Source organism: Hibiscus syriacus, unplaced genomic scaffold (assembly GCF_006381635.1).
Source record: "Hibiscus syriacus cultivar Baekdansim isolate YM2019G1 unplaced genomic scaffold, ASM638163v2 tig00110656_pilon, whole genome shotgun sequence".
NCBI lineage: Eukaryota > Viridiplantae > Streptophyta > Magnoliopsida > Malvales > Malvaceae > Hibiscus > Hibiscus syriacus.
In genome coordinates, this window is record NW_024062816.1 from 750,057 (window position 1) to 821,609 (window position 71,553).

The 71,553-nt window shown below is 34.2% G+C and overlaps 6 protein-coding genes across 8 annotated transcripts; all 6 read right to left on the reverse strand.

The window, feature by feature from the left end:
- Nucleotides 1-2,189: 2,189 nt before the first annotated feature.
- On the reverse strand, nt 2,190-13,101 carry LOC120137347 (laccase-7-like). The gene is made up of 7 exons (XM_039153114.1): nt 13,037-13,101; nt 12,706-12,950; nt 12,500-12,628; nt 11,463-12,422; nt 10,004-10,170; nt 8,263-8,264; nt 2,190-2,205 (listed from the first exon to the last, which is right to left on the reverse strand). The coding sequence occupies exons 1-5, from the start codon at nt 13,084-13,086 to the stop codon at nt 10,040-10,042; spliced, it is 1,515 nt and encodes a 504-aa protein (XP_039009045.1). The 5' UTR covers nt 13,087-13,101; the 3' UTR covers nt 2,190-2,205; nt 8,263-8,264; nt 10,004-10,039.
- A 12,044-nt stretch (nt 13,102-25,145) lies between these two features.
- On the reverse strand, nt 25,146-26,853 carry LOC120137348 (laccase-7-like). Its single transcript, XM_039153115.1, has 4 exons — nt 26,655-26,853; nt 26,435-26,563; nt 25,401-26,357; nt 25,146-25,314 (listed from the first exon to the last, which is right to left on the reverse strand). Exons 1-4 carry the CDS (start codon nt 26,851-26,853, stop codon nt 25,184-25,186), a joined length of 1,416 nt encoding a protein of 471 aa, XP_039009046.1. The 3' UTR covers nt 25,146-25,183.
- Nucleotides 26,854-30,706: 3,853 nt separating this feature from the next.
- Nucleotides 30,707-34,108, reverse strand: LOC120137346 (phosphatidylinositol:ceramide inositolphosphotransferase 1-like). 2 transcript variants are annotated; one of them, XR_005517423.1, is made up of 13 exons: nt 33,681-34,108; nt 33,505-33,594; nt 33,032-33,118; nt 32,884-32,952; nt 32,631-32,711; nt 32,218-32,289; nt 32,061-32,121; nt 31,856-31,958; nt 31,477-31,572; nt 31,343-31,389; nt 31,100-31,227; nt 30,873-31,010; nt 30,707-30,840 (listed from the first exon to the last, which is right to left on the reverse strand). XR_005517423.1 is itself a non-coding variant. In XM_039153113.1 (12 exons), exons 1-12 carry the CDS (start codon nt 33,711-33,713, stop codon nt 30,930-30,932), a joined length of 948 nt encoding a protein of 315 aa, XP_039009044.1. In that variant the 5' UTR covers nt 33,714-34,108; the 3' UTR covers nt 30,707-30,929. The 2 variants fall into 2 exon arrangements, 1 of the variants encoding a protein (XP_039009044.1); XM_039153113.1 differs by having other exon boundaries at nt 30,707-31,010.
- Nucleotides 34,109-39,580: 5,472 nt separating this feature from the next.
- On the reverse strand, nt 39,581-40,438 carry LOC120137355 (17.3 kDa class I heat shock protein-like). Its single transcript, XM_039153118.1, has one exon. The coding sequence runs from the start codon at nt 40,347-40,349 to the stop codon at nt 40,071-40,073; it is 279 nt and encodes a 92-aa protein (XP_039009049.1). The 5' UTR covers nt 40,350-40,438; the 3' UTR covers nt 39,581-40,070.
- A 498-nt stretch (nt 40,439-40,936) lies between these two features.
- On the reverse strand, nt 40,937-46,210 carry LOC120137361 (peptidyl-prolyl cis-trans isomerase PASTICCINO1-like). 2 transcript variants are annotated; one of them, XM_039153121.1, is made up of 21 exons: nt 46,071-46,210; nt 45,802-45,881; nt 45,632-45,716; nt 45,434-45,503; nt 45,119-45,216; nt 44,870-44,992; nt 44,616-44,648; nt 44,404-44,462; nt 44,215-44,299; nt 43,912-44,070; nt 43,755-43,812; nt 43,301-43,449; nt 43,026-43,123; nt 42,876-42,945; nt 42,682-42,741; nt 42,414-42,470; nt 41,976-42,044; nt 41,769-41,846; nt 41,538-41,639; nt 41,387-41,458; nt 40,937-41,297 (listed from the first exon to the last, which is right to left on the reverse strand). In XM_039153121.1, the coding sequence occupies exons 2-21, from the start codon at nt 45,873-45,875 to the stop codon at nt 41,025-41,027; spliced, it is 1,872 nt and encodes a 623-aa protein (XP_039009052.1). In that variant the 5' UTR covers nt 45,876-45,881; nt 46,071-46,210; the 3' UTR covers nt 40,937-41,024. The 2 variants fall into 2 exon arrangements, with proteins under 2 accessions (XP_039009052.1, XP_039009053.1); XM_039153122.1 differs by having other exon boundaries at nt 45,802-45,930; nt 46,071-46,173.
- Nucleotides 46,211-49,901: 3,691 nt separating this feature from the next.
- Nucleotides 49,902-51,830, reverse strand: LOC120137362. Its single transcript, XM_039153123.1, has 5 exons — nt 51,440-51,830; nt 51,043-51,354; nt 50,659-50,953; nt 50,444-50,566; nt 49,902-50,360 (listed from the first exon to the last, which is right to left on the reverse strand). The coding sequence occupies exons 1-5, from the start codon at nt 51,743-51,745 to the stop codon at nt 50,245-50,247; spliced, it is 1,152 nt and encodes a 383-aa protein (XP_039009054.1). The 5' UTR covers nt 51,746-51,830; the 3' UTR covers nt 49,902-50,244.
- Nucleotides 51,831-71,553: the final 19,723 nt, after the last annotated feature.

Sequence of the window (71,553 nt, forward strand, 5' to 3'; positions counted from 1 at the left end):
TTACTATTAAATTCAATCTTATTATTTATTTCAGTCATTTCGAATAATTCTGACAACAGAATACCCCGATAAATTATTCTTCAAGTATTTACTCATTACTCGGATTTTTTCGGGTCAAGTGCCTTCTCAGATTTTTACCAACGGAATATCAAGAATTTTTCTGTTCTAAGTCAGGATCTTAACAATCAAATTCGTACTTAATCAAGTTAAGTACAAATCCTCAAAAAAATTTCTCATTCAAGGTTAACTCAGACTATTTTATCTCTCAAGGGAATTTTCGTAATTTCTTAACCAGATAATTTCGATATTAGCTCTTAACGAAAATAATATAATATAGACATCCTATGATTAATTGCTTCCTCGAACATTCTTTGATCTTGAAATGATTCCTTAAAAGACTTCTAGTATCTAGCATAAACCCTCTTGGGGTTAAAAACCGGTTATCCATAATTTCCAAGTAAAACTAACATTTCTTATGCACATCAATAGTTTTATCAGATCAATAATTCTTTTCAAATTATTATCCACTTCCAGGGACAATACTTGTCATTTTCCAACATAATGGTAATTTCGTAATTTTACTTAATCGAAATATTCTCATAATTTATCATCTAAGTACCTTTAATGAGATAAATTATAATCTACATATCCATGGCTGATTCTTTTATCACTTAATTCCAGAACTTGTAATTTAATTTCAACTGTCCTACAATTTCTTATAATAGTCATTTGAGTCATATTCAGTTACCTACTTGCTACCGTATTCGTATCAAGTGTAGATCTTCGTTAATTACACATATGAGACCAAACATTTACATTCATGCATTTACCAATACCAACATGTTCTATAAAGCATAAAGAGGTAGTAAAGTATTACCTCGATTTTTGTGCAAAACTGATTGACCATAAAATTCCATTTGAACACCCTTGATCTTGAAATCATCTTCCAATATTTCCTCGGATCCATACCAACAGAAATTACATCAAAAACAGAGTTTAATTCTGAAAAACGGATCGAATCGAATGATAAATCAGTGAAAAATAGCTTACCGGGTTCGAATTTGGCAAAACGGACTTCGGATTCAGATTCAGGACATTGAAAGCATAAAATTTGACTTTTCAAAAATTTGGATTTTTTGGTCAAAATCAAAGTCAACGGGTTTGACTGGCAATTTCGAGGCTTTCGGGTCTGAATTTCAAAAAACGAACTGCGGAATCGGATTTGGAACTTCGAAAAATGTCAGGATATGTATACTTGGTCAAAGTCAAAGGTCATTTAATTCCCGGTCAAAGCTGGTCAAAGTTTTTGTCAACAGTGGTCAACGCCGGTCAACGGGTCGGGTCAACGGGTCAGGTTGGATTGGGTCGTGTCGGGTTGTAACCGGTCAAACCGGTCAGATTGGTAAAAAAACTGGTCAAACCGGTCATTTGGACCATCCCCACGTGCAGTGGCGGTGCGTGGGACCCACTCTGGTGTCCTATAAATCACGTAAAAATTTCTAAAAATTATTTTGAGCGATTTCGAGATACTTATAAAGCTCGGTTCAAATTTTTGAACGGTAAAGAGCTCGATTTCAACAAATAAAAAACTTTGACCGCTTTACTTCCTCACGCGCCGTCATCGACGAAGACCAAGGATGACACCGGCAGACTCGGAACGATGCAAGGAACACGATGGTGCGAGATATGTCGTAAACAGATCATCGGATAGTCGTAAATTGACGAAAAACCAATTGAAATCGAGTTATTACCGATGATACTTCTGACTGAAATTAACGACGAGCAGAGACGATTCACGACGAAAGGTTTGAGGGGTTTTGTTCCTCGGTTGACAACGAACACGGTGGTGGTTTTGGCTCGTCGATCGGAGGTCGGACGACGAGTAGATCGGAGTTGAAAGAAGGGTTGTTTGAGAGGGAAAACTGGGAAAATATTCTGCTGAACATACGGGGGAGAGATTTATAATTCTCTCCAAAATAAAAATGGTTAAATCATGGGTTTAGCCACTGAATTTTCTGTACTTCTTAAAATGGTCTGTCAACTTTAAAATTTTACAATTTAATCCCCACTTTCTTCCAAAAATACAAATTAAATTCACCACTTTATAATTTCTTAAATTTATCCCCTAAATTGGGGTGTTACACTTGATAGGAATAGTACCTACTTCAATTCCATAATCAAAAAGTTGTTGTTTCATCCATAAAACTTGTGCACAATAACTACCGACTGAAATGTATTCCGCTTCAGTGGTAGATAATGCAACACAATTTTGTTTCTTTGAAAACAAAAAAATCAGCATATTTCCAAGGAATTTGCAAGTACCGGAGGTGCTTTTCCTATCTAATTTGTATCCTCCATAATTCGCATCAGAAAAGGCATGCAAGCTAAAGCTAGAGTCTCTAGGATACAAAAAACGTAAACTAGGAGTGTCCTTAAGGTATCTAAAGATTCTCTTAACATCTAGAAAATGTGATTCCTTAGGGCATGATTGAAATCTAGCACATAAGCAAACACTAAACATAATGTCCGGTCTGCTTGCAGTTAGATAAAGTAAAGATCCAATCATTGACCTATATAATTTAACATCTACACATTTACCTCCTTCATCTAAGTCAAGCTTTGTTGAAGATCTCATTGGAGTGCATGAGGTTTGCCATTTTCCAGTCCAAACTTCTTGAGCATATCTTTGACGTACTTAGCTTGTATGATGAAGATGCCATCTTTTCTTTGCTTAATTTGGAGTCCCAAGAAAAATGAGAGCTCCCCCATCATGCTCATTTCGAATTCACTTTGCATTAGCTTAGAAAATTCTTGGTAAAGAATATCATTAGTAGAACCAAATATTATATCATCAACATAAATTTGAACTACTAATAAATCTTTACCTCTATGCTTTAAAAACAATGTAGTGTCAACCTTCCCTTTTGAAAAACCTTTTTCAATTAGAAAGTTTGACAATCTTTCATACCAAGCTATTGGAGCTTGTTTTAAACCATAAAGTGCTTTTATCAATTTAAGAACATGATTTGGAAATTTTGAATCTTCAAAACCTGGAGGTTGTTCCACATACACTTCTTCTTTTATAAAACCATTTAAAAATGCACTTTTAACATCCATTTGATACAATTTAAATTCATGAAAACATACAAATGCTAATAACATTCTAATTGCTTCCATCCTAGCTACGGGAGTGTATGTTTCATCATAGTCTATGCCCTCTTCTTGAGTATACCCTTGAGCAACAAGTCTAGCATTATTTCTCACTATATTACCACTCTCATCAATCTTATTCCTAAACACCCATATAGTACCCACAGTAGATTTATTACTAGGCCTTTCAACTAATGCCCATACTTTACTTCTCTCAAATTGATTTAACTCTTCTTGCATAGCCATAATCCAATGTTCATCATTTAATGCTTCTTTAATATTCTTAGGCTCTATGCATGAGATAAATGCAACATAATTACAAATAAGAGAAGATTGAGTTGTTACTCCTTTGGATGGATCACCTATGATTTCACCATCCTTGACATAGTTGTACTCTCTTGGGTAAGATACTTCCCTTTCTTCAATGGTTGGATTCTCGAGAGGATCATGAGTTTCCTCATCTTTCGTTTCTTTCTTTGATGATGATTCTCCAACGTCGTGTCTAACATCATTTGTATTTATAATACCTACATCATCATTCAAACAAGAATCCTTCCTCGGAAGGAGATTATCATCGAAAACAACATGTATAGACTCTTCTACAACTAAAGTTATTTTATTAAATACTCGATAAACTTTAGAACTTAAGGAATAACCCAGAAAAATTCCTTCATCACTTTTAGCATCAAATTTGCCAAGACTGTCTTTACCGTTGTTTAAAACAAAACATTTACATCCAAAAGGATGAAAAATAGCTAATGTTAGGCTTTTTATTTTTAATAATTTCATATGGAGTTTTCTTTAAAATAGGCCTAATCATTACTCGATTAATAACATAACAAGCGGTATTTGTGGCTTTCGCCCAAAAATATTTTGGCAAATTGTTTTCACAAAGCATGGTTCTAGCCATTTCTTTTAAAGTTCGATTTTTCCTCTCAACAACTCCATTTTGTTGAGGGGTTATAGGTGCTGAAAAATTATGGCTAATACCGTTAGAATCACAAAATTCATTAAATCCAAGGTTTTCAAATTCAGTTCCATGATCACTCTTAACACTAGTTATAGAGTAACCTTTTTCATTTTGGATTACTTTTGAAAACGTGATGAATTTTTCTAATGCTTCATCTTTAGTACTTAAAAATAGAACCCAAGTATATCTAGAATAGTCATCTACCAAGACAAATGCATATTGTTTTCCACCCAAGCTAGTAGTCCTAGTTGGCCCAAAAAGATCTATATGGATTAATTGTAATACTCTACTAGTTGATACATCATTAATGGATTTAAAAGAAACTCGCTTTTTTTTTCCTTTAGCACAAGCATCACAGATTTTATCATTATCAAATTTTAGTTTAGACAACCCTCAAACTAAATCACCTTGAATTAGCCGTTGCAAAACACTCATACTAGCATGTCCTAGTCTCCTATGCCATAAACAACTACCATGCTCATCCTTAGCAACTAGGCATAAATTAGTCATATCAATAGAGTCTAAATGCACCATGTATATGTTTCCTATTCAATGACCAACAAGCATAATTCGATTAGATGTAATGTCAATAACTTTACAACCATTGGTTTCAAACATGACATTGAATCCTTTATCACATAATTGACTAATACTTAAGAGATTATGCTTTAATCCATTCACATATAAAACATTTTTAATTTGTATGGAAGAGGTATTACCTATAGTACCTATACCTTCGATGTGACCTTTTGAATTATCACCAAAAGTCACTTCTCCTCCATTTTTGGCGTTAAGTTCTATGAACCGGTTTTTGTCTCCGGTCATATTTCTTGAGAATCCACTATCAAGGTACCATGAGTTTGAATTTGTTTCCCGTGCCTTGTAGCAATGCTCATTTCCCTACAAACATAGATTAATTTCTAATTTTTGGTACCCAAATTCTTTTGGGTCCATATTCATTAGTTTCCAAAATCCTAGTCCCCTTAGGTATCCATTTGTGTAGGATATCCTTATCTTTAATAGTAATGAGCTCTTTAGGAACCCATATACTTTTAACGATTTTTCCATTAGAGGTTCTTCGGGGACCTCTATAATTGTAGTTTTTAAAACTTTTTCTAACAAAGTTGGATTTTGAATTTTCTCCATTTTCAAAACGTTTTGTTCTAACTTTATCAAAAGAAGTTTTAAGATCATCAATTTTCTTTTGATGATCATCATTGACCTTTGAAAATAAATTTTGCAAATTCAAAATTTTCTTTTCAAACTCTTTTAGTTTGATTTGCAAATCTTTGATTTTACTTTCAAGATCGTTGTTGGTTTTGGATATGAGTTTATTTTCATTTTTCAATTTTGAAACATCATTTTTATATTTTAAAAAAAATTCCTCATAATCCGAAGTCAACCTATTATATTCCTCTAATAGCTCATCATAAGATAAATAATCAAATTCAGATGAGTTAGAGGTTACCTTAGAATCTTCCCCGAATGCCATCAAGCACAAGTTTGCTACTTCTTGTTCCTCTTCATCGGAACCCTCTTCATCGCTCCATATAGCCACATGAGCCTTGTGCTTATTTTTTGATTGTCCATTTCTTTTCAATTGTGGGTAATCATATTTGACATTCCCCGGATTTTTGCATTCATAGCAAATGATAGGGTCCTTCTCTTTTGGTTCATTTTTGAGGCCTTCATTTCGTTTGAATTTTCTTCCTCGGTAAAGTCTCATCATTTTTCTAAACCGTTTGGCAAACAATGTCATTTCCTCGTCATCGTCATCTTCATCCGAATCACTCTCATCTTTTGTGGATTTGAGAGCAACTCCAATGTTTTTCTTCTTTTCCTTCTCCTTTAGTATCTCGTCAATCTTATCGAGGTCAACCTCATCTTCAAGTATCATTTCATGAGTGAGGAGGGAACTGATTAGCTCTTCAAGAGTTAAGGACTTTAGGTTCTTAGCCTCGATGATTGCAGTCTTCTTGGATTGCCATGATTTTGGAAGTGAGTAAACTAACTTCCTCACAAGCTTTTCGTTTGGTATGATCTCTCCATATGATTTGAGATCATTGACAATCGTTGAGAATCTATCCGTTATAGCTTTGATATCTTCATTTGGTTTCATCCTGAAATTTTCATAGCTATGTATTAAAAGACTAATTTTAGATTCTTTTACCTCGTCGGTGCCTTCATGAGGGACTTGTAGTTTATCCCATATTTCTTTGGAGGTTGTACAAGATGAAACTCTTCCATATTCATCTGGTCCAAGAGCACAAAATATGATATGGATGGCTTTGGAGTTGAGCTGTAATATTCTTGTCTCTCCTTCACTCCACAATCTTGGATGAGTGAGAGGCTTGATATATCCGTCTTCTACAACATTCCATGCTCCCATGTCACTAGCTTGAATGAAATACATCATCATATTCTTCCAATAGGCATAGTTAGCCCCATTGAAGAAAGGAGGCTTGTTGACGGGCATCGAATCGAGACTGGAGTCGACGTTTGAAATGGAGGCCATTGATGACTTTGATTATCGATTTAACTCTTCCCGAATCGACTCAAGAGGTGATTAAACCTTCAAATGAGTTAGGCTCTGATACCAATTGTTGAGTTAATCGATCGACGGAATTGGCCAAGAGGGGGGTGAATTGGCAAATAAAAATCTGATGGAAGTTTTTGCAGAAAATTAAAAAGATTTGCACAACGATTTAGAGTGGTTTGACTTTCTCAACTAAAGTCTACGTCCACTACCTTAGCTATCCACACTAAGGATTTTCCAACAAATTCACTAATTTGTTCTTTCTTTTGAGGCCAAAGAGATAACCTTACAACACCCTCAAGAATATACCTCAATTCTTGAGAACACTCTTTCTCAAAGAGAAGATTAAAAATTTGCAAACTTACAAGGAAATCCTCACAATGTAGATTGTTTGCACAATTCTAGAACAAAGAAAAGAACACTAAAAAATAAATACAATTGAGTACAAGTAGTGTTCTTGAAAGCAAAATGAATATTAAATGAAAAATAGGCTTGAAAGCACAAACTTGAGGTTTGATGCTTTCTCTTTGATTCTCTCTTGATTCTAGTTGCTTGTTGTTTCTTGTTTTTGATCAATGGCTTCTAAGCTTGTTTAAATACACCTTCAAATGATTCTGAATGTTGGGGATGCTTAGTGGAGTCAATAGAGTCGTTTAAGTGTGAAAACAATTAATATTAGTGGTTAGGAGCGTCTCATCCATCGATGCATACCCTAGGTGCATCGGTGCATCAAGTGTAAAATTCAAATATTTTGACCGTTGGACTCTCAGTGCTTCGGTGCACTAAGAGTGCATCGATGCATAAAATGCATTCGATGTTTTGAAATAGCCTGAGTGCATCGATGCATGGTCTTGTGCATTGATGCATCAAATGCACTAAGTGCACCGATGCATGGTATGTGCATCGATGCATTAAATGCATTCGATGTTCAATTAATTCCATGGTGCATCGATGCATGGATTGGTGCATCGGTGCATCACTTTGAAAATTTGATTTTAGGCTTGATTTTGGTTCAAAATACTTTGTGAAAATTGTTTCAAAAATAGTTTAAGTATAAAACACAATTTTACACATTTAGTAAGGTTTAAAATGATCTTGAAAGACTTGGAGTAATAATTTGATATTCGATTAATTGAATCAAATATACTTTAGAAAATCATTTGTAAAATCTTAAAATTCATTTAAACTTAGTTTGTTATATCGAAATATCAAAATGTTTTCAACAAGAGTTGATTGAGAAAATGTTTATCCAACCAATTATTTCTCCTTGGGAAGCACCGATCCTTTTTGTTAAAAAGAAGGACAGGTCGATAAGGTTGTGCATCTTCATTTCAAGCCCTTAATCTCAAGTTTTAGTGTTAGTTTTAAAAATGGGCTTTTAAGGAATGTTAAGGGAATCAAAGGATTTAAGTTTATTCTAGTAAATTTGAGTTGATTGAAGTATCCTTAATCTTGTTTTAAGTCTTAAATATGTTAGCAACCTTTTTTTGTCTATGATTAGCTAAGGAGGTGGGAAAAAGTTCAAGGGAAAGAGGTAAAGAGAAAGTGAACCCTAGTTTATTCAAGAGAAGTTTTAGCAGCCCAGAAAGCTAGGTAACACACTCACAGCTTCTTCAGACCGATTGTGGATCATTAGAAATGAGTTATAGCTAGAAAGTTGAGTTGGAAGCATGTTACGTAAGTTTTCATAGTAGATTCTTATAAAGTTCATTTAGCATGTTTAAAGCCTTATTTATGACCCTTATGATTCACATAAGACTTAACAACAAGTGGGAAGCCTTAAAGTAGTAAAATTAGGGAGTTTGGATGGTAAATTTGTGCCTAAATAGGACATGTTTAAAGGTGAGTATCGATACTATAAGAAGCAATATCAATATTGTTCATGTTTCATGCTTAAAATTGAGAGGTTTTGAATAACAGTATCGATATCCCTTAAAGGAGTATCGATACTGAGGGTTCGATATCGAGACCAAAGGGCTTGGTATTAAGATCATGATTCCATAATGCCATTTTGGTTTCGGTACTCTAGGGAGTATTGATACCCAAGGTTCCAATATCGATACTCATATATGAGTATTGATACTCCTCTTCTTATTTTAAGGCATTTCAACTAGGGTATCGATACATTAGGTAGAGTATTGATACTGAGGAAATGGTACTGATATTGTAAGGCTAGTATCGATACCAAGCTTAAGTTTTGGTTTTTAAAATCAAGAGGTATTATAGGAGCAAGTAAGGTTTCCAAAAAGCTTAATAATTACTCTTAAATAAGACTGCAAGTGAGAACGATAATAATGATTAATCCAAATGTAGCAACGGGATAAAGTAGGGTGAAATAAGATTAGCCTTGTTTAAATACTCGGGAAACGACCAGGACACCTGAGTTTCTTTAAAGAAGCTAGCAATGTCGAAAGTATATATTCAGTCTGGATATCCTTAGGGAGTGCGCAAGGCACTTTAAGCTGACTAACTAAGGCTAAGGCTTGACACTCGCAATGGGTTGGTTAATCGAGGGAGTGGTGTCCGATGCAGAGATTATGGGGGCCTCATCCTCGGTAGACTATAAGTGTGTGTGAGCTTCGAGATGCAGAACCTTCAACCGCACCATGATGTCTACCATAGAGTAGAGAGTGAGTATACAAGTATACTCACCAAAGCAAAGTAGTAGACTTGATATCTTGAGCCTTTTAGTGGTATACAATTAGTATGATCTAGTTAATAGTGTGACATTTAGCTAGTTAGCTCAGCGTTTGGAATTTGTTTCCTTATGCAAATTAGGTGGAGTAGCTAAGGAGCTGTAGAGACCGAGGTCCAAACCAAGAGCAGATTAGAGTATGTCTCAAATTTTTGGAAGGGCATTTATATTTGTAAACCCTATTATAAAGTTGAGTCATCAGTTTTTAAAAAAAAAATTGATATGTATTATTTGAATGTAAATATTTATTTTGAGAGCTTCCCATTATAAAGTTTAAATTATATTTTTATGGTTGATTTTTATTGTGAGAGTTTTTGTTTTAAGTAAGAAAAAGGAGAAAAATATTGGTCAGCCACTTCGGTGGTTCCGTGTAGCACTCTGATCAGTCGACAATGTGTCGTACTGGTTCAGAGTGTTACACTAATAATAATATTGATATAAATAATATTAAATAAATTATTCTAATAAATAATATTATTTATTATATTTGATATTTATAATAATTTTTTTAAAAAAGTTTACTAACAAGTGAAAAACAAATTATACAACATTATTTAAACACCGTAAAATAATATCTAGAAAATATTTTTTTAACAAATATAATTTATTTTTAAAAATTTAATTTTTGAAATCTATTTTTCGTAATACAAACAACGTCAGCTACTTTCATATATAAATAAAACAACGTCTAGCATTGTGGAAGATCCGCTGGCGGTGGAGGCAAGGTTGTTGCCGGAGTTGGTCCGTTCTCAACCACGAAGGCAGTGGCCAGTCCTATCGGCAAGTGCGCGTCAAAGTGGCAATGCATCAACCATACCCCTGCACATGTCAGATGAATTGAAACAAGAACCGACGTTGCATTCAATATATTTTCAATGCTTTTAAGGGGCGTTTGATTTAAGGATTATTGGATTCGATGTGAATCTTACATTCTCATGTTTAGTTGGTCAATAATCTCATTCCCGGTAATATTTTATTACTAATAGTAGATTTTTTGGGGTATATTACCGGGAATGTCATTATCTCCCTTCCTTTAGGTATTGTAAAATTACAGGCGTTTTAGACTAAAATACCCTTAAATTTTTATTTTTTTTCAAAAATATCTTTCTTCTGTCATTGAATAATAAAAATTCTACGAAGGTTAAATTACAAATTTATCCTTAAATTATTTTAAATTTACAAAAAAAAATCTATAATTAAAATTTTATATGAAGTTCTGGGGTTAAAAAAATTTTACCCTTTCATTAAACCTTTTTTATATTTTTAATTTTGTAAAAAAAATTATATAAATATTATGAATTTAATTTTTTTTAAAAAATATATAAATATTTTATAATTTGTAATATTATACAAATATATAATAAGGACAATTTGGTCAAATATATATTCCAATAATCTTTTATTCCTTTAACCAAACATGATAATCTTACATTCCTGCTAAACTAACCAAACACAAAATACAACATTCCCAGTAATCATATTCCCTGATAATCTTTTATTCTCACTAGTAATCTTACATTCCATGAACCAAACGCACCCTAAAGAGTTAATTGCATCACATCCGCAAAATATGATCTATTTTAATAATTGGTCCCTAAACTTTTTAAATGTTTTAATCTTATACCTAAATTATGACTATCATTCTAAATTAGTCCTCAAACTTTTGAACATTTTAATTTCATCTCTAAATTATGATTTTCATTCTAATTTGGTTTCCAAACTTTTTTAAACATTCCAATTTCATCCCAAACTATACGTATATACTAATCAAACCCCTAGTCAATAAAATTGTTAGACCAAGTTATACTATTATATATTTGAAAAAAACAAAATATAAGTTAAAGTATGGTTGAAACTAATTACATATTTGGATGAATTTGAGGATGAAATTGAAATATTCAAAAGTTTGGGGACCAATTTAAAAAGAGTGTCGTAGTTTAGAGATGAGATTAGAATTTTCAAAAGTTTTAGAACTTAGAATAAGTCATAATTTAGGGATGAAATTGAAATATTCAAAATTTTAAGGATTAATTCAAAATGAGTGTTATAGTTTGGGAGATTACTTGCTTTTAACTAAAAAAACTGACAGATTCTGGTGACCGAAAGTAAACCTGGATTATTGGCTACGAATCTGATGACAGCCCATCCTCCAACAGGTACGGCGATAGTGTTGCGCATTTGGGGGTCGAAAAGATTGAACTTGCTTGCATCTGTGGCTGGGTTGTAGTTCCCGAACCCTTGAGCCATTACATGGAAATCAAAGCCATGGAGGTGCATCGGATGATTTTCCACTGCGAGAATAGCCGTGTTCTGCAAAACCATCTCCACCGTGGAGTTAAAGTTAAGCTTTGTGGTTTTGGTTCCTGTTGGAGCAAATAGCAGCGGCAGGTTGCTGTTAATGCTTGCGTTGGTGTAGTCGAATTGAACCGGTGGCTTGGCAGGAAAATCAGTGGTGTAAACTCCTCCGACGTTGAAGAAAAAGGCTTGCAGCATCGACAAGCCAGTAGGTGAGACGAAGGATTGATTGTTCATGGCGGCCGAGAGCTTCGTTCCATTAACTGGACCCTGGCAAGTTGTGTTCGATGGGCAGACTTGAAGCGCCAATCCGATTGTGACGAACATTTTGTGGTCCACTTTAACCGGGACAGGGTCCCAATGAGGCCCGCCGATCAAACTAGTAAGGTTGCTATAAAACTTATGAGCCGTGGGGGTGTCGTTGAACGCCGGTAAGACCGGCATTAGCGGCATTGGTGAAGATGGTGCGCCCTCGTAAACAATCACACCCCTCGTTGTTGTAGAATCAAACGGTACAACACCAAATGCACTTGCATAAGCTCTTGAGGCCATATAATAAGAACCGATCGGCTGATCCGCCCTTAGCAAAACATCGACCGTCTGGCCGGGGGCGATAGCCACCACGTCGGTAACATACTGGTTGGTGTAACAAGCGTCAACAGCCACGACAGTCATCTTATGATTGGCTATCTTGTAAAATAGCTGGTTATCGAGTGCAGCGTTGATGATACGTAAGAGATAGGTCTTCCCGCGCTCCACCTTAAGCTTGTACATTTCTGATTATCAAGAATCATATAACTAAATTAAAGATTTATATTCGATCCATTAACGATATATAATTTCATACACTTACGGTTTGTAGAGCATGGATAGAGATCACCGGGCCATCCATTTATCGTATAAGCATCGGAAACGTTAGGACCACGGCCAAGGGCTAATGCCTCGTTTTGGATATCGACGATATTAGCATTCCACCATTCACCTGCAACCGGCGTTGCTCTTTGTTAGCCCTAGAAACATAATGTAAAAATCTTAGTTTCCCAGTAGATATATACATACCTAATAGGATGGGAACTTCCCCGTAGGGCTTAGGGAACGGGTAAGAGCTGCCGGTTCTGGGGCGGATGATGAGTGCACCATAAACGGTGGCTCGGAGCGCCGAGGCATGAGCGTGCCACCAAAGGGTTCCTTCCTGTTTAATGATTTTGAATTTGTAGGTGTATTTATTGCCGGGGCGAATTGGACACTGAGTCACCATGTTAGGTCCATCAGCCCAGCCACTCAGTTTCTGGAAAACCCCATGCCTGGTCGAGTAATAATCAGCAAATGGTTAAAATTTAAAAACATAAGAATTTGAGTAAATTCAACTGTAATTTCCATGAAGGTTTACCAGTGAATGGTCAAGTTGTAAGGTGACTTATTAATGACATGAACAATCATCGTGTCACGCTCTCGAACATCGATTATGGGACCAGGGAAGTTACCATTTACTGCAGTAATCACCTGGCGATTGCATAGCCTATTAAGAGTCAGATTCTGCACCTGCAAGCAAACTCAAATTATAAGCTTAGGGACATTAAACATCATTAAAAGCTTATCAAATATGACCATAAATATCATTAAAGCAATGTGAAGTGTATGATTAAAGCCATGACTATTACATTGAATGTGTGCTCCACTATTGCAGCAGAGGCTGTTGAATCAGCCACCAGAAGAAGCAATGAGCAAGAAAACAAGAAAACAAGGCGCACCATTTCGATTGAAGAACTAAATATTCCAATAAGAAAGAAGAGAGGAAGAGTTAATAAAATGCTTGGCTAGGTGTGAGAGGCAAACATGGAAGATAGAGCTCATTTTATATTAGAAGTGCCAAAATGCTTGGCTAGCTGTGAGAGGCAAACGTTGACGATAGGGCTCATTTTATATTGGAAGTGCCAAAATGCTTTGCTAGCTGTGAGAGGCAAACGTTGACGATGGAGCTCATTTTATATTGCAAGCGCCAGGTTTCCTCATGGAATCTTAGTTAATTTGTGTAGTTGACTCAACTTCAAGAAATCGTTGTTTTCTTTGTGGTTAATATGCCAACGCCGCCTTACAATATTGAAAATTAAATATTAAGGGCAAGCCATAGAATCGGCATACCCAAAGGTGGAGCCATGTGGAAAAATAAGTGTTATAGAACCTTAATTTTTTTTTGAATTTTTTTTTTATAAATTTTATAATAGATAACCCCTGAGGGTGTTTGGTTCACGAAAAATAACATTACCAAGGGGAATAATCTTTTCCAGAATTACATCCCTACGTTTGGTTCACGGAAAAGATTATTACCGGGGAATGGCTTTTTTCCCAATAGTAGCATTTTTTTTTGTTAAAGTTGTGATGTCATTACCTCATAATTCTTAGGTATTAGACAATTCCCACTACTTTGGACAATAATATCTCTAGACTAACGAATTCTTTTTATAATGATAATTTTCAATTCTTATTTTTTTTGTACTTTACTCAAAAATATAAATATAATAATAATATACAAATAGTTTAATTTAGTAAAATATTAATTAATTTGAGTATTTAAAATAATTTATATTTTTAATATTTAATATATTAATTATTTATAATTTTATGAGGTAAAAAATAATATGATAGTAAAAATATAATTATTTAATATAATATATAGTTTAAGTTATTAAAAAATAGATCTTATACATTGAAAAATAATATCATTATCCACTCTAGATCATAATATTATTTTTCTCATATTATATTATATTTTATATAAATAAATATGATGATTATGAAAATTATTTAAAATATATTTTTTCTCAAAAGTTAGATAGTATAACAATTAAAATATTTCTATGAATTTTTTTATTCAACTATTTATAATTTAATATTAAAGTTTAACTTTTTTTAGAAAAACATATACCACAAGGATAATTTGGTAAAAATACAGTCAAGTAATATTATATCCCTCCAACCAAACACTATAATTTTACATTCATTCTAAACAAACCAAATAAGGTAATATAACATTCCCATAGTAATATTACATTCCAGTAATGTTATTCCCAAAGGTAATCTTACATTCCGTGAACCAAACGCCCCTTAATAGATAATCTCTTAGCAACAAAGGGAACCCCCAGATAACAGACCGAGAGCTTCCCACAATGAATCCCAGTAACTGCCCATATCTCATTCAAATTAGACTCACACATACTCGAAGAAAAAAGCTCGGACTTCCTCGCATTCAACTGTAAGCCAAAAAAAATATAACCTTAAAATATTTGATACACATTGAATTATTCGTGTCACTATATGATTGGGTGAAAATAAAATATATTAATTTATAAAAATTTAAAATATAACCTCTTACTGATGTTAAGTATTAATTGGAGGATACAAAGAGGACTATGTATGAGATAGAGCTGAAGCCCCAGCAGAAGTTAAAGGGAGAGTTAGCCTTTCTTAAGAAAGAAGGGTCTAGATGGTGGCATTCTGTAACATCCTCAATACCGGGTTAGTGACCAAATTGTAAAGTTTCAGAAATTGGTGATTAAAGTAGGATAATTGAATAGTTCAATGATTTAATGGAAATATGATGAAGGTTATTTAGTAATTATTGAATGAATTAAAGGGTAAAATGGTAAATTGATAAGTAAGATTTTTATATTCCTTTTATAAGAAAAGTAACCATGTGGGAAATGAGAGAATTATCCAGAGTTTTCTTTTTTCTTCTTCCTCCTCTCGTATCTCCAAGCTCAAAGGTGAGTTTCTTTGTTTATGGATTAATTGTTGATTTTAAGGTTGGGTTTTGATTATTAGATGATAACTAAGCTTAAGGAAAGCTTAAGTTATCTTAAAATCAAAGTATGATGGAGTTAGGAGGGATTAAAGATTTGAGGTTCTTGGGTGAAATCTTAAAATAGAGTTCATAACTAGAGTTGGAAGTTAAATTTGACTTGTCAAGGGTCTAATTAAGAAGTTAGAAGCCATATAATTGGAATTAAAACATATTGCAAAGTTGGTTTAATTCTTGAGTTACATATGAGGAATAGAATTTTGAAGTTAAAGATGTTTTATATGAATATAAATTGGTTTAAGCATGTGTATATGAGTTGAGAACATGAAAGGGGATGATATATGAAGTAATTAAGCTGAAAAGAGTGGATTTTCGGGCATAAATTGGAATTATGGGCTATGTGCATCGATGCACATTCAATGTGCACCGATGCATCAAAGGTAAATTTCCAAAAATTAGTCAGTGTGTATCGATGCACAGGAAGTGCATCGATGCACCCATTAAAAATAGAAACATCGAATGCAATTAGTGCATCGATGCATAAGGAGTGCATCGATGCACCCCCTTAAAATGAAAACATTGAAGATGATTTGTGTATCGATGCATGGGTAGTGCATCGATGCACTTCAAGGGAAATAGAATTATACTTTTCTTTTGGTCTAAGAAATGATAGATTAGTGTATATCAATTGGATACTAATATGTATCAATGTATGATTATATAAATATCGAGCACGAACAAGTCCCGAAACAATTATCAAGTTATTATTCGATCGAAAGAGAGGAAATTATAAAAATGGATTGGAACTTAGTGAGGCCAAGGTGAGTGCGCATTATTTTATATATGATGTTTAATGGGAAATAAGACTTGCGACAAGTCTATTTCCTATAGTATTGTGCATGAAGCATGAACATGAACATATGTTTGTTATGAGTGTCTGAGTTATATGTTATGGTATGTGTTGACATGTTATTATATATGTATTTCATGGTTGATGTGAATATATATATATATATATATATATATATGATAAGACATAAAAATAAGATATAAGCAATGTGATAAGAAATGTGAAATAGCATGAAAAGTGGATATGAGCTACGTGATATGTGAAAGTGATTTACGTGTTTATACGTATATGTGATTCAACTTATGTGACATAATCTACGTGCTATGTGAAAGTGAACTACGTGTTTATGTGAAAATATGAAATGTCATAAATGATGATGCCCATGTTATGTGTCATGAGAGCTAGGGTATAGTTGGCATGCCAAGAGTCGAGGGTCTACGCGGTCCTTCGGGACATATATGTATTATTTGGAACATGTGTGGGGTCTTTTGAGACACATACTTGATCCTTGGCATATGTATATGATTCTTAAGGAATTTTCTATGTGGTCCTTAGGGACAACCTTATATGGCACTTCGGTGCATTTCTACGCGGCACTACAGTGCAATTCTACGTGGCACTTCGATGCATTTATACGAGCTGTGGTGACAGCATTAGTGCACAACCTCTATAGACTCACATATTTATAGTTCTCACATGTGTACATGGGCTAATAAAGACATAACAACAAATATATTACATGTGACTTGTATGTTTTTGTGTTGTGGATGGTATTATATGATTTATATGATGATATGTGGATTGTATGATTAAATGAGTCAAATGTTGGTTAAAGTGCTAGGTATAAGAGGATATGTATTAAGTGATATAAACGATAATCATATTGATAATGAAATAAGGCTAATGATGAACATGATGAGTGATGAATATATGTTTTTATATGTTCTTATATGTAATGATATATTGTATATGTGTTATAGGGATTTGTTACATGAATAAGGGTAGGAGTGATAGTAGTAATTGTTCATGCATGATTACAAGCTATAGTTTATATTTTATGTTTATTGCCTCACTAAGTCATAGACTTAGCGTTTAATTGTTTCACACGTAGGTTACCGAAGTGAGAAGACTAAAGAGCAATGTGGAGCAAGACATGTCAGTTCTCCTTACCAAAGGTCAGATCAGAAGAAAGGTGAATAATATGTATTTTAATATATAAAGTTCTAGTTGGCATATATTCAAAATAATATATTGTATAAGCTCTGAATAGTTCGATAAAGGTTTGGAATAAGTTATATGTAATAATAAATTTTAAATTACTCACTATTTTATACAAGTAAAGGTTTTGAAAAGTCAATGTGACACTTCGGACTCGGATCCGGGTCAGATATGGGTTGGGGGTATTACATTTAATGGTATCAAAGCTAAGGTTTAGCCTATTCTAGGCTTAAACCGAAGTTAAATGAGATTTAAAATGTGTACATGCCAACACAAAGTCAATAATTTCTGATCTGATAAGTGTAAGGAGTATATTGTCTTGCTAATAGAATAAGAATAGTATGATATTGTAGAAATCTGATTGCAATAGTTTCGAAATGAAGTGAGAGGTAAATCTGATTGTAATAGCAATTCACCTGCCCTGGCCAGACAGGATGAAGAGCGGACACATCAGAAAATGCCTCGTAAGATCAAAGATTGATTTCAGAAAATTGAAATCATATTATAATAGTGATAGCAAGTTTTCATTGTTTTGAATCAGAAAAGTGACAGGGAGTAGTTTTATTATTTCGTGGATAAGATAAAATAAGGTGAAGAAGTGTCACCATAAGAGCGTTAAAAGATCAAATGATGCAGTGAGAATTGGTAGAAGAGTTCAAGAATAAGTGTATCAGTGACAAGCATATAAAATGTATAAAGTCAGAGCTTATGAGTTCAAAACGAATGGATAGTATTATGTATAAGCAAGAGTGTTTATATGATAAGGGTTTGTAGTTAAGACGGAAAGAGTTAGTGTTGGCTAACCAGAGTACGTGATAAAATGTACTGGAATTATAAGATTATAAGATATGGTCAGGATATGATAACCAAATATGAAATGGATCTGGATACAGTTGTATATTTGGATCATAGTAATGTGGTATAGTAAAGGAAAAGGAAGTAAGGATTTGCATATTTGAGTAAAGTTGAGGATTGATAAGAAGAGTTTAAGAATGAGTATATCGATGATCAGATTATAAGATAAAGGAAGTCAGAATATTGAGTTTGAGCAACGGAAATTACAGGATGTATTACAATAGAGGTGAAATTGATAAGTTAAATAAACTAATTTTGAGATAATTTCGATTGGAAAGAATGTATATGATTGGTTGACTAGGGCTTGTGCCCTATATTGGACAGATGTTATTGACTAGCTGTCAGAGTAAAGGTGATAGAGTTATAAAATTGGAGGAAAAGATAGAGTTGAGTTAATCAATTATGATGTGAAAATGAATATAGTTGTGTATTCTGATCAGATAGCTATGATGTAGAAAAGAAGATAAGTATTTGCATGGAACCTTAAGGAAGGAAAATACAAGTATAAGAAATTATAAAGAATGAAGTTTTGTATAAGTAAATGGTTTATCAAAGTTATGAGGATGCAATTAAGATTGGTACATAGAGATGAGTATAGGTGATAAGACCAGAGTATGTGAACATGAAAGGAAAGATATGATTTGGGTATAAGGAATAAATAAAGGAATAATGTAATAAAGAAATGAAAGGGATGAGTTAAAGGATCAGATACGATAAAGGTTATATGGAAGTGTAGATGACAATTTTGATATAGAAGTAAGAAAAGTGTGCAAGGTGATGTGAAAAGATTCTTTAAAAATGTATGTTAATTATATTTAAAGAAGATCTAATGTTGTGTTCTCGGTCAATGATGTTGGAAAACGAGTTGGTTATTGTTATAAGATAATTAAAGAGGGATTTATGAGGTTAAGTGATGAAAATGGATGTTACTGTCTACATGATTAGTGATATTATATTAAGTCGTAGAAATGGTCAAAGGAAATTGCATAATGGAATGAGAGAAAAGACAGAAAGGGATTAAAGTTACTAGTTACTGTTTATATGATCAGTGACAATAGATAAATGTATAAAGGAAAAAGGTAGTTGAAGAAATAAAGGAAGGAAATATTAAGAAATGAGGTAACATGAGAATAATAGAAGATATGTTCTTATTGATTTGTTCAGTGAAAATTCGAGGACGAATTTTCTTTAAAAGATGGGAGATTTGTAACATCCTCAATACCGGGTTAGTGACCAAATTGTAAAGTTTCAGAAATTGGTGATTAAAGTAGGATAATTGAATAGTTCAATGATTTAATAGAAATATGATGAAGGTTATTTAGTAATTATTGAATGAATTAACGGGTAAAATGGTAAATTGACAAGTAATATTTTTATATTCCTTTTATAAGAAAAGGAACCACGTGGGAAATGAGAGAATTATCTAGAGTTTTTTTTCTTCTTCTTCCCCCTCCCGTATCTCCAAGCTCAAAGGTGAGTTTCTTTGTTTATGGATTAATTGTTGATTTTAAGGTTTGGTTTTGATTATTAGATGATAACTAAGCTTAAGGAAATCTTAAGTTATCTTAAAATCAAAGTATGATGGAGTTAGGAGGAATTAAAGATTTGAGGTTCTTGGGTGAAATCTTGAAATAGAGTTCATAACTAGAGTTGAAAGTTAAATTTGACTTGTCAAGGGTCTAATTAAGAAGTTAGAAGCCATAGAATTGGAATTAAAACATATTGCAAAGTTGGTTTAATTCTTGAGTTACATATAAGGAATAGAATTTTGAAGTTAAAGATGTTTTATATGGATATAAATTGGTTTAAGCATGTGTATATGAGTTGAGAACATGAAAGGGGATGATATATGAAGTAATTAAGCTGAAAAGAGTGGATTTTCGGGCATAAATTGGAATTCTGGGCTATGTGCATCGATGCACATTCAATGAATGTGCACCGATGCATCAAAGGTAAATTTTCAGAAATTGTTCAGTGTGTATCGATGCACAGGAAGTGCATCGATACACCCATTAAAAATGAAAACATCGAATGCAATTAGTGCATCGATGCATAAGGAGTGTATCGATGCACCCCCTTAAAATGAAAACATCGAAGGTGATTTGTGTATCGATGCATGGGTAGTGCATCGATGCACTTCAAGGGAAATAGAATTATACTTTTCTTTTGGTCTAAGAAATGATAGATTAGTGTATATTAATTGGATACTAATATGTATCAATGTATGATTATATAGATATCGAGCACGAACAAGCCCCGAAATGATTATCAAGTTATGATTCGATCGCAAGAGAGGAAATTATAAAAATGGATTGGAACTTAGTGAGGCCAAGGTGAGTGCGCATTATTTTATATATGATGTTTAATGGGAAATAAGACTTGCGACAAGTCTATTTTCTATAGTATTGTGCATGAAGCATGAACATGAACATGTGTTTGGTATGAGTGTCTGAGTTATATGTTATGGTATGTGTTGACATGTTATTGTATATGTATTTCATGGTTGATGTGAATATATATATATATATATATGATAAGACATAAAAATAAGATATAAGCAATGTGACAAGAAATGTGAAATAGTATGAAAAGTGGATATGAGCTACGTGATATGTGAAAGTGATTTACGTGTTTATACGTATATGTGATTCAACTTATGTGACATAATCTACGAGCTATGTGAAAGTGAACTACGTGTTTATGTGAAAATGTGAGATGACATAAATGATGATGCTCATGTTATGTGTCATGAGAGCTAGGGTATAGTTGGCATGCCAAGAGTCGAGGGTCTACGCGGTCCTTCGGGACATATATGTATTCTTTGGAACATGTGTGAGGTCTTTTGAGACACATACTTGATCCTTAGCATATGTATATGATTCTTAAGGAATTTTCTACGTGGTCCTTAGGGACAACCTTATATGGCACTTCGGTGCATTTCTACGCGGCACTACGGTGCAATTCTACGTAGCACTTCGGTGTATTTATACGAGTTGTGGTGACAGCATTAGTGCACAACCTCTATAGACTCACATATCTATAGTTCTCACATGTGTACATGGGCTAATAAAGACATAACAACAAATATATTACATGTGACTTGTATGTTTTTGTGCTGTGAATGGTATTATATTATTTATATGATGATATGTGGATTGTATGATTAAATGAGTCAAATGTTGGTTAAAGTGCTAGGTATAAGAGGATATGTATTAAGTGATATAAACGATAATCATATTGATAATGAAATAAGGCTAATGATGAACATGATGAGTGATGAATATATGTGTTTATATGTTCTTATATGTAATGATATATTGTATATGTGTTATAGGGATTTGCTACATGAATAAGGGTAGTAGTGATAGTAGTAATTGTTCATGCATGATTACAAGCTATAGTTTATATTTTATTGCCTCACTAAGTCATAGACTTAGCGTGTGATTGTTTCACACGTAGGTTACCGAAAGGAGAATAGTAAAGAGCAATGTGGAGCAAGACAGGTCAGTTCTCCTTACCAAAGGTCAGATTAGAAGAAAGGTGAATAATATGTATTTTAATATATAAAGTTCTAGTTGGCATGTATTCAAAATAATATATTTTAAATTACTCACTATTTTATACAAGTAAAGGTTTTGAAAAGTCAATGTGACACTTCGGACTCGGATCCGGGTCGGATACGGGTTGGGGGTGTTACACATTCGATTTCTAGGATCTCGGTGAATCAGTTGACTTGAGATCTTTTCAAGGAACGTTTCTAGAGTCGCTACATTGGAGAGAGATATCTGCAGGAGCGACGTCAGGAGTTCCAGAATTTGGAGCAGGGTGATATGTTTGTCATGGATTATTAGATTGAGTTCATCAGACTGAGTTGTTATGCTACTGGGCTTGTGGACTCTGACTTGGATCGGTGTTTGAGATTTGAGAATGGACTTAGGTATGAGATAAGGAGTCGAGTTGCTACCCATAGCCAAGACTGCTGAGGAGATTGAGCGAGTGGGTACGGACCGTAGAAGGGATAGCGACTGAGATAGAGATAGAGACTGATTCAGTAGACCTTCTGGTTTCGGTGTTACTTCTACGCGTCCTAGCAAGAAGGTAAGGGCGAGTCTTCTCAGAGAGGTGGAATGAGTTCTAGGCCTGTAGCGTCAAACACTCTAATAGTTCCAGCTTCTAGTCAGGGTGGTTCTTCTGGAGTATCGCCGATGACCATTTGTGAGTATTGTGGGAGATGCCACTTCAGTGATTGTAGGAAAAACATGGATACTTGTTTCAGGTGTGTGCCCAACAACCATTTCTTGATAATGTTTATTAGATTCTCGTGGCACACACATTCAATCAACACTAAACATACAAAAGGTTGAGATTCAGGAATTTGATCTTGTAAGGTCAAGTTCGAATCCTATCACTGTCACTTTCGGTGGGCAACCTGTAAATTCCTATGTAGATCCCAACTGAATATTAGGTACACCTTGACCCTAGACTAGGGGAGACACCTCTAACCTACACTTTTATGTACTAAAAAAACAATAAACATACTAAACATCACATTTACATACATACATATACATACTTGTAGAATCATATTACTTTAAAGACCAATACACATATACTCCCTCTGTCCAATAAAAAGATGTCTATTATTGATTTTTTTGTCAATTTTTTTAAACTTTGACTAATTATTATTTAAAATTTATTATTGATAAAAATATGTAAAAATGTATTTTAAAACCTTCAATCAATTAGTTTTCAAATATATATTTTATAAAATTTAATTATTTAAAATATTTAAAATAACCAATGTTAAAGTTTAAAAAAATTGACTTTTGAAAAACCGGGACGTCTTCTATGGGACGAAGAGAGTAACATATTTTATGATCACCAAAATAATAATCACTTCTAATAGGAGCTACTAAATATAAGGTTTACAGATTGAAACAGAGGTTTGACTTATGAAGTTGCACGATGTAATATAGTAGATTTGAACTTAATCTTGTCTTATAATGTCACGGAAAATAATCAAACGGAGCTTAGAAAAGTTTAGTGATGTAGTCAAAAATCCAATAGACATAAATACAAAACATTTTCATAAACACATTATTACAAACATATATGATCAACGCATATTATAATTTTATAATTAAATATTAAATCATATTTAGAATTTACATTATAAATCATTTGAAAAATTATCTTGTTGGTTACCTATACTTGACAGATACATGAATCGACAATATACCCATAAGGGTAACACTGGTATGGCTCAGAGCTAGCAAAATGGCTAAGGGTAAAATTGAAACGCATTTTCACATTCGAACATAATACACATCACTCGGAGACACCTCAATCACACTTAACTCTTATCGCAAGTGTTAAAATGATCCTGTGATATATCAACTATATTCATAATAATACTAAAATAATCAAAACTCAATTTATGTCATTTTCACAATTCAAATGTCAAATAAATAGTAATTAGTATGCGAGGAGTTAGATTTGGGGAAGAAGTTGGGTATTAAGATTGTGGGTGATGAGGAGGAAGTGGTGCAAGAAATTGCTTTGCTAAACCAGAATTGATAAGTCAGGCAGGAGGTAGGAAGGTAGTGTCTCGGTATGAGAATTCTAATATGGAATGTTAGGGGTTAGGTTCGGAGGTAAAACTTATGGTGGTTCGCAAATTTCTTAAGGAGAATAGGGTGGAAATGGCTCCGCCTCATGAAACTAAGAAGCCTGTAATCTCAGTGGAGGAGATAAGGAGGCTATGGATGGATGGCGAGGTAGATTTTTCTTTCTCACCTGCTATTGAGAGGGCAGGAGAATTATTATCGGCTTGGGATATAAGTAAATTCCATTTTCAGGAAGCCATAGTGGAAAGGAATTACATTTGTTTGCTGGGGTGTTGGACTCAATCCGGTAGTAACTCGGTTGTAGCGAACATTTACGCTCCTTGTACAGTGGCTGATCAATCCATGCTTTGGGAAGCTTTATCAAACTTGAAAGGTACTTTCGGGTAGTGAGGAATTCAATAATTTTATATCTTCTTTCAGGTTGATTGACAGGGGCAAAAAATTCACATGGATTGGGACTCAAAACAAGAGGAGCCGTCTTGATAGATTTCTATTAGATGAGCAATGGTTGCTAGTCTTACAATACAATACAATACAATAGGTGTTTGTAGGATTTCATGCATGGGAATTTAGGTTTAGCTTTTTAATATTAATTAAATTTTCATTCATTTAATAAAGTGAGTTTTTAACTAAACCCCTAAGTTTAATTAATTAAACTGAAACCCATTTAATTCCTTACTAAAAATAAGTTTAATTTCTAACAGATATGGTGTTGAAACTGTGTTAGTAGCCATTAAGAATCATTTATAGTTACTTCTTGAGGCAAAAGGTATCCGGGGAGTTCGTGGTGGAGCTTGATTCGGCTTTGGAGTCGGATATGATTGTAAAGCTTCTCCGTCGTCCGAGGGAGTGGTGGTCATTGTTAATGAAAGTCGACAGCCTTAGAGTTTTGCAGAGAGTTGATCTGGTTAAGTGCTGCATTGTTTTTGCGCCTTCCTAGTGCACACCGGTGATTGTGAGGTGGTGAAGCCTGCTTACCACTTAAATCAATCTCTGTTAGTGATATTGATTTTATTTTAAATTTTAATAAACATTAGGAAATATAAAACATGATGTAACAACTGAAGTTCAATCAAAATCGATCTCTTGCCTAATGAATTAAATCCAAAATCATGAAAGAAAACTGAAGAAGGATAAAAAAAATACAAAAACAACGTCAACTACTTTCATATATAAATAAAACAATGTCTAGCACTGTGGAAGATCCGCTGGCGGCGGAGGCAAGGTTGTAGCCGGTGTCGGCCCGTTCTCAACCACGAAGGCAGTGGCCAGTCCTATTGGCAAGTGCGCGTCAAAGTGGCAATGCATAAACCATACACCTGCACATCTCAGATGAATTGAAGCAAGACCTAGTTCAATATCTTTCAATGCTTTTAAATAACAATTTTTTTGGCAGAAAATTAACCTGGATTATTAGCTACGAATCTGATGACAGACCATCCTCCAACAGGTACGGCGATAGTGTTGCGCATTTGGGGGTCGAAAAGATTGAACTTGCTTGCATCTGTGTCTGGGTTGTAGTTCCCGAAACCTTGAGCCATTACATGGAAATCAAAGCCATGGAGGTGCATCGGATGATTTTCCACTCCGACAATAGCCGTGTTCTGCAAAACCATCTCCACCGTGGAGTTAAACTTAAGCTTTGTGGTTTTGGTTCCTTTTGGAGCAAACAGCAGCGGCAGGTTGCTGTTAATGCTTGCGTTGGTGTAGTCGAATTGAACCGGTGGCTTGGTAGGGAAATCAGTGGTGTAAACTCCTCCGACGTTGAAGAAGAAGGCTTGCAACATCGACAAGCCAGTAGGTGACACGAAGGATTGATTGTTCATGGCGGCCGAGAGCTTTGTTCCATTAAATGGACCCTGGCAAGTTGTGTTCGATGGGCAGACTTGGAGCGCCAATCCGATTGTGACAAACATTTTGTGGTCCACTTTAACCGGGACAGGGCCCCAATGAGGCCCGCCGACCAAACTAGTAAGGTTGCTGTAAAACTTATGAGCTGTGGGGGTGTCGTTGAACGCCGGTAAGACCGGCATTAGCGGCGTTGTTGAAGGCGGTGCACCGTCGTAAACAATCACACCCCTCGTTGTAGTAGTATCGAACTGTATACCTAATGCACTTGCATAAGCTCTTGCAGCCATGTAATACGACCCGATCGGCTGATCCGCTGTAAGCAAAACATCGACCGTCTGTCCGGAGGCGATAGCCACCACGTCAGTGACATACCGGTTGGTGTAACAAGCGTCGACAGCCACAACAGTCATATTATGATTAGCTATCTTGTAAAATAGCTGGTTATCGAGTGCAGCGTTGATAATACGTAAGAGATAGGTCTTCCCTCGTTCCACCTTAAGCTTGTACATTTCTGATTATCGAGAATCATATAACTAAATTAAATATTTATATTCGATGCATTGAAGATATATAATTTCATACACTTACGGTTTATACAGCATGGAAATAGATCACCGGGCCATCCATTTATCGTACAAGCATCGGAAATGTTAGGACCACGGCCAAGGGCTAATGCCTCGTTTTGGATATCGACGATATTAGCATTCCACCACTCACCTGCAACCGGCATTGCTCTTTGTTAGCTAAATACCTACAGCCCTATGGAACATATATAATGTAAAATCTTTGTCTCCCAGTATATATATACCTAATAGGATGGGAACTTCCCTGTAGGGCTTAGGGAAAGGGTAAGAGTTGCCAGTTCTGGGGAGGATAATGAGTGCACCGTACACGGTGGCACGGAGCGCCGAGGCATGAGCGTGCCACCAAAGGGTTCCTTCCTGTTTAATGATTTTGAATTTGTAGGTGTATTTATTGCGGGGGCGAATGGGACACTGAGTGACCATTTTAGGTCCATCGGCCCAGCTACTCAGTATCTGAAAAATCCCATGCCTGGTCGAACAATCATCAGCAAATGGTTAAAAACATATGAAATTGAGTGAATCCAACTGTAATTTCCATGAAGGTAATTACCAGTGAATGGTCAAGTTGTAAGGTGACTTATTAAACACATGAACAATCAGTGTATCACCCTCCCGAACTCGGATTCTGGGACCAGGGAAGCTATCATTTACTGCAGTAATCACCTGGCGATTGCATAGCCTAGTAAGAGTCAAATTTTGCACCTGCAACCAAACTCAAATTATAAGCTTAGGGACATTAAATATCATTAAAAGCCATGACGATTACATTGAATGTGTGTTCCACTATTGCAGCAGAGGCTGTTGAATCAGCCACCAGAAGAAGCAAAGAGCAAGCAAACAAGAAAACAAGGCGCCCCATTTCGATTAGAGGACTAAATATTCCAACAAGAAACAAGAGAAGGAGCGTTAATGTGAGAGGCAAAGGAGATGGAGCTTCAATTTATATTGGAACTGGTTCGAGGTTTTCTTGGTGACAAAGATTTCAACGCGACCCTACAATATCGAGAATTAAATATAAAGGGCAGGCCACAGCTTAGGCATACCAATTGCTTAACAACCTAGCCAAAACGAGTGTAGAAAATTTATTTTCTGCTTTTGGAGCTTTGAACTGGCAACCAATATGGTAATGGTAATGGTAAAAAGAAATGTTATTCTTTACGGATGATTCGAATTCAAATGCAGGATGTGCATGCATTATCATGGTTAATAAAGATGATTAATATGAATTTTAGTATATTTTAAAAAGAAATGTATATACTTATGCGCATCAATCAAAGTTGTAAATTATGAAATTGGAAATCATATGAAAGAAACTCGGTTGTTGAAGCCATTACTTTTGAAATTGATAGTCCTAATGGCCCTAGCTTCCCAGTGGGGAAACACTATAGGTGTAATCTAATTACAGTGCAATTTGAGGTAATTGAAGGGTACATCAAATCGAAGAGGTGCTGGCTAATGGCAATGCGTCAACACCTAGGTTGTGGCTATGGTGCGGGCTGTAAATACCATGAAACTATCTAATTCTTGAACTTAGTTGGGAAAACCCAAGGAACTAAGGTTTTTAAAATATGTAAAAATCTTGATGATAAGATATATAATTTTTAAAATTTTGATTTTCTAGTCTTTTCCTTAAATGGACAATCTAATGTAACTGAAATTATTATAATTACATTCTCTTTTACATTTGATAAATGTGTGAAAGAAATTCATTTAAATATATAGAAAGCATGTACAGAGTTAGAATTAAATATTGACATGGGTCAGCTATTTAAAAAAAATATAAAGACTTATTAGGATTCAAACTATTGACATGATATTTTTTATTTTTTTCAATGTTGATATGGCATTATCTTATGATGATACATCATTATTATTTTTTTACAGCGGTGACCAAAATGAAATCAAAACTAATTGTTAGGTACGATTTTAGTTGGGTGATCAAAACAGAACAAAAATTATATTTGAGTTACTAAACTTGTAGTTTACACTTATGAGAGCGATAGTTACCTTAGCAAGGGGAAAAGAAACACTTGTGTTGCCTAAGTTGTTTCCAATTTCCGGTGATTAAGCTGTTGGAACAACTTGCTTTTTCCATCTCTAAAAGGCTAATTAATCACATCATTTTCAACTGATTATTGTGTTAATTGCATTTATAATGAAAAAATAAGTGAATGTGTACTTTGAATTGGTAAGCCGTTTAACCAATTAATTTATATCTCTAAGTTAACAAGTTATCATATAATCACTTGTTGATTTAGATTTTTTATTTAATTACATTTTTTTGCTTAATTAAGTTCAAAAAATATGTTTGAACCAATCCACATCGACGCCACCAAGGACGCCTGGTTTTGTTTCCTGATCAAAAAAACATGTGACCGGGTTTTAAAGTCTACGTATCCGTATGAATTAAGCGATTTCGGTGATTAGAGTGATGGTTGCTATCTCCAAAGATCTCGAGTTCGAGCTTAATATTTGTAGGGCTATTTAAGCATCGTATTTATTGTCAAATTATTTAACGTTTTTCAAACAGATACTATCTTGTCATCATCCCAGACTAATAAAGTCCGACATGTCCACAACAGGCGTCTTATTGTAGGAGGATGGAATTCAATTACTGAATTTGAATTCCAATAAGGTTCATGTGTGGATTGGATTGAGGCAAGTGCATTGGGAACTTTTTTTTCTCATAGAGGCATTAGTTATATTGTTAGTGCAATATTTGCATTGAGATTGATTGTAACTTCCCCGAATTCTCGAACTGAAAATTTTGAAGCCTGATAATAGAATTAAAAAAAAGAGAGAATAAACTATTAATTCTAAAGTACTGAGAAGGGTGTTGTATCTGTTTAATTTCATTTAATTAAATGATAGTTCGAGACTAAATTAAAAATTGAAAAGTAAAAAATGGAAGTTTAAGGATTAATTTGTAAAGTGATAAAAAAGGCTTAAGGGTCACCTTTACACCCCTGTAGTAGATTCAATTTATTATTTTTGTCCTTATCGTATTTTCGCATCAATTTAACTCTCAAAGTTATTTAATTGCATCATTCTATACCCTTACATTAACTTAAAACCCTAAATTATAAATTTTAACTTTTTAGGGTTTAAGGTTTACGACTTAAAGGTAATGGGGTTATGGTTTATGGTTTACAATTTAAGGTTTTAAGTTAGGGGTAGATATAGAATGATGCAACTGAATAACTTCGAGGGTTAAATTGATGCAAAAATATAATAGGGACGAAAGTGATAAATTGGGTCTACTACATGGGCAAAAGTTACCCATTTTACCTATAAAAAAAAGGGGGTTTTACATGATGATTATCCCGAAAGGTTCCGTGTATGAGTGACGAGAGGGGGGATATAGGAACCAAGGTAACCATGATTCTGGCCAAGCACGCCCATGAAGTTCAAAGCTGGTGACAAATTGCAAGGCTCGAGCTCTTCATTCTGCACTGCAGGTTAAAAATACAAAGGCTTAGGGCAAATGCTAGCATGATCAGGCAATATTACTGCAAAGGAGCATGGAGAAAGTTGTTGCAGTGATCATGACTGAATCGAATAGTTGGCGCCTTGTCCCGCCATCAACGAACAACGCAAGACAGACGAGATTCTTTCGAGTCTATCCTCCTGCTGTTTTAAACCAGCTAAAACCTTCCCTGTGTTGCTCTTTAATGCACAAGCTGTGGACTTGAAAAGGGTGTGCATTAATGTGCCAAACCAACCAAGTACGAAATTGTAAACAACTTTCTTCTCGTTGCACAAATGCTAACCAAGTGCTTCACCTAATGTTTTCCAGGAACGTAATACTCAACCCAGAACCATGGTTATGTTTGCATTGTGCTCCTGTTGACAAGGCTACGTTGCTCAATTGTCGGATTCCATTAAAGATAACGTGCAGCATTTAAACATTGCATGAGACATGCAGAGGAGCCTGAATTATTTAGATGATCCAACCGCCACTCAAAACGTATTGAAAACGAAAACATTTAGACGATACGTGATAGCTTACATCACCATCACATGCACCAGAAAAGAAATGGAATGTCATGCGCTCTTCAGTTTTAGTTGCAGGAATCAGAGGTTCTTCAATGCTTGGCAACCAACAAAACATCATTTCAAGGGGCCCACAACATGCTGCCTTGAGAAATTGATGCAAAAACACTTGAAAAGTAGTTTATCTCAATAGACTTCGGCATTGAGAGACGGCTATTTTATCTTAAGCATAAGAAAACCAGTATTCCAACATGAGAAAGAGAATGGAAGTGGGAATAGGAACTTGGAAAATTTCCACGATATACGTAGAGATGCAGATGATGTTGGCTGATGACTTCAACCAAGACAGAAAAGGACAAACAATGTACAAGTGCACTACTCAAATTTCTGTTTCTCTTAAGAATACAAATCAAATTACCAGTACTCGAAAGCGCTAAGCCTTTCATCCGAGATCAAACGGAATCAAGCCGGCACAGTTACAGTGATAAAAAAGCAGCTTCCATCATCTATGCACCGTTCATTGCAGTATCGACATGGATTCCATTTGCATCTTCCAGAACAGTGCCATTGACTTGAATTCTCAGCCTCTAAACGAAATAGTAGAAAAACATAAATGCCAATAATAATCAGATATCGCCATGAAAAACTCAGAAAGGAAAATATAAAATTACTATACCCAATCTGCAGGGTCTACAGAATTCCCATTCAAGAGCTTCTGGTTCTCTTCTTTGGTCTTACTATCCTTGTCTTTAGTGCTTAATTGTACCAACATTGGTAAATTTCCACTGGTTCTGTCGGGCAATTCTGCAGTTGTATCTTGATGTTAAAACTACCAGTAAAGTTATGCCCCGAGCAGAGGAAGATTTTATGTTATACCGAATGAGATAACATCAAAAATCAAAGCATTCTAATTTCTAACCTGGAAGTTTCTTGTCTATGAAGAATACCACTAAATTTACAGTATACCTGTGCAGAGGTCATACTAAAATCAAAATAAATTGAAAAAAAAAATAAATGTATATATAACAGACACTTCAAAAGGGTACTTCATACCATGCAACAACAACATCAACTGTGTAATGTTTGCGGGATGCCACGATCAAGAGACTTTGGATAACAGCAACCAACCAAGCTAACTGTTTTATACACCTGCACAATGAAAACAATACAATCAACAACCAAATAATTATCAACAAGCTAGAATTCTTTGCCCCATTGACTATATATATATATTAAAAAAACTAATCAAAAAAGCTTATGGTACAACCTGGTCTAACATTTTGCTATTGTGAAGCACAAGTATTACAAGAATAGTACTCGACATAATAATCTCAGGATTTTCCTAATAGTTATATTTCACTTTATTTCCCCTTTATCATCGGAGCTAATGCCTAAAAATAAGCTAAATGAATAAGCCATGCATGAAATTTACCTTCGTGTGCCATATTTCTGATAGGTGAGCACAAACACCAGGGTGAAGATCATGTGTGATGAAAAGATCAAGTCGCCACAACCATATATTACACCTCGAGGAACTGAAAAATCAACAAGCAAATGAGCCAAATTAGTCATCAAAACATCTAACTATATATCAAATGGAAATAAGTTGAAATTTTGAATACAATAAGAATACATACAATTAATTAAGAGGACTTCAAGCACACTGTCTGGTTTCGGCAACCTGGCAAGCTTTGAACCCTGCAGTGAGAAGAGGCCATTACCTAAAAATAATAATAATCCCATTTCATAATGTAATCATAAAGTCAAGAGCAAGTATACAGTTCAAGACTATACCTCTCGGCAATGATAATTTGGACCAGGTAACTGAGTAGAATAGAATGTAATGATTCGAAGAAACTGTGAAGCCTGCATGCCATGAATAAACAAAACAAAAAACAAAAAAAATGAGGAATGGCTTGAGGTTTCATGGTTTATCAAGATTCATCATGTTTATAAAGTTAGTTGAACAACTTCAGCATTGAGTTCAGTTTGACTGAGCAGGTTATTGATGAAACTGTTACTTCAAATTGCACTCATTTGATTAAAAAATTTAACCAGGCACAGAACAAGGGCAATCATTCTAATATTCAATATGAGAATCTAATGATTCTTACTAATCACAGTGAAAAACATAGGCATACTTTTACAGAAGGAAGAACCTACAAAAAACTAGCACTACAACAAGGTCATATGTTGGGTGTACTTACAACTAAAAATGCTAGCACCCTGCACCAAACTAGAGCTGTGTAGATCTTTTTGCTTTTGAAGATGAAAGGATGGAAAGTCCACTGAAATAGAGAAATTCACAAGTTAGACGTGGAGAGATAAAAGATGCAAATAAAGCATAAACAAAAGAACTGCATTATCTGGTAATAAAAATGTGAGAACTGAAAAAAAAAACTAACGAAATCAATAGAGTAAGTAACGAAGAAAAAGCCAACAACATAAGAATAACTTTACCAATAAAAATGATAAAAAGATGCAGCTGAACAATGTCTCGCTGATATAGCCTTTATCTTGCCCAAGCTCCTAAAATTACATAAAAAATAGATATAACAAGACGTTTGACCAAATAATTCGAGGAAAAACAAAAGAAAGGTGTTCTTACTGGAAGAAGAAAGAAACCAAGATCCTGAAGTGTTGGCCCTGGCCGGTGTAAATAATGAACTCCTCGGGCGGCTAGACCATGAATATACTGCAGAGACAAAACTAGATATTAGACCCGCAGCCGTCTTAGTGTTCTAATTAAGAATACTTGAAGTTTGGACAATACAAACACTAAACAAGCTCACACAAAACTCTTTCAGAATCAATGAAATGTGGCATACTAAAGCTTAAAAATCGACAATGTCATCCATTTAGGTAAAAAAAATGTTCATCAGCGAAGCAATGTTGTCTGTATGAACAAATTACAGTGTACAATATCTTAGCTTTAAGAAAAATAAGATGCTAGCTTTGCCACTCCACATTTACTACTTCAAATGCTAAAACTGTCTGAGAAAGAAGTAAACTTTTGAAATCATTCAAAACACAATAGATCAAAAAAAAGCGAGATGAGTCTAATCCGAAACAGAATAAAACCTGAAAAACTAGACCGGCAAGAAGGTATTTCCAATTGTCAAGAAGAAGGTTGATCTCTGTAGTTGTCTCTGAACAAATTCTCTTCCACAACTACAAAAGAAACGAATCAAAAATCAAATTAAAATCTCTTGTAATTTCCATTTCCAGAACACACAGAAGATGATTAAAAAAGAAACCTTTGAAGCTTCGCGACCAATGTAAAGCGTCATCTTGTTGTCGTGAAACAACCAATTCCATATTACTTCAAAGCCCACCGATTAAGGTCAACATCTTCAAAAAAAAAAATAAAAAGGCTCAAATCTTATGAAAAATCCCCCTTTTTACCAACACCTTAACCTTCCCGAAATTATAACTAATAAAAGTTAACAAGTTTTATTTATGTTTCTCTCTTTCTTTCCTCCAATAGCCAACTTGAAATCCACCATAACTGTAAACTCCCCGCCGCCGCCGTTGCTTAACCGATTCTTCGAGCGATCAAATTCTGGCGATCCACGATCAGGATCGGTGGACAAGGAAGGGAAAATATATAAAATAAGAGAAAAGTGTTGAAATTAAAGACTTCTTCGGCTTCGATATAAATGAAGATGGAGTTCAGAATTGTGAACAATTGGGACGATGAGAAATTTCTTATTAAAGAATTGATTAAAGAAACTTCGCCGCAACTAATATTATTATTTTGGCTTAACTATAAAATAAGTGTCCAAACTATACTGTTTTTCAAAAATTATACCTAAACTTCTTTTTTATTTATCTAAGTGTTTAACCTTACAAACGTTACATGTCGCGATCGTAATAAAAAACTTCGTTAAAGGACACATCTCACATTTAGATAATTGTAAAGATTTCAATTTAAAAAAATTAAAATGTTATTTTATTTTAAAAATAAAAAATAATAGTTGTTCAACAATTATAACCGAAAATGGTTGGCGATGATAATAGAGTTTTGGAATGAAATATTTCAAGGACTTGGGTTTTTTCTATATTTTTCTAAAAAATTTAAAATTGCGATTAGGTTTTGTTGGTGGTTGTTTCATGGGTGGTTGGTCGTTATGTGGAGGCCCGATCGAGGGTAGGTTTCGCAGACACAACGGTGGCAAAGGCCTGATGAACTGCATGGGCATATGAATTGGAATGAGAGTTTTCAAAGTTTTGGGTTTTTTTAGGGTTTGAAAAAACGAGTTTTTTAATTATAATTTTAAGTTTTCTAATAAAATTTTTAGAATTATCAAAATATGACATTAATTTTCTAATTAAGCCTATTATTTTAGGGTAAAATACACAAATGAACCCCGACTATAAGGTTCTATTGTGTTGAGTCCCTCAATTATTAAAATTTATACAATAGTCTATCAATTATAGGGTGTTGCTTTGTTGAGTCATCAATTATTAAAAGTTATAAAATGATCACCCGGTTATAAGACACTGCTTTTTTGAGTCCTCTTACAATTAAAAATTATAAAACAATCATCTGACTATTCATATGTTTTAAACTCGTCATTTTTCATTAATAATCAAGGGACTCAATATAACAGTACCTTATAGTTAGAGATCATTTTATAACTTTTAATCATCGGAAAACTTAATAAAATAGTACTCTATAATCGAATAACATTTATTTACTTTACTCTTATTTGTATTATTTTTGCCAACATAAAAGTTTACTCTTTCTTTACTTAATGTCATTGGTGGAGGGTGAGACAGGGGTGTCTAAAATTTCGATTAATCAATTAAACCGATCGAACTGAATTTTTTTTGTTAATCGGTCTGTTAATTTTAAGTTCGTTCAGTTAACGATTAATATTTTTTCAAAGTTTGGTTATCGGTTAATTTGTTTAGAAATAGGTTAATTAACCGAAATTTTTAAATATTTAATATATTATTTATATATTTTAGTTTTATGAGTGTTTAAATTTCGGTTTAACCAAATTAATCAACCGAACTAACCAACCGAATTAGCCGAATTAGTCAAAATATTTCATATTTAATATATATAATACATATTATTTAAAATTTCGGTTAACCGACTGATTAATCGAACTTTATTTAGTTCGGTTAATTATTTTTGAAAAAGAAATCGGTCCAATTAATGGTTAAAACCCCGAAAATTCCAAAGTGTCAAAAACTCTAAGCCCCCAAAATTAATCTTAAATATTCTGATTTCAAATATCCATGTATTTAAAAGTGAAATCAAACCACAAACTCTTAAAACAGTTTTATTTATTTTGATTTGAAAAACAATTCTAAAAAATAAGTTGTATAAGTAAAGATATAACAAATAAAATAATTAGATGATTAAATATGTAATTTACTTTAAATTAAATTATAACAAATAGTACATGAAATTTAATGATAAGAAGCCGATAGTTAATAGTTGGGGATCAAAACGGAATGGTAAAAATAGTTGGGATAATTTCATAATAAAATGGTGACAAAAATGGAACAAAACCCCGAAATATAATCAAACAAAAATAATGGCCCAACAAAGACTTGGGTCAACCATTTCACATTATTTAATTAGTTTTTAAATTTGAAGAAACCTGGCGGGAGGGTAATATTGAAATTTCCGTCCTTTTGGTCTAGAAAGTGAAATACATCGCACTGAATTTTACTCTCTCTCCTACTTCACTTAATATACTTTTAGTTTTTTTAAGTTTACTCATTAAACTTTTGAATTGTTATTGTTTTGGTCGCTCTGAATTATTTTATTATTATTTTGGTATTATTTATATTTTTTAATTATTTAATATAAAAATAATTTAAAATAAAAAATAAAAAAGAAGGTGACCATCTACTGTTTGTTGGTGTTGGATGCCATCATCAACCATTGTAGATGGTGATCATTCGGTCTCAGATTTCATCGGTCGCTTTGTCTCGACCCTTGAGTTTAAATCAGACCTCTATTTTGTCAAAACATGCTCTGAATCCAATCAAAAATAAAATAAAAAAACAAAATGTCGACTATCGTCGATTGCCGTAGATGGTGATCATTCGATCTCAGATTTTGTTGGTAGCTTCATCTCATCCCCTAAGTCTGAATCTTACTTCCATTTTATCAGAGTATACTCTAAAGTCCACGAATTGGAGGTCGAAAGAGAGGAAACCAAAATATTGTCGTCGATATTCACTAGTTTTAGAATATTTTTCAGTGAAACAACTACTAGATTTGTATTCAGTGCGTCCAAACGAATCTCTTGGTACAATTTGGGGTCAAGCGACTGTAGGTTCAGAAGGCTGACGGTGATATACGATGACAAAAAGAAGCGGTGGTCGTTAGTGAAAGTTAGGATGAAGAAAATAAAGGGGTTAGAATTAGGGATATTATTTTATTATTTACTTTAAATTATTTTTGTATTAAATAATAATAATATCACATCATAGAGTAAAAAATAATAATTTAGGGTGACAAAAAACAGAAATAATTCAAAAGTTCAATGAGTAAATTGGAAAGCTTAAAGTATAATGAATGAAATAAGAGAAAAAGTAAAGTTTAATGAGAAATTGTGTAATTTATCTTTTTTTTAAAAAAATCTAGAAGGTATTGTTAAATGATAAATACAGTGTTTTGAAAATCGGACCGGATCGGCCGGTGCAACCGGGAATCGTTGCCTGGTCCGGTTTATTCTACACCGGTTAAACCGCTATTAGTGAACCGAAAAGAACCATTGAACCGGCTGTGAACCGTTTGAACCGGACCGGACCGTGAACCGATTGAAAACCAATAGAACCGACTTTAAAAAAAATTAAATCAAACGACGTCGTTTGTTAAATGAGCCGAGTCGAACTCAAGTATTGTTGAGCTCGACTCGAACTCAAAAACTTTAAAGTAAGCTCAACTCGACTCAAAAACTCAAGAGTTAAAAATTATTAAGTTCAACTCGAAATCGAAATATAATATTGAAACTTGAACTCAAAAAGGCTCGAACTCAAAAAAAAATTAGAAGCTCGATTGAAGCAGAAGAATAGTTTGCTCTGTGCTCACCAAAAGGCTCCATGAAGCTCAATTAAAGCCTGAAATTCGAGCTCGATTGAAGCATAAGAATAGTTTGCTCTGTGCTCACCAAAAGGCTCAATGATTTTGAATGTCAAATTACCTCTATTATTTATAGAAGTCAGTTGGGATGTTCTTCTATGTTTCTTAGCCATGTGAGATTGTTTTGTTTTCATATTTTCTCTTTAGACTTTTGTGATGTTCTTCTATGTTTCTTACTCATGTGAGTTTTTTTTTAAATTAAACCAAACGACATCGTTTGTTATGATTTTTTTAGCCCCAAATTTATTTTTTGATTATAGTTATATAATTATATTTATTATTTAATATGTTTTACCTTAAATATTATGTTGTAATTAATTTAAATCATTTTGTTTCACTTGATTTTATGATTTTTAACTTCTATATGTTATAACTTGCTTTGAATATGACTTGTGATATAAAAAATTATTTTTTATTAAATGTTTTTGGTATTTTTATTTAATTTTTTAAATAATTAATTATAATATCGTCCGGTTCTTCCGACCGATTCGACCAATTAAACCAGTAAATCGATAGTACGGCCGGTTCCCTGACCGGTCCGGTTCTGAAAACCATGGATAAATATGAGTTGAAATTCGATCGGATGGTTAGAAATGCTTGTAACTTGGTCAATAATCCTAGAAACTTTACTTAAAAGCATGTCCACTGTTCAGGCACCTCCATGACATGCTGGCACCAAAGGTTGTAAGGTTGTAAGGTTGTAAGGTTTAAGGTTTGTGTCAAAAGAGCTTTGAATAGGAATAGTTAGAAACCGTAAAATACAAAACAAAATTGGATCTGAATAGCTATTACAAAATTATATAAATAATTTATTCAGCGGAGTTGATTTAAGTGGTAAGCAGCTTGATATCGTTTAAATATGTTTCAAGTTTGAGTTTTTGAGTATGCAAAAAATCCCCCCTGAGAGACTTATCCAACAAAACTAGATATACGACGCGGTTTAATCTATATTAATCAAGATGAAAGCCTAAAATCGAGAAAATAACCAAAAAAAATTGTATAAAAATTTTATTTTTTTATTGTACCTCCAAAAAGAATCTTCGAAAATTACTGGATCTTTGTCAATAAAGACATTTGAAATACTCCACCCTTTAAACAAATTTTCATAATTTCCAAAATTTTCTCAAAGATACTGTCATTTTGGAACCATCCTCCATTAAAATTTCTCTCTAAAATTCATACTTATTAATTTTTTACGTGATTTTTGACATACTTAAATATGATAGTTGACATTCATATATGTATAGCTTATTAGCCTACTAACAAACATGATGATCCTTACTTAACATCAATCATCAAAGGATTAACATAAAGTTTTATTAGATAAATTTGACGGGTATTCTCTCTTTTCTCACTCCCTCACCTATATTACTCTTCTCTCTCTACTTCATTCTCCTCACGTAAATTAATCCCAACTCATGATTGAGTCTCCACCAATTACAAATTTTCGTCCAGATTAAAAGGTGTGAGCTGTCAACGAACGATAAGATCAATTTATTTTTATCAATAATCTTTCTTGAGCTGAGTTGGGTTGGTTCCAGTTGGCTTGATGTGTTTCTGTATATTTTTTATATCATTGTATTGTATATCATTCTCGAGTTTTAGGAGGATGGTTTGAGAACTCTACAAGGTTGAGTTGTTTTTCTTGTAAACAGTTATATCGTATATCGAATAATTTCAATGTGTTTTGGTAAAAATGAATAAGATTTTTGGGCACTCTTTTTTTCTTCCGTTGTCTTAATTAAGTCTCGACTCGAACAAACTATGAGGGGATTTTTGCTGAGAGTTAAAGAAAATTCAAAGCATGAAATATACTTTTTTTTAATAAAATCATAATTATAATTATACGAACAAAAATAAAAATCTTTTTGATGTATTGTTTTTTCGAATTTGAACATAAAATTTACAAGAGATATTTAAATGTTTATTGTCAAATAATAAAAAAATTAAATAAATATTACTGTATAAATCTCAATTTAATCAATATACATACACACACTAGGTATTTGATGAACTGATTTTTTTTTATTAAACCTGAACATTAAAATCGATGACAGTATCTTACAACTCCAACTGCATTAACACAACCACATGACACGACCACAAATCAAACACCTTCTCTCCACTCTGAGCTCATCTCTGCCTCGAATACGCTCTTTCCTCAAACCAACAGTACATTTCAAAACACTCGTTATCGACGAAGATGAACTTATTCCTCCGTAGCCATAAATTCCAGCAAATGATTGGAAACAAAAACATCCCAGTCCTTTTGGTCAATTGCAAAATACTCTGGTTGCTGTACATATGGTGCGTGCTGCACTTGGACTTACTTCCATCCGTCCATGCCTTGCAGATAAAGACATGGACAAGCTAATGACCAGCATTTCAGACTTTGGAGAATCTTATGAAAACAACACTTCATCTTATGATTTATATTTGTAATAAATGAAATAAACAAACACTCCATTATTCATTTATTTTCTAATCAAGCATTAGGATATAGGAAGACGAACAATGGGAGCACACAGGTTAAAATCTAGCCGCTGATCTCAATGGACTGCTGCTTCTCTTCCACTTTGGGTATGGTGAGGGTGAGTACTCCATTCTCCCTCGTTGCTTTAACTTCTATCAGCTTTGCCATTTTCAGGTAACAAGAACCTTCTAAGGAACTTCCCATGTCAGCACGATGCCATGTCTCATTCTTGTCATCTTTCTCCACACACCACTTAACAGCTCTGCCTTGTTGGATCTCCACTTTCACTTGTTCTTTCTTGAGACCAGGAAGACGAGAGCAATCACAATACTTCCCTTCCATTTCGCTAAAAGAAAATTAGTTTCACTATTCGGGGATGTCTAAGGAAATGCAGCCTAATATGCTACAGAAATGCACTACCGAAAATGTTAACATTTTTTTAACATTTCCGGTAGAACACTACTTAAAATGTTATTATTTTTTTAACATTTCCGGTAGAACACTACCTAAAATGTTTTTTTTTCTCCCGAAAATATTAATATTGGGCGCTATCTAAAATGCTATTTTTTTCTATCGGAAATATTAATATCAGAAATATTCATTTTAGATAGCGAAATTAATATTTCCGGTAGAAAAAATAACATTTTAGATAACGCTCTACCGAAAATATTAAAAAAATATTAACATTTCCGGTAGCATCTTTCCTTAGCTTTATATTAGGCTGTCGTACAACAAAACTACCATCACTATTCCCCTCTAAATTTGCCTGAAATATACTTGGATATTGAGTACAAATATTTGTGCTTGAAATCAGGTTTTTCCAATGTAAAATGTAAATAATTCTCAGAAAGAACAGGTCTTGCCCTTTCTTTCCTATATATCGCTGATCATACATGCTACCATGAAATTACACCAGAACATTTTTATTCTTTCCCGAAAGAACTAATTTAAGCACTCTGCAGCCAATGCTATGGTGTTAAGTTCGGATTCAGACCATAAAAGAGTACCTTACATGCATCAGAGTACGGTACATATTTGAAACCCGAGAGCTGAAAAGAGTCTTCCACCGGTGGGCCACAAGTTGTAAAACCAACCTACTGGAGGTGCCGCCACCGCTGCAGGAAAATCCGGAGACTCATCCCATTCTGATGAAGAACCCTCGCTATTCTTCTGGTTTTCGCCACTGATCTCATCTACAGCAGCTCTCTCTTCGATTTGAACTTCCGAAATTTCTCCAGGCTTCTTGTCAAATAGTCCTTTAAATTGTTTCAGAGCCTTCCTCTCAACTTCCTGCTCAAAAGTTAAGTGATACGTAAATGAATTCCCATATTTCCACTGTTTTGAATGACCAAAAAAAAAACTATGGCTAATTAACACACCTGCTCTTGCTTCTTCAGTTTCGATAGAGCAGCTGTTGCATCTGGTTCTGCAGACTTATCGATTTTAATCATCTGATAGCATCCAGAAAGACAATTAGAGATTGCTTCAGAATCCAGCTTTAGACAACTAAATGAAATACATTATAACAACCATTTGGAAATCATTTCTTGCTTCCTCAAAATCTCCGGCAGCCATATAAGCCATTCCACGACGGTATAGAGCCTTCACATGTACAGGAGTTGCATCCAACACCTACATGGTTCCACCAAAACATATCAAGATCCAGAATTCGACGGATTTCATCGGAGGGTTAATTATTGAGACAAGTAAACAAGTACAACATAAGGCAGCTTAGGGAGAAAAAGATAGGTTCAGTTTAACCTTATTACAGGCCTCGATGGACTTTCTGCATTCACCCATTTTGAGGAAGCAAGCGGCCACATTCAGATGCAACAAATTCTTCAAGTAGTAAAACAGGAAAAAGATTAGCAAACTCCAGAAACATGCTGATCTAACATCATGTAATAAATGATCAATCACAGAAAATAATAGATTCTTTCAGTTAGCATGAGGCAGGATGACACTTACTCTTGTGTCTAAAAACACTTTTCCATCCTCGTCAGTTTGTGGATTCACATGATTGAATTCTCGAAGCACCTACATATAAAGCAACACAAGGAATCGAATTAAAGATTCACTTAAATTCACCATAATAGGAAAATTGCTACTGGTTTGACATGAACGTCTGTTAATTATGCTTTATTCAAGTTCACTTTTGGTCCATTGCCATGCATCTTGGATGGGATGTTTAACATGATATCCAGACTCAGGATATTTATCACTTCATATATAATTTGGTTTTTACCGTTTATAATCATTTTTGTTTACCTCATTAGGCCAATGTGTTTGATTGAATCAGGCTCTAGGTCATTGGTTCAATTTATATATCAACCTAAAGAAAGAATAGTTTAAGTCTTTAAGATCATAAAAGAATATACGATGTAGGAAATATAGTAACTACAGTACCTTCTCATACTTTGCCTTGGCAAGTTCAAATTTTCCTTCTTTGAAGAGTCTATTACCCTGCAAACGAATGGAGTGTAATGGTCAAATATAATTATATGAATAACATGTGTTACATGCAGCACAAAAAAGACAAGGGTAAATAATAATTCTGTATTTCTGCAAAAGACTGCAAGCATAGATAGGGAGATGGAGATGCAAAGTACCGGGCATCCAATAAATGGATAAATGGCTCATTGAGGAAGATACAAATCTATAGTAAACCACATACCGTAACTCTAATTTTTTCTGCTTCATCCATAATGCTCTGAAAGTTCAAACCAGTCCAATCCTGTAATAAAGGTTTAAATTAGGAACCAAAACAAGTAAAAGGAAAAATGCAACACTTTTTTAATAATAAATCGGTGCATAATGACAATTTAATGACCAAATCATAGATAAGTTCCTACAACATGACTTTGTTACCTTTGGCATCTCAAAACCAAGAAGCTCAATTTCCCATGCAACATGAGCACCTTCAGGAACATTAGCTGGCCTAAACAAATAGAAAGAGGACTCAGGAAATGCACGAAATAATAACATAACATAAGATATATTTAGAGGGAAAAAATTCACCTTGAAAACTTGTCATATGCATAGTCAGGAGGGCAAGTGACGAGAGCAATCTCACCGGGAAGCATCAAGCGAACACACATTTCAAATCCCTCAGGCACCTGTACGGCAAAATAAAAGCTGACTGATTAATTGAAGGCATAAAGCGTCTTAGAATGATGATTTTCTTTAAAAGAGAACAGTTTGGTAGGCAATTCGCATTTGATTTCAACTATATATGTTATGAATGCATAGACATCATTCAAGAAGCCTGTTCAACTTTTCTATGGTGAACTTACCATCCCTTCCCCGGAACTGAACTCCAAAGGTTCTCCCTGATTATCAACTCTTGTATCATAGAAGACTGTCTTTTTCTCATTAAGAAGCATGCCCTTGTAATGGACTCGTAAAAGACTGTCATGAAGCGGGCAATCCATGGGAAACTCCCCTGGTTATTCCAAACAGAAAAGATAACCATCATTTGTGCAGCCACACAACCAGGATCTTTGGCAGACAAAATTAAAGGAAGAAAAAGATGGAAGCAGTAACTAGCGCTTAATTGGAACGCATGCAAATCAAAATTTTGAAGCAACATCCTAGGAATCTTCCCACCAAATAAGAATGAGTGCAAAAACTGTTAAATACATATCCCAAAGTAAGACTTTCAGATGAATGCATAGGTGAAAATGTGGCAGAACATGAACTAATAAGTTGATTCTCAATGGCGATGTTTAATAAAATACCAAGGAGCACCTTTTCCATCCTGTAGTCGTCGTTTAATTAGGCGCCCATCTCCCAGCACATCCCTTACCTATTAGTCCAACATTTGAGAGTTCACTTACATCTGCCAAGTAGTTTTCCCAATGATAAAACATTTATGAGAGGTATCAATATGAGAGGAATGACTTACCTGGATGAAATGAACAAGCTCCACTTCAAAATGAATTTCTTCATAACCTTCAATCTCAGGCAAGAGGGGAGAGGGGGTCAAGTACTGCTTTGTAACATAAATCACCGCTTTCTCCTTCCCAGCCATTGTTCCTATTCCCATCTCAAGACCTTTAGGTACCTAAATTTTATGAGAGCAAATGCAATATTATATCAACAGTTGCTTAAGCATAACTAAATGAAGCAGCGTAGATCAAGCACGCATTAGATAAAGGAAACCAGGATGACTGAAAAAAAAAACCCTAAAATAATATAAGTTACCAACCTCACTTTTCCCGAAAGTAAAGAAATATGGTTCTCCTTCTGTGTGTGACAGAATTAACTTCCCATCAGCCGTCTTTGCAGAAATCCTGAATGATTTACATATTATACATCATACAAATTATCAAAAACATTCTGGAAATTTTGTGCAATGTACACAAAAGGATATGTAAAAAGGCTTGAGAACAATTACCAAGCTTGTACTTCATATGGTTCCCTTGGTGATTCCCAACCCTGACCTTCATCTATTACCTATCAATATATATAGGTATTAGTTACACGATATATTTCAGAATAAAACAAATTCTGTGCAAATATCAAAGAAAGAATAAAGTCCTTGCAGCAACAGAGTGCAACAAACCAAAAATAATGATGACATTAGAAGTAACAAAAAGAGGTATATACCTTCTTCAGAACTCCCAAATCATCACAAACAACCTGAAAATAGCCATAAAAATATAATGGCATTAGAACTAAAAGAGGCTACATCCAAATCCACCAATGAGAGCTAAGTGCCATATCATGAGCACTATCACATGAATACTATTGACACAACTAAGAAAACTTGTACGAGAACATCGTATAAAGGAATTGCTTTATGCCAAAATGTTATAACGAAAGGAAAATTATCAAAATTTGCAGCAATCTTGTAGTCTTGCCTTGGCTTTGGAGAAATCTATCAACTCAATCTCAAAATGGAGTTCATCTTCTTTAGGGAAACTACTTGGAACTGGAACAGGGCAGTCTTCCTCTCCATAGTGCATTTGAGGTTTCATTTTGAACTGAAACGAGAGATTCACCATATATTTTAAGACATAAAAAGAAATTCCACAGCAATAGTTCATTTATTTCCACAACTGTTTAAATATTTTGACCCACAAAAATTCTATAAAGTACAAAGCCAATACCATTGCCACTTCACCCTTCAACATTGTTGGAATTCCTTCCAACAACCCTAATATCATTTTGTTCTTGCCCAATACATTTCTTATTGGAATGCCTTTCCCTGTAACAGGAATGAATGTCAGTTCAGTAAGAAGAAAAAAAGCATATACCTTTAGACAATTCAACTATGTATATTGTCTAAGTTCAGGCACGCACATGTCGAACTTCAACATTCCGACATTCGCTAGAAGGCCCGCCCATATATAATAGTCACTCTTCTTAACATAGCAGTCAAAACTCAAAAGTTTAAATCTACTCAAATGCTTAGGTATATTCACCTCCATATTCTGATCTTGTAGAGTCAACGACAACTCCATCCAAGGTCCTAACTGTGCAATGATATATAACCTACAAAGCATCCAAATTAGTGCTTATCGAATTCACAATGTAAGTCTTGCTTTTCAAATTTTCCAAAGATAATCAATCCGGCAACATATACAATTAGAAACAGTTTAAAAAAAAACCCAAACAATAACCTGATCACCATCTGACGGATTTGATTCACCTCCTCCAGGTCTCATCAAAGCTTTCATTAAGCTACCGGGAACAATTTTCTTCCTCCTATTAATTCCAAAATCCAAAATCATAATCATAATTTTTTCTCAAAATTTTAAAATTGAAGGCAAAGAAAAGAAAAGGAGGTTACCTCTTATCATCCTCAGATTCCGATTTCTTCTTCGACGGTAAGTAACTCTGCGCAGCATCTTCCTCTACCGCCATTGTTAACTGAAGAGTTCACCAAGTTTTGACTATAACCGCGGTTTGTTTAACTGAGCTGCAACAAGATTAATCTTAACTCAACAGTCATGATTAACAGCTTCAAAAAGCTCCGTCTTCTCTAGACAGAAAAGTGAAAACCAGCGATTTTGAATTGAAATTCGAAAATTTCCTTTAAACAAAAGGAAATCAATATACCTGAAATTCTGACGGTTGAGGAGCAATTGACTTCGATGATGATTACAAGCGTCCGGGCGAACCGCTCGACAAAATCAGGCTGCTAATAGTGTTTGATCCCTGACATGTTTAAAGTAAGAAGATCATAGGTAAGTGATATACCTGATCTTGGCCTATAAGGTGCCACATTATTGGTGGGTAGCCACTGGGCAGTTGGCAGCATGTAGGGCGGCTATTTCGATTTTTCAGCTCACCCAATTCACTCCGGTTTGTCCAAATGTTGGTATTATGACCGGTTTGTTGTTCGGCCGATTGCGTAAAATATGGGATTCGTTTTCGGTTTTATTTGACCAATAGGAAAAACGGATAAATCATTTAGGAAAATAAGGTGAGAAGAAGTTTTTTTTGGGATATACTATATTTTTTTATAGTAATCATGAAACTCGTCACGTTGAGATAACGAGTTTCAATAAAAAAATTGAATAAAAAATATTTTTTATTAAAACTCATCACTTCAAAATGACGAGTTTCATAAAATGTAAAAAATATCGTAGATCCCAAAATAAAAATGTAAGTGTCCTATTTTACAAATTTTCTTTTTTGGGCTGTTCTATTGGGCCAAAAAACCCCTTCGTTTTCAAAATAAACATAGGCCTAACGTTTCTAATGGGCCCATCTTAAAAACCCAATTTTATAATTTAATAATTTTTAAAAGCTTATGATCTACCTGAAAAGAAAAACTATATATTTTTGTGAAAATAAATTTATCTCATCAATTGTTAGCGATTCATCCCTTCTAATTATAATGGAAAATCGAAGTGGGTGGAGACTCAGCCATGAGTCGGTGATGGTCCAAGTGGAGAGGGGATGAAGGTAGAGGAAAATGAACAATGTGCATGATAGAGCTGAAAAGAAGCGAGAGAGTTCTATATTATGTTTGTCTGGTGGATTTTTATGTTGACCCTTTGACAGTTGGTGTTATCAGACTTAGAACCATTATGTCTTTTAATAGGCTAGTACACTCTACGTGTATAACTATCAACTATCAAATTTGATTCCGTCAAATGTTTAGGTCAAATACTGAGGATTGTAGATTTCAAAGAATGATCCCGAAAATTATAATTTTGAATATGATATGTGTCTGAAAAAATATTGGGGACTGCTAAAAGGATAGTCTTATGGCATGGGAGTTTTTATTAACGAAAATTTAATGATTTTCAAACGATCTTTTTCGGAGGTGTAGCAATATTTGTGGGACTAGGCCTGTAATAACAGTTCGTTTGTCAATCTCCACTAGTCTAATGCAAGTGGTGTATTTATTTTAAAAATACTAATACATGGAGGTAGAGATGGACGTAGGATTTTATGTCAGAAGGTGCGACCTTTTATATTTAGTAAAACTATAATGACATGAGTTAATATAAAATAACAACTATAGTAACTAGCAAAAGAAATATACACATCAAATAACATTCTTCCTCATTCTCCTCTTTTCAGTTCCACAAAAAACAAGGATTTACAATATGCACTAATATGCTGGAGTTTTATCTATTAGAGATGAAGAGAACTTCTAACTATAGAAATTGGAGCTATATCTCCTCTTTTCTATTCCTCAAAAAATAAAGATTTACAATTTGTACCGATATACTAGAGTTTTATATGTTAGAGATGAAGAAAACTTACTATAGAAATTGAAGTTACAAGATAACTCCTAAAATACTTAAGAACAAAGTTAAAACAACTTTCCGGATAGTAATAATTAGGAAGCTACAAAATATTACAAAGACTATATTCATACTTGTCAAAAGTAGGCATTCTGAATTGTGTCCGACGCTCTTTTATTAAATCAAAGTTATTAAGTAGCTCGACAAAAACTCATCCTCCATATTGTTACGCAAGTGAGTTTTCACTAGCTTCATGGTCGAGAAAGCTCGTTCTGTGGTCGCGTAGAAACAAAAAAGAGTTAAAACAAGACGAACAAGTCGGTCAAGAAGATGATAAATAACTGAGTTTTGAGTCTTTGCTAACACTTGACAAAGTTATGAAATTGTTGATGTCCTTCTCAATTCAAGGTTCCCTTGAGCTTCTAATTCAAAATGTTCTAACTTGAGAAGAACCAATATTACTTTCGGAAGATCCCTTTGTTTGAAAAAAAATGAATCAATTTTTCGATTATCAATATGATGATTTTTAGTTAAGAATGGATCATAAATCTCTTATTGGACATAGAAAATAACTTATGAAGTTCTAAAATAAAAGAAATTTAATGAAACTAAGATTTCACCATGAAAGCTCTTAAAGTAAATTTAAGGTTGAAAATAACAAACATATTTGAAAATATAAATGAAAATGGAATTTTAAAGCTTTAAATAACTTGAAAATACGTCAAGAAACAAGTTTTTTACCTTAATTTTAAACTTCCTCGGATTGAAATTGAAAAATTAAGGAAAGCTAGTCCATGAAAAAGATGAGAAAATTTGATATTTTGGGGTGATTTCGTGATGCTCTCAAGAATAATTATCGAAAAAGAGGGTAAGATTTGATTCTTTGATGTTTGACTTTTAAGAAACAATCAAGAAAGTTGAGAGAAAATTGGGGCAAAATACAGGTCAAATAACTTTCTTTTTGTAATGAAAAACAAAATCCCAGTGCACTTTGTATTTGATTGTATTTGAAAGGGTCAATTGTTTCATAACTCCCCAATTTCATGTGTTTTTCAAAACAGTCCAACTATTTTGTACATTCAATTCTCAAACTTTTTTATTCAATTTAATCCCAAATCCACTTCTAATTTCACCTAAATTTAGTCTAAATCTTTAGTTTAGATAAAAAGATAAGTTTATAAATATTAGGGGTACAAAATATAAAATTAAAAATAGGAATAAAATATTTAAATCTATAAAGGAATTTAAAATTTCTAGATAATAAAACAATAGATCCCTTAAGTAAGGTCAGGGGTTCAAATTCTGACGTTTAAGAATAGAGCAAACTGGTTGAGAATGTCGCTCTCACTTTTACAGTACTCTATCTAAATTAGTTAATCAACATATCAAATATCAATGATTAATTCAAAAAAAAAATATGACCGCAACCCCAACACCTCGATCTATACCTGCTTGGAAGGATTTATATGGAAAGGTTAGTGAGGTTGCGCAATGGACCTTCGGAATTGTGTCTCATAGTCGTTTAACCAGACTTGATTAAAAGCATGACAAATAGGATATGAAAGAAGAAGAAAAACTGTGCAGTGACTAATTAATAGACCCGTCTCCCGTTGTTGATAAAAGCAAAAGAAGTGAAGGGTTGTCATTGCTTTTGGGTACGAAGCAAAGATTTTGTTGGGATTTTGCAATCGAAATCTTGAACACGTCAATACCGACAAACATAAGGGCAGGCATGAATTCAGGGCGTGATGGCCAGCCGTTGCTTGGCTATTGTTGGCGGTGCAACTGCTAGAGCCACTGTATTTTTACTGTTTTAGGCTCTGAGTTAAAAAAATTCTTCACAAATATTACAAAAGATACAAAGTAGCAGCCTTAATGTTCCATACGCTTTGGTACTCGTCTCTTTCTTTTGTTTTTTACTCTAATATTTTACTGTTAATTACCCATCGAGCCTTTGAAGAATATTAATATTATCTTATAATTGGCTTAAACCAGCAGCTGCCTTGGGCACAGCAAAGATGCAAAGTTCCATCTACTTTATTAACCGATTCATTAAATATAAGACCACCTTAAACCGTAATAGTTAATAAATGACAAATCTGTTCTATTTTATTATTATAGTTATTTCTGTTGGCAATGGAAAAGCGGACATAAGATCACCCATGTGCTAACAGTAGTAGGGCTCATGTGGTGCAGACGATGGACAAAATACTGTCCGCATTCATTTCATTCAACATTTTTCACCGTCAACTTATTGACCCAAATCCCAGATTTACAAAAGCCTAATTGTGTTTTCCTAGCCCCAAGCAAAAGCTGTGCTTCATAAACTAGAAGTTCTTACATTATTTTCCCCCAAAACGACCCTTTCATCGTCTTCTTACTAACCCAGAGATCTTTTTCACTCTTAAAAACCCTATACTTTCTACACTATTTCCCTATAACCAAACACTAACATCTTTCCCTCTTCCTCAACTCCCAAAAAGAAACCTAGAGAGAATTAGTCAACCACTAGCAGATATGAGACAGTTGAGTCAATACGTCCATTCCTGAGGCAACCCCACATCATGGTTCATTCCTTGTTGCCTGAAATTGCGTGGCTTTTGGTTGCCTAACACGTTCCCACCACTTCGAAGTTTCAAAACAGAATCTGCAAATACAATCAAAGTCAAAAAATAATAGAAATTCTAAAAAAGATTAGAAAAACTTTATTTGATTGACATGACTCTGTACCAGTGTCAGCAGCAGAATTTGGGATAAACTGAGTATGAAGCTGGGGTTGAGCTCCAATCTCATCGAGGTTCAAGTTCAAGGCCTGAACCACTCTAGCCGGAAGCAGAACAGTATGAGAAGCAGCTAAAATAATCAAGAAGATAAACAAAATCAGATACTGAAAAATACAGATATTAATGCAGCTCATATGCAAAAAAAGATGCTAGGTAAGAAACCTTGCTTCTTGCGGGGTTCAGGAGGTGCACCAATACGGCGAGGGAAGAAGACACCAGTTCCAGCACATTCCCTTTTGGCAGTTGGATTGTTCAAGAAAACAGCCCGCATAGCCGACCCGTTTGGCTTCTGGTTTTGCTGCTGCAGAGGGGACCATGCAGAGGGGAACAAACCCATAGGCCTATTAATACCGTTGTTGATCCTCACTCTGCCTTGGACCACCTGGGGATGGTTGTGCGGTTGCTGTTGTTTCTGCTTTTGTTGTTTCATTAGCAGATGTTCCTTCAGAATCTGAAACTGACAACAAAAACCCGACCAGATTTAATACTACAGAGGAAAAAAAACAAAATGAACAAAGCATTTTTAGGCTGTCTAGAGCTTCTTACTCGAGCGGCCTGCAGCTTCTGGTGAGAAAGCCGCTGAGGAGATGGGCAAACGCCAGAAACGTCGACTTTCTGAGAGAATATTGTCGCCGGTGAACGCAAAAGGCCTCTGTTGTTGATTCCACCGTAAGCTTCTTCAGTCATTCTCATCCTAGCAACTTCCTCTGCCGCCGCATAAAGCAGATCAGATGTTGCCGGCGACGACAAAATTCGAGACGGAAAAGTAGAGCCAACACGGCTAGATCCTTGCATGCAACCGCATCCGCTCTTCAACGGACATAAGGTAGATTGCGGCGAACTTGAAAACCCCCAACCCTAGAAAAAAAACCCAAAAAAATAAGAAAACATCCATAAATCAAATAACGTAACGAATAATTTAGTGTTTAGTTCAGTAACAAACCTTAGGGTTTTCAGACGTAAAAGCACGGCCGTTTGGGGGAGCACCATCATCGAGAGTAGAGTGAGCCATTTGACGAGTTAAACCAGTGAGATAATCCTCTTCGTCGCTCTCAGTCTCTGTAGAACCCACCACTGACTCAAATGGAGAACTTGGATCCGAAGCGAAACCAAATAATCCAGACCCGAACCCGTCCTCCAGTTTCTTGGTGTTATTGCTCTTAGCTTCACTCTTGTCCACGAACAAGTCGTCGTAGGTTAAAAACCGAGGAGGAAGGCAAAACTCGCCGTCGTCTAAACCCTCCGCCATGTGAAACAAAGAAAGAAAAACGAGCAGAGAACCAAGAAAGCAGATTGCAGAGAAGAAACCCAAAAAGGAGAGAAGTTGAGGAGCAGAGGGTAACGGGCTTAAGAAGATTTAATAATAAGCCGTTGCATCTCTGTTTGATTTGCTGGACATGGCAGGTTTTGGGACCCAGCAGAAACCTAAAAAGGTGAATTATATAATTAAGAAGAAAATAAAGGGTGCCAGATATGGAGATTTTTTTCCCTCAGAAAAAGCAAGGAAAGAGAGGATGGCAGAAAAAGCGGGGCTGCGCTCCCCACTCGCTTATTAAGGAATGTTGTTAACACGCTCCAACTGTTTTGTGGGGTCCATGGCGGGGCTTGCGTAAGTGCGGCCGATAGAGAGGGACTTGAGGCAACATGTGACGGGTCCACCATCTCCTTTCTAGTTAATTACACTACAAGTCATTTAAATATATTTTAGTGATTATTTTGGTCACTTAAATTTAAAAAAATTATGAAATAATTGGTATAATGTTGTAATAAGAATATTTAGTAATAATTAAATAAATTTATATGATCACTTTGTAATAGAATGATAATTTTAATGATCATAATTTAATAAATTTATTGATTTGTTCAATATTTTTCAAAATATTAATGGCTAAAATGATTATTTGAGTATAGTTTAATAACCTCTAACGTATTTTACCTTTTTTTAGTCCTTTGGAAGTTTTAGATTTAAGGCAAATTACTTAATTAGAAACTAAAGAAAATCCCCAACGTTAACAGTTTTTCTAATGAAATGTCCTTTCCACGAGTGCTAGGGTTTCCACTGTATAATTGGCAATTCAGGGGATATAATCCTTTGTTTATATGTCTAATTTGATGCTTTAGATAAAGTGCACCCAAAAAAATTATTTTCTTTACAATACGATTTTTAGCATCCAAATAACCAATCACATTTGAAGGGGATAGGATAATTGAAATTAATGTTCAATTTATTTTTTTAATATTTTTAAATTCGATATTGTATATTATACTATATGTAATTGATAAAAATACGAATAATAAAAATTTATGATTTAATTTTGATCCTATAGTAGATTCAATTTATTATTTTCGCTTCTATGACATTTTTACATCAATTTAGGCCTAAAATCATTTAATTGCATCATCTTATATATCATAAACCTTAAGTTAAAACCTTAAATCTTAACCCATGTTGTAATCCCTAAATCCTAACTTGAAACTTTAAACGATAGTAAATATTTTAACACTGATGCAATTGAATAACTTTGAGAGCTAAATTGATGCGAAAATATCATAGAGATGAAAATAATAAATTAAATCTACTACATGAGCAAAAATAGCCCTTAAACCAAAATTTATTAAATATAAATCATAAAATCTAAAATCTAAATCTAAATATATATATATATAAGGTAAATTTTCTCATCCAATAGATTACTCACTTTTTTTACAAATGTACCATCTGAGTAGGGAGGGCATGGGACTAGAACCCGACGGGTTCCGACCCAATCGGGTCAGGTTTTTTTTAAATCGGGTTCGGGTAGGGTTTTTTTAAAGGTGATGTTCGGGTCGACTGGAAAAATATAATTTTACCTTATATATTTAGAAATAATTACAATAATACCCCTCTATATATATTTTTTTAAAATTAAATCATTATTTTTATTGAATAAAAATAATATTTTTTATTATTTTAGGATGGGTCGGATTCGGATTTTATCTCAAAAATTCAGGTCGGGTTCGAGTCGAGTGGATGATATATATTTTTCGGTTCGGGTCGGGTTGGCCTAAACCCGACCCATGCCCATCCCTACATCTGAGACACTTTATTAAGGATAGAAACATAAAATTACAAAGTAATAAAGAAAAGTAATTGTCTAAGAAAAAATGAAGAGGTAAACTGAAACAAATAATTGTCAAAGCAATAGTAAAATAAAAGCTAAAATAAAGCTCAGGTGATCCAACTTCTGTTGATTAAACGCCATGGGAGAAGTGTTAAAGCCAAATCAAAGAAGATGAGGGATCAGTAACAGCTGACGAAAGCACCTATGGTGAAGCATCCTCTATCCAAAAACAGTCCTCAATCGCCGTTCTACCCGCGAGAGCCGTTGTATGTGCAGTTTTGTTCCCGTTTCGGTCAATGTAGACAAATCTTCACCATTGAAGACATTGAACCACTGCCAAAGCTTCTACCTCAAACGCTGATCGAACATTAAGATTTATTCGGTAAGTAGCACTAATAATGAATCCTCCATTGTCTCGAGCTACCAGACCTGAATAGGATTTATTATCTGAAGATAAAAAACTGACATCAACATTGATTTTTACCTGCAAACCAGAAGGAGGATACCAATGAATCTCATATCGGACGTTCAGAAAAGTGGAATGTAATATGGGGTTAGAAGTATTATTCAGGTATTTTTAATCAGTAGAATTTGATGTGGATTAGTGGAATTAAATGAATTTTCATGTTAAAGTGGAATAGTGGAATTAAAATCACTAAATTGAAATTTTGGAAAATTGAAAGAGTAAAGGAGGAAATCAATAAATATGATTTTTATATTTATTTAATGTTATAAAAATGGAGATAGAATGATGACATGAAGGTAAATATTAAGATTCATTAAGGGAATAAAAGTCTTTTGGGACCAAAATGAATTTTAAATTCATTTTAATTAGAATTTAAACAACTGGCTTTAGATATTTTCATAGAAATTTCATGAATTTTGTGTTCTTCTCCCCATAGCCGTGAGTCTCCGTAGCCAAAGGTGAGTGATTTTGTTTTCGATTTTTAATCCATTTTATTTAGATTTTGACTAAGTTGTGAAATAGAAAAATGTTCTACATTAAATTCTCTTTCATTTGGTGTTAATATTTCATTGTTTCCTTGCTTGAAAATGTTGAAGTGGTTATTATGGTGGATGAAGGGGAGGTTAGAATTCAATGAAAGGTTAGATTTTGATGCTAAGAGTGTTATGGAGTTATAATCAAGCATGAAAATTGATTGGAAATAATTAAAGGAATTTTTTTGAAACGTTCGGCTACTATAAGGGTTTAGGGGAAAATGTTGAATTTGATGTTTTTTATATGGAAATGATTTGGAATGAATAATAATGATGTGCAGTTTTTGAATTCAAGCATAAAATAAATTGGATATTATTAGAAATTCAACCATTAAACTTTCAACCATAGTAGAAAAATATTGGAAAATTTTGCAAAAATTTTCAAAGGGCTTGGAATGGATATTAGAATGTGATAACTCCATAAAAAGGATATATTTAGGGCTTTTTCACTTAAGTTATTGGTTGTTTTAAAGCACATATAGGTTCATATAGATGTATTTAAGAGCATATAATTGTACTTGGTGGTTTATGTTTGTCGTGCAATATTATTTTGTACATGGTGCTATTTTACGGGGAAGATCGTATTTTGGCTGGTGATGTGTAGGTCGATGAAGAAGAGGGTGAGAATGGAAAATTGTCGCATCATTCCTGGATGGTGAGCAAAGATAATTGCCACGACAATTTAGGATGACTCATATACACAGAAAAAGATAAAAATAAAGAAAATGTTTTTATAAGAGCTGCCAGTTGTCCAGCAATCATGTGTTATGTGTTGTTAACCACCTTGGAGGGGACCACAACCACCTTTGCTCCCATTTTCACGCGAGAGGAACGTACGTTAGGGTACTAAGGGAATTTTTACTCTAAAACCTAGGACATTCCCCTAGTATAAACAGAAAAAGTGACCACTAAATGAATGAGAGGATTATTTGAGGGGAATAGTGAGCTAAGAAATACGGCTAGAAAGATCCCAACTTTATTTCCTCTTTTATCTTTTCAAGGGTATCCTCCATAGTTAATGAGTGGCGTGTTGGCCATCCGAGAGGAGCTAGCTCGCTAAGGTGTCATTCGTGGTGGTCCGAAGAGTAACTGACAACGCGCGTTGGGAGTATCCTCCACCCTTATGCTTTATTTTCCTTTTGATTTTTGGGTTATATGGTTTAGAATATTTTCATGGATATTTTGAACCCCACCATGAACTAAACTTTATATAATGTGGGTTTTTATGGATGATTGAGTACTTACTTTAATGAATGATTTGAGTTTTTATGTGTATCTATTTATTTTGCTCATTGTGCTTAATTACTTTGGATTGTAGGAGGCATGAGAGTGTCCATTTCCTAAGTATATTACTTAGTGTTCCAGAGAAACTAAGTGAGGATCAACGTGAGCAATGGGTTTTAGCTAATTACTAGAGCCTAATCCAACTTTAGCGTTCGAGAGAAACTAAGGTAAGATTTCAACAACTAATAGAAGTTGAGCTTATTTTATAGGTTAGATGTTGTTATTCAGGCCAAGAGGGTTTGTTGCGGTATTTTTATATGTCAGGTCCCATGACTTGAGAGAGTGTAAAGATACTCTTAGTAAACTCTGTTGAGAAAATAAACCATAGAAGCTTGATTCATTCTGAGAGACAAGGCTTAGGATTCCTTAGTAACCCTACCATTCATTCCCATAGTAGCTTGTTGTGTGAGGATTACTAAGTCTGCGTACTTATTTCCAAATTCTCAACTCACTTTGCTTTGTCATTTTAGTTGCTTACATTTCAAATATATATTCATTTGTTACAATATTTCCATCTACCATATTGCAACCACATCTAATTGTGTCATTACATTTTCACTTGTGCATATCACCACACTAACTATATTAGATTAATTAGTAATCGTGCTTTAACTTAACTTGCAATTTCCTCTAATCCTCGTGGGAACGATACTCACTTATTCTTTATTACATGTGTGATTGTGTATACTTGCACATATTTGCGTCCAATATATAGTACTCACAACATGTAAGAAGTTTTTGGCGCTGTTGCTGGGGATTGACAATTTGAAGTTTAACAGTTTTGTTATAGCATTTTTTTTTATTTTACTCCTGTTTGTTTTTCTAAAATAGTTCTACTTGTTATTTTCTTTGTTTTTCTTTTTCAGGCTTTGCCAGTGCATGACTAAAAGGTCGGTTGAGGAACCTCTTTATCCGTTAGTACCTAAAATTGAACATTTATTCCATCAAAGAAGACGTGTTTAATGTGCTAATAGAGCCATAAATAACGATCAAAACCAAGGAGTTTAGTGAGTGCAAGATCCAGTAGATCTAAATACCACTGCAAATCGAAATTTTGGAATAGTACCTCGACCTAGAGCTATTCGAGATCACTTAAATCCTATATTGGATGATCTCAATCCAGGGATTGTAGCTCCTAAGATTCATGCATCCCATTTTGAGCTTAAACTAGTCATGTTCAACATGTTGAACTCAATAGGACAATTTGGTGGCATGCCTTATGAAGATGCTATGCAACACATTTGTGCTTTGTTAGAAGTTTATGACTCATTTAGACAACAAAGAGTGCACAAGGATTTGTTAAAGCTTAAGTTGCTTCCATATTCTTTGTGCAGCCGAGCAACGGCTTGGTTGAATGGAGTCTCATGTGGCTCGATAGAGTCATGGGCCAATCTATGCAAAAGCTTTTTGTTGCGATATAATCTACCAGACATGAACACTTGACTCAGAAATGACATAGTATCTTTTCGTCAAGCTGATGAATAGTCTATGTATGAGTGTTGGGATCGCTATAAGGGATTGCTTCGTATGTACTAATCATGGATTTCAAGATTTGATCCAAGTTGTGATGTTTTACAATGGAGTCAATGCACCCACCAGGGTGATGCTAGATGCATCGGTAAATGGCACTTTGCTAGACAAATCACCTGAAGAGGCTTTTGATATTCTTGATAGGATTGCCAACAATTATTACCAATTTCCTTCTTCAAGGCTTGGAATAGATATGAGGTCACCAGGTAAATTTGAGCTAGATGCTAAGGATTATGTTTTCACCTAACTCTCAGCTATCACAAATATGTTGAAGAACTTGCAACATTCAAATGAAGTGAAAAAAGTGAAGGTGGCCAACTTAGTATGTCTGTTATGACATGGCAATTGCCACAAGAGTATATGCCCAGGAAATCAAGAATCCATCAACAACGTGGGGAATTTCAACCGAAATAACAACAACAACCCCTACTTTAACATATACAACCCAGGTTGACGTCAGCACCCAATGAGGCACAAATGCTAGTTATCCCGCTCGATAACAGAATATAAACGAAGGTTTTCAAACAAATATGTCTTGGCATAATTCTAACAATGGGGCATCATCTTCATCATATACAAGTTCTCTCGATGCTACTATGCAAGAATTTACAGCAAACACAATGACTATGCTGTAAGAACATTCTACAACTATCAAGAATCAAGAAATATTTCTGCAAAGTCATAATGCATCTCTATGAGCTTTAGAGGGTCAGGTTGGCTAGATTATTGCGGGCATTATAAGAAAGCCAGCTAGGTCGACTACCAAATGAAACTGAAGACACAAACCTCATGGCAAGGAGCAATGTAGTGCACTTACACTACGGAGTGGCACCCAAATCAATCAAAATGAAATGTTTGCAGGAAAGAAGAAAGATGAATTCACCCCATGAATGTGTAAGTAGAACCAGAAGTGTAATAAGAGATACTTGAATAGAATGACAATGATGAGGGTTCAAAACTGAATATATTAAAGGAGAAAACAGAAATACAATGGCAAAAGTTGTTCCCACGCCCTCAGTAGAAGAAGTCAGACCCCCACCACCCTTTATAGAGGCTAAAAAAGCACAATGATGATGTCTAGTTCAAGAAGTTTGTTGACATTCTTGACTAGCTTTATATTAATGTCCCACTCGTGGAGGCCATTGAACAAATGCCCACATATATCAAATTTCTCAAAGACATTGTCATTAAGAAGTTTGAGACAATTGCCATGGTAAAATAATACTGCTTCGCATTGAGAATTTTCCCACTAAAGCAAAAAGATCCAAACAGTTTCATTATCCTATGTTTTATAATAGATTATTATGTTGAGAAAGCACTGTGTGACCTTGGATCAAGTGTTAATCTAATGCCCAAGTTAATATTTTTTAAGCTTGGGATGGAAAATGCAAGACCTACCTTTGTTATTTTGTAACTTGTCGATCAGTCATATGTTCATCCCAAGAGAAGGATCGAATATGTCATAGTGAGGGTGGATAAATTTGTGTTCCCAACCAACTTCATTATACTTGATTGCGAGGTTGATACCAATGCACCCATAATTTTGGGAAGACCTTTCCTAGCCACGAGTCATATTCTTATAGATTGTGAGAAGCGTGAATTACTATGCAAGAAGTCAATTAGAGTGTGATCGTGAATGTCTTTCATTCGCTTAAGTATATGGATGATTCTGAAGAATGTATGAACATTTTGGAAATGGACTCAATGATAGAAGAGGAAACATAATAACTTTGTCACATTAAATTTCATACAGCTGGACAAATATGAGAAGCTCATTGAAAATGACAACAAAAAAGAGGTTGGGAACTCTCACTGTCATGAAGAAGGTGATCATAAAAGAAATTATCAAGTGGCTTGACACTGTAGTGATTTACCCAATATCTAATAGTTCATAGGTGAGCCCGGTGCAATACGTCCCAAGAAAGGAGGCACGACCATAGTGAGCAATGAAGACAATGAGCTCTTGCCTACATACACCATCACTGGATTGAGGATTTTTATGTATTACAGTAAGCTCAACAGGGCTATAAAAAAACCATTTTCTTTTACCTTTAATCGATCAAATGCTCGATCGATTGGTGGGAAAAGTGTACTATTGATTTCTAGATGGATATTCGAGGTATAACCAAATTACCATAGCACCGGAGGAACAAGAGAATACAACATTCACATGTCCTTATGGAACTTATGCTTTCTAAAGAATGCCTTTTGGTTATATAATGCTCCGATAACTTTTTAAATATGCATGCAAGCCATTTTCTCTTATATGGTTGAGGATTTTCTGGAAATTTTCATGGATGATTTCTTCAATTTATGAAGATAACTTTGAAAAATGACTTGGCAATCTGGCGAAGGTTCTCACGCGATGTAAAGAGATTGACCTTTTGTTAAATTGGGAAAATGTCGCTTCATAATGACTGAGGGCATTATGATAGGCCATAAGATTTCACAAAAGGGTGTTGAGGTGGATAAAACTAAGATTGAAGTGACTGAGAAGTTTCTTCCACCAACCTCTGTCAAGGGAATTAGGAGTTTTCTTGGATACACGGGGTTTTATAGAAGATTCATCAAAGATTTCTCCAAGATTTCCAAGCCCCTGTGAATCCTGGTGCAATAAAATTAACCTTTTGTGTTTGATAATTTTGCCATAACGCATTAATATAGATGAATAAAAGCCTTATCTCAGCGCCTATTGTTGTTACCCCCGATAGGACATTGTCATTCAAGTTGATGTGTGACACAAGTGATTATGATGTGGGAGCATTTCTAGGGCAGTGTCGAGGTAAAATCTTCAATGTTATCTATTATGCTAGACGCACATTAAATGATGCACAACTTAACTATACCACCACTAAGAAATAATTACTTATAATGGTATTTGCATTTGATAAGTTTAGGGCATACTTGATAGGCACCAAAGTTATTGCTCACACTGATCACAGAGCCATCAAATACTTAGTGAATAAAAAGGATGTCAAACCTAGACGTATTAGGTGGATACTACTTTTGTAAGAATTTGACTTAGAAGTTGTAGATAAGAGAGGTACAGAGAATCAATTGGCTGACCATCTTTCAAGGCTAGAGAACAATTGAGAATTCATGACAATTTGGAAATTAAAGAATAATTTCCTTATGAGAAAATTTTATATGCCACGACAATTCTATGGTACGCTAATATTGTTAATTTTCTTGTTAGTGGTATTTTGCCTTATATCATGAACAGTCAGGAAAAGAGGAAATTCAAGCATGATGTAAGATTCTATTTTTGGGATGAGTTGTACTTGTCCAAGCTGTGTACATACCAAATAATTGGAAGGTATGTCCCCGAAGAGGAGAAAAAAGAAATTTTACATCATTGTCACATGGGTCCATATGGAGGCCACTTCAGAGGAGCAAAGACTGTTGAAAAGGTCATTCAATCAGGCTTTTATTGGCCTACCCTCTTCAAGGATGCTAATAAATTTTAAAAGGCTTGCAATCGATGCCAACACATAGGAAACATCTCTAGATGACATGAAATGTCGTTGCAAAATATCTTGGAGATATAACTTTTTGTTGTGTTGGGCATCAACTTCATAGGACCCTTCCCATCTTCATTTAGAGATTTATATATCTTGTTGGCAGTGGACTATGTGTCCAAGTGGGTTGAAGCAATTGTGATGCCAATGAATGATTCAAAGATTGTACTTAAGTTCCTTCATAAGTACAATTTCACGAGATTTGGCGCACATAGAGCTATCATAAGTGATGAAGGGATCCATTTTGATAACAAGTTAATTTCCAAGGCATTAGAGGGATATTGGGTGTGACATAAAATTGTCACGACATATTACCCCCAAACCAATAGGCAAACTATAGTCTTTAATCATGAGATATGGTTAACCCCAAAAGGAAAGATTGGTCACCAAAATTGGATTAAGCACTATGGGCATATACTGTACAATATTCAAGACTCCGTTAGGGATGTCCTCGTTTAAATTGATATATGAAAAAATGTCATCTCTTGGTTGAGTTGGAGCACAAAGCCTATTGGGCCATCAAGAAACTCAATTTTGATGCTCAATTAGCTGGTGAATGAAGATTATTAGAGCTCAATGAGATCAAGGAGTTCATAACGCAGGCTTATGAAAATGCCAAGCTATACAAGGAAACGACCAAGAAGTAGAATGACCAAGTTATCTTGCCACAACATTTTTATATTAGTCAGCAAGTTCTCCTCTACAATTCAAGATTGAAACTCTTCCCAGGAAAGCTCAAATCAAGATGGTCTGGACTATTCGAGGTGCACCAGATCTACCCCTATTGAGCCGTTGACATAAAAAATATTGATGATGGGACAATTTTCAAAGTAAATAGCCAACGCTTGAAGGCATACACTAGAGCCCCCATCGTGTGTGGCAAGCCGACGTTTTACTTGTGAGATGCCTGAGTTTGAAAATGCCTTGACAATTTACTTTTACTCTTCTTCATAAATAACATGTGTTTTTATTATTCTTTTATTTTAATTATTTTCCTTGTTCTCTTTTAGATGAATATTTTATTCAACCCATACAAGTGACGGCTGAAAAGGTCGAATGGACAAAAAAAAAGACAAAAACTTTATTTTATTGGTTTTGGGCGACAAAAAGACAAAAAGGAGAGGGAGATCAATTTTTTAAATTTTTTTCAAAAATCCCTTTTAACTTTTGAATTAATTTTTCTCTCACCACATTTTTTCCATAATCATCATTACTTTTAACCCCCTCCACACGTTTTCTTCATTAAACCCATACTATGTTTTTACTTTCTCTCTCTTTTACTTTGTTATCTTTTAAGTCTTCATCTTCTTTTCTTCACAACTGAAACCCCTATAACCAAAGCTCTAAGCATTTTTGCTTTCTTCTTTGTTCATTCAAGAAGCCATGGTACGTTATACAATCTTATTTCAAGGAGACATTTCCCCAATTGGTCCAAGATTTATCTGCCTTCCCTGAGTTCATCTTGCTAGAAGATGAAAATGCCTCAACATTTTTATGCCTCAGCACTTTAACCACAAAATAATGACAAACCAATATAGAACTTGAGGACGAGGACCAAGAGTAAAACCACTAGCCACAAGTTACAGTCGAACTAGACCAGCCCATGCAGTCGCTCATTACCGTTGAATATATCCCAAAAAATATGCCCACATAACTCATGGAGACTCACACCACTACTGATGAGCCATAAGAATAAGTGCCCATACAATCTGAAATGTCACAATAATCTCATATGCGCAGAACCAAGCAAAAACTAAAGAAGCTTGCGGGACGGGTGGAGAGCTCAACTGCTAAGGCACCTGAGCATGTTCAAGTCCCACTCACTGAGCCTGCATCAGACTCCGAGCCGAGCCCACCTCCATTGAAGAGGCACACCAGGCGTAGCATTACCACCACACCACCACCACCATAGTGAGGTACATCTATTGCATTGCATAGCATAACGTAGCATGTAGTTTAGTTTTTTCATGGGTCTTTTGCATCCCCCAAGTATACAAAAACTATCCTAAAATAACACTATGTACAAAATATCATAGCTCCCTCAAGTTTGGGGGAGATAGTGTTCTTTTTAGGTTATTTGTATTATAGGGTTAACAAATTTATTTTGACATGGCATTAATAGGTTTTAGGATAGTTTGTTGGAATAAGTTGATGATGTATGATGATGATACTTGTTTATGGCCAGAAATGAATGTGCATGACTTTGGAGTTGGCTAAGATTTGTTCTAGGGCTTGGTTGTTTGCGCTTTTAATTGTTACACGATTATATGCTCTCTATGCTTAGGAATTTTAAAATTTGTTTATGAAAGAAAGCTTGAATGCCTTAGTTTGTATTAATGTGATTGAACTTAATTTCTTAAATTAAAATCCCTTATATATTTTGAATTGTGGTTAATTGTGAATAAATGTTTCGACATAACTGTAGAGGGACACTCCTCTTTGCCATGGCATTGCCTAGATACTGCATTTTAATAAATAGCAACCTTAGGCGTACGAGTGAATAAAAGTAGTCACGGGGTGACTCTGTCTAACTAGCTCAAAAATAAAAAGTATGCTCTCATTCATCTATAGTGTAAGATGATAGTTGTGACAAGCTGACTCCCCTCGTAGCAGTGCTAATATGTGTGTGTGTGTAATTAAATGTTAAGGAAATGGGAGTAATGAACTTGTGCTTAAACTTGAAAACATGCTATAACAGAATAGTAGACTTTCTTTAGAATTTTTCTAACTTGACTAAGCATAAATTGGATACAGTCACGTACACATTTATGCAAAAGACCTTATCCTAGGGTAATATTCTTGAAATCTCTACTTATCTAACTTGTAAATGCCAAAACATTTCTGAGTGATGAAACTTTAAACCACCTAATTGTCCTAAAAATGAACTTTGCCATGACATTTTTCTTCTTCTTTATACTATCCATTGCTTGAGGACAAGTAATGGCTTAAGTTTGGGGTGTGATAACTCCATAAAAAGGTTATATTTAGGGCATTTTCACTTAAGTTATTGGTTTTCTTAAAGCACATATAGGTTCATATAGATGTATTTAAGAGCATATAATTATATTTGGTGGTTTATGTATGTCGTGGCTAAGACTGTAAATGAGACGATACAGATCGTGAGCTACTCGAGATCGACTCGATCTTGGCTTGATAAATACTCGGATCGAATGGACTCGACTCGAGTTCTTAACGAGCCGAAACGAGCTACTCGATATTCGACTCGAAAAGCTCGTGAGTAGCTCAAAAAAATGTTATATTATAATTTTAGATTTTTTAAAATTACATTATTAAAAATATATTAAAAATACATTATTGATGAATAATTATTCTTGAATTGAAAATGGTTAAAAATTATTTTTGAATAAATATTCTTATATTTATTTTAAATTAATAAAAATTATTTATCTAATGACAAATATTTAATATATTTCTAATGATAATATTTGTAATAACTAATTTTTTAAATTATTGTTATATTTTGAGGTTTTATGTTCAAATATCATAAATATCAAGGGTTTGAGCATTTAATATCAAGATACTATATTGTACTTACCTCATAACTAATTATGTGATAAGGTTTAGGATTTAGGGTTTAAAGTTTAGGATTTAGAGTTTAGAGTTTATATAATGGGGTTTAAGGTTTAAGGTTTAAGATTTAGAGTCTATATGATAGGATTTAAAGTTTAGGGTTTATGTATTATGGGGTAAAGTTTAGGGTTTAAGTTATACATATAAAGATAACATACAAATTATGCAAAATGATGTTATGTGACTCATAAATAAATCATTCACATACTTATGCATAAGCATATCAACATGCAAAATAAATATACGCAACTAATTAAAGAAAATAAACCTAAACAGGGACTAAATTAAGAAAACCCTAAATATGATGACTAATTTAAGCTAAAATTTAAATAATTGAGGGACTGTTTTGTACAAAACGCATAAATCTAGAGAGCCTAAAGCTAATTTACCCCTAAGGTTACGATGGTTAAATGATAATTAACCCTAAAATTAATTAGGGTTTAGAACCTAAATTAAAATAAACCTAAACTAATTATTCATTTCAGATGCTCAAGCTCAAGCCTCATGCCCTAACCTTCTCCAACTCTCCCCCCCTCATTCTCACGCAAACCAAAAAAGTGTCGTAACTGTCGCTCCTCTCGTCTTTCTTCAACGGAGTTCTACGCTTCAACCGTCGCCATGACCCTCTCAAAACCCACAGCCACCATGAATACAGAACCCTGTCCCCATCACTAGCAATGCCGCTGTGAAAAAGTTCATAACCAAGCACTCCGACCGCCATTAGCAACGGTTGGTTAACCCAAACACAAGCCTTACCCGACCCTAAACTCTCATATCTTCACGCACGACCAATAACTAGAAAATAGTGCCGCTCCTCTGGCATTTCTTCAATGCAGATCTACACTTCGACCACTAAACCACTAAAACAGGTGAAAGTTTCTCATAATCATAATGTTCTATTCTACTCAGCTTCCTGGACCATATTATCATTGCCGAGAAGTATATAGTTGAAATTATATGTGTATTTGGTCTTGACTGGACTTCATGCTTACATTTTGAAATTTTATTCTTTTATTAAACTTTTCTTCTGCATTGAACATTTTTTTCTGAGAATAATATAAGAATGAAATTTGATTTTAAGACCATTTGCCAAACATGTTTTTTGTAGGTTCAAAAATTGCCAGGTTGCCAAAATCGAGTAATGTGCTAGAAGTCTTCTTAATTAATTGTATGTATTCTTATTTTATTGTATTATTCAGTTTAGCGCCTTTAAATATATGAATATGTTTACTTATTAATTATTTTTGATCTATTGCTTGTCAAACTTTTTCAGTATATGGTTGTGGTGATTTGAGTTTTTCATCACACTTGTTCTTCACCCTGGTCTTTGTGCTCACCTATCAGAAATATGGAACACAAAGATAAAACATAGCTTATTCCTTTCACTTCTTTTAAGCCATATCCCCAAAGAATCGAGCAAGTGTTTTCTTGCCAATCATTGATGCCCCTATTTGCTGTTGATTTTTTTCTGTTGTTGATTTTGGTTTTCGTCCCCCCTGAGCATGGAGGGTACGAACAGTGCATCGATCTCCTCTTTGTGGCCGATAATATGGCACGGGGTTTTGTAGAGTAAGGAATGGGCAGATATGGGCACAGTGTGGGTCTTGCTCGTGGTGCTGGAATTGGCAAGACCAATGCAGCTCAATTAATTAGCTGCTGGTGTTCTTCACGTGGGAGCATGGGTGGCTGGATGGGGAGCCGAGCCTTTGTCTGCTCATGGGTGGTGCTTGAGCAGCAGGGTATGGGCGTTGCTGCTTGGTTGTCATGCTTTACGTGAGGACTAGTGTTTTTATTTAATTTGGGTTTGATGTAAAGGGACTCTAGACATTTAATTTGGATTTTGGATTGAATTTCAAAAAAAAAACTATCTTAAATTTCTTATAATTGTATTTTTATTTTTTTAGATTTTTTATAGTTCATACATTCATATTATAATGTATTGGTGATGGTTGATTAAAGGGAAAATTATTTATATATTGTAAATGTAATATAAGATTTTTGTAGGTTCAAATTCGAGTTTGAGTTCGAGCTTGAAGCTGAATCGAGCTCAAAATCGAGCTTCAATCGAGTTCGAGTCTCGAGCTTCAATCGAGCTCCTAATTTTTTTTGAGTTCGAGTCGAGTTTCAATAATATATTTCGAGTTTGAACTGAGCTTCATAATTTTTAGCTCGCGAGTTTTCGAGTCGAATCGAGCCTACGTTTAAAGTTTTCGAGTTCGAGTCGAGCTCAGCAATACTCCTTGTCGTGGCATATTATTTTTTACATGGTGTTATTTTACGGGGAAAATTGTTTTTTAGCTGGTGATGTGCAGGTCGATGAAGCAAATGTGAGAATGAAAAATTGTCGCAACATTCCTGGATTGTGAGCAAAGAAGAATTATCTCGGTAATTTGGCTAGATGACTCATGTATGCAGAAAAAAGACAAAAATGAAAATATATTTTTATAGGAGCTTTCAGCTATCCATCAATCATGTGTTGTGTGCTGCTAACTACCTTAGAGGGAACCACAACCACCATTGCACCCATTTTCACATGAAAGGAATGTACCTTAGAGTACTAAGGGACTTTTTTCATGAAAACCTAGGATATTCCCCTAGTATAAATAGAAAATGTGACCATTAAAATGAAAGAGATGATTCTTTGAGGGAAATAGTGAGCTAAGCAAGGCGGCTAGAAAGCTTCCAACTTTCTTTCCTCTTTTATCTTTTCAAGGGTTTTCTCTACAGTCAAGCTCAAGGGAGTGGCGTGCTTGGCATTCAAGAAGAGCTAGCTCGCTAAGGTGTTGTTCATGGTGGTCCAAGGAGTAATCAACAGTGTGCGTTGGGAGTGTCTTTCACCCTTATGCTTTATTTTCCTTATGATTTATTAGGTTTTATGGTTTAGAATATTTTCATGGATATTTTGAACCCCACCATGAACTAAAATTTATATGGTGTTGGTTTTTATGGATGATTGAGTACTTATTTTGATGAATTATTTGAGTTTTTATGTTTATCTATTTGTTTTGCTCATTGTGCTTAATTACTTAGGATTGTAGGAGGCATGAAAGTGTCTCGTATATTACTTAGTGTTCGAGAGAAACTAGGTTAAAGATCTTTAGTGTTAGAAAGAAACTAATGAATGATCAACATGAGCAATGGGTTTTAGCTAATAACTAGAGCATAATCTAACTTTAGTGTTTGAGAGAAACTAAGGTAGGATTTCAACGACTAATAGGAGTTGAGCTTATTCGATATGTTAGATTTTAATGCTCAGGCCGAGAGGATTTGTTGCACCATTTTTATCTGTCAGATCCCATGACTTGAGAGAGCGTAGGGACACTCTTAGTAAACCCTGTCGAGCAAATAGACAATAGAAGCTTGATTCATTATGAGAGACAAGACTTAGGATTCCTTAGTAATTCCACCATTCATTCCTATAGTAGCTTCTTGCGTGAGGATTATTAAGTATGCTTACTTATTTTCGAATTCTCAACTCACTTTGCTTTGACATTTTTAGTTGCTTACATTTAAAATACATCTTCATTTTTCATAACATTTCCATCTGCCATTTTGCCACCACATCTCATTGTGCCATTACATTTTCACTTGTACATATGACCACACTAACTATATTAGATTAATTAGTATTCGTGATTTAACTTAACTTGCAATTTCCTCCAATCATTATGGGAACGATACTCACTCACTCTTTATTACTTGTACGACTGTGTATACTTGCACATATTTTGCGTCTAATATATAGTACTCACAAAACGCAACAGAATGATCTTATAGGCTTTGATTATGTTTTGGATCAAATTGGAATTTCGGGAAACTTTAAGGGTCTTTTTGCATTATTTAAGAAATTATAGGATTAAAATGTAAAATTTGCAAAATTGGTGTACTATGCTGAAAATTATAGTTTGAATGATGAAATGTTGAATTGGGTTGATATGGAAAGTTGAATAATTCTTAGGTATCAATTTGTAAGTTTTGGAAAGTTAGTGATGAAATAACAATTTTGCAATGTTGGAAGTATTGTGAAATTGGTTGAGTATGATGATTATTATGGATTAAAGTAGAATACGAGGAAACTATTTTGAATGTTTTCAAAAGGTTAGGATTATTTAAGAAAAACTTAATTCGTGACTAAATGTGGAATTTTGAAAAGTTTAGTGAATGGTTGTGATGAATGATAAATTAAGGGACTTGAAAGGTTATTTTATTGGAGTTAAAGTTAGTTTTGATGTGAAAGGAAATTAGTATCGACTATGCATTGATGGAAATTTTTATAATTTTATATGAATTTTTAGTTTATTATATTAGTTAAAATACTAATTCGTGTTTGAAATTGTAAATGTCGGGAAATTTATGATTGTAATCGAAATCAAGTTCAAGGCGAATTAAAAGAAAAAGATAAACTTTGAAAGTAAATCAATAATAGTGATAAAGCTAGTGAGGCATTAGGTGAGTGTAAATAAACTTTCTATTATTAATAATACGAAGAAGACTTACGATGAGTCAACCTCGACTGATTTTATAGAAAAATGTTTTAAAATAATATCTTGAATATACATTTTAGTATTTTATTTTTTATATAGCATAGAATTGTTTGGATATGAACTGTCCAATTTCGTATTTATGAAATTTTATTATATTTGAATATCTGGATGCTTTTATATACAAAAATAGTATATGATTTTGAATAAGCCCATTGTATGAAACTGATAGTTAGTTGTACAATTGGCATGCCTTGAGGTGAAGTGTTATTAATCAATCACACAGAGGTACATTTATGTACAACATAGTTACCGGATACATTTATGTATTCAGGATTCATAGGTACAATATTGTTGTGTTAAATAGTATATGTACATTCACAAGGCACCTATGGTGTAAATACATACGCTAAATGTGCAACATAGTCACAAACAGTTATACTGCACATAGCATAGAACACTCAATCATAGACTCGCGCACCATATATTCTCATGATAATACAGTGGTCAATGATATGAATTGAAATAGAATAGCATAGATTTAGTACAAGTTTTAAAGTAAAGAATTTTGATAACTACTTCGAGTTTATGTGTTTTATTTTAATAATGTTTTTATATGATATTGTTTCATTTATATGTTATTTATTTTTACTTGTTGCCTCACTAATTTGAAACTTAGCGTGTGATTGTTTCACACGTAGGTAAAGAAAAGCATACCGAGTAAGGAGTCAAGCTCGACATTCTACATTTTGGAAGACCAGTTTAGACAACCAGAACCAGTATGACATATTTCGCTGTTTTTGATATTCATAGTTGACATGTATATATTTATGTCTTTTGATGCTCTGATTCGAATATGTTTGGACTGTTTTTTGATTAAATTATATATGAATAGTAGTTTACTTCTATATAGATGAATTTTATATTAATGTTTTTAATGTGATTTATTTATTATAGTGTTTTAATTATAATGGTTAATTTTAAAAGAGACAAATTTTCATCAATTTTCAAATAGTAAATGTTTTGTATGACTGATGTGATATCTTTGACTCGTATATGGGTACGTATATGGGTTAAGGGTGTTACAGTAAGAACCCGAAAATTCACCAGCCCAACATACTTTATCCTGATGTCAGGTAGATGAAAGTCAAATGGAGAGGATAACAATAGCATCTTCAATGCTAAACATTGAATTAATAAGATCTTCATTCCAATAGTGACCACTAGAAAACCAAAAATCATTGGATAATTGGAGATGATACCTTTCTGAGGGGTTGCACAGGTAACCAAAAATCATTCCATATAGTTATGGAATTTCCGTCTCCAACCGACCAACTCAAGCCAAATACTTCAACAAATATACGATGGATTTGATCCCAAGTTATTCATTATCTGTGTCGACTTGTTAACAAATAATTTCATTATGCATGACAAATAATTAATTTATTATTATTTTGGCATGAAAACAATAACAAACGTATACTTTACATGAAAATGATTAGGTGTAAATTTGACTCTCGACGTATATTATAATCTGAGTCAAGCTCACTTCTATTAATTTTTATCTATTATTATCCACCAAAAACCTAAATATCACTTGGCACCACTCATAGAATAATATTTACATTTATAATCCTACATCAAAGCGATGTTAGCATTCATTTTTGTATGGCCCTAAACATAATTTGGCATGGACCTTCTAACACTATGAATTTTATAATTTAAATCTGAGCAATTAAATATTTTTTATCGATTAATTATTATTTTAATTGATATTAAACTATTTTCGAAGTTTTAAGGTATTTGATTGATTTTAAATATCTAGCCAAATTTAGTGATTTATCATTATTTATATGTAGGTGTTGCCATTTAATATTAAAGTGGGATTATCGATATGTGTGTGTATTTATGAAGTATTAAATGTTGAATTAGTGCTTTGAAATTATTTTGTGAATATCAATTAAATATTGAAGATGTTTCATTTTATATATGAATATATGGACACGTATATTTGATTTGAGAAATAAAGAATGTTGATTGGTTGCATTTAAAGTAATGGGGATCGTTAAGCTATTAAAATATTATAGTATCCTTCTATTAGAGATACTTTAGGAAAGTGACCAAATTATTCGAACCCTTGAAACTTTAGAGATTTGAAGTTTAAGGTTTGCGACCCTAAACCCACCAACCATATATTCCCTTTGCCACCATGGGTTCGGCCATCGGTCATCGAAGTTGTGAACTAGTAAACTTGAACCCGGCTAGTAAGATCAAATTCATCCAACAATCACTCAACCAGTGACGGATCCTGAAATATTTTTTAGGATAGACTCACATATAAAATCTCATATGGGACAGACAAATAAAATTTCAGGGTGGGTACCTTTAGTAAATGAACAACTAATATAAAAAAATTTGAATTGTACGCTGGGCACAATAAAATTATAGGGTGGGCACCTTCAGTAAAATAAACAATTAGTATAAAGAAATTCTACCTACCCTGGGACCTACATGCATCCTCCAGTATACTCAACCTTAGCAAGGCTTAGTTCC

Bases quoted from the DNA above. Each gene is read 5' to 3' on its own strand.
- LOC120137361 (XM_039153121.1), bottom strand. From the start codon at position 45,875: ATGGCGGTAGAGGAAGATGCTGCGCAGAGTTACTTACCGTCGAAGAAG. The intron at 44,649-44,869 runs GCAAGACTACAA...GGCTATTTTCAG, and splicing joins TAGATTTCTCCAAAGCCAAG to GTTGTTTGTGATGATTTGGG. The intron at 42,742-42,875 runs GTAACAAAGTCA...CCTTTATTACAG, and splicing joins TTGGTTTTGAGATGCCAAAG to GATTGGACTGGTTTGAACTT.
- LOC120137346 (XM_039153113.1), bottom strand. From the start codon at position 33,713: ATGACGCTTTACATTGGTCGCGAAGCTTCAAAG. The intron at 33,595-33,680 runs GTTTCTTTTTTA...TTTCTTTTGTAG, and splicing joins TTGGTCGCGAAGCTTCAAAG to TTGTGGAAGAGAATTTGTTC. The intron at 31,228-31,342 runs GTTAGAAATTAG...ATACAACTGCAG, and splicing joins CATAGACAAGAAACTTCCAG to AATTGCCCGACAGAACCAGT.
- LOC120137355 (XM_039153118.1), bottom strand. From the start codon at position 40,349: ATGGAAGGGAAGTATTGTGATTGCTCTCGTCTTCCTGGTCTCAAGAAA.
- LOC120137347 (XM_039153114.1), bottom strand. From the start codon at position 13,086: ATGATTGTTCATGTCATTAATAAGTCACCTTACAACTTGACCATTCAC. The intron at 12,629-12,705 runs GTATGTATATAT...CGCCGGTTGCAG, and splicing joins GGAAGTTCCCATCCTATTAG to GTGAATGGTGGAATGCTAAT. The intron at 10,171-11,462 runs GTTTACTTTCGG...TGACATGTGCAG, and splicing joins ATTCGTAGCCAATAATCCAG to GGGTATGGTTGATGCATTGC.
- LOC120137362 (XM_039153123.1), bottom strand. From the start codon at position 51,745: ATGGCGGAGGGTTTAGACGACGGCGAGTTTTGCCTTCCTCCTCGGTTT. The intron at 51,355-51,439 runs GTTTGTTACTGA...TTTTTTTTCTAG, and splicing joins TTACGTCTGAAAACCCTAAG to GGTTGGGGGTTTTCAAGTTC. The intron at 50,954-51,042 runs GTAAGAAGCTCT...TTTTGTTGTCAG, and splicing joins AGAAGCTGCAGGCCGCTCGA to TTTCAGATTCTGAAGGAACA.
- LOC120137348 (XM_039153115.1), bottom strand. From the start codon at position 26,853: ATGGTCACTCAGTGTCCCATTCGCCCCCGCAATAAATACACCTACAAA. The intron at 26,564-26,654 runs GTATATATATAC...TGCCGGTTGCAG, and splicing joins GGAAGTTCCCATCCTATTAG to GTGAGTGGTGGAATGCTAAT. The intron at 26,358-26,434 runs GTAAGTGTATGA...CTCGATAATCAG, and splicing joins ATTTCCATGCTGTATAAACC to AAATGTACAAGCTTAAGGTG.